The following is a 70,874-nucleotide window of genomic DNA, read 5'->3' on the forward strand; positions in this document are numbered from 1 at the left end:
TCCACATGGGTGCGTGCCCGTCAACTCCCCGCGGAACTGATTGTCCGCCAGGACCCTTTCCAAAGATGACTTTCAAATCCTTGACCATATCAAATATCTCAGCACCAGTACGTTCCGCAGGCTTCGGCCGGTGATCTGCCTTGCCGTTGAAATGCTTGCCTTTCTTTCTTACGTTATGATTTCGGGGAAGAAATCGACGATGACCCAGGTACACGTTCTTCTTACAATTAACCAAACGTACACTTTCAGTCTCATGTAAGCAGTGCGTGCATGCATTGTATCCCTTATTTGTCTGTCCTGAAAGGTTACTGAGAGCAGGCCAATCGTTGATGGTTACAAAAAGCAACGCTCGTAGGTCAAATTCCTCTCCTTTGTGCTCATCCCAGACACGTACACCAGGTCTGGCCCACAACTGTAAAAGTTCATCAACTAATGGCCTTAGGTACACATCGATGTCGTTCCCGGGTTGCTTTGGACCTTGGATGAGCACTGGCATCATAATGAACTTCCGCTTCATGCACAACCAAGGAGGAAGGTTGTAGATGCATAGAGTCACGGGCCAGGTGCTATGGCTGGAGCTCTGCTCGCCAAAAGGATTCATGCCATCAGTACTTAGACCAAATCTTATGTTCCTTGCGTCAGCTGCAAAATCTTTGAACACTCTGTCGATCTTTCTCCATTGCGTTCCATCAGCGGGGTGTCTCAACTCCCCGTCGGACTTACGGTCCTCTTTGTGCCATCGCAACGACTTGGCATGCTTTTTGTTCATGAACAGACGTTTCAACCGTGGTATTATAGGAGCATACCACATCACCTTGGCGGGAACCCTCTTCCTGGGTTTCTCGCCCTCAACATCGTCACCAGGGTCATCGCCTCTGATCTTATAACGCAATGCAGTGCATACAGGGCATTCATTCAAATTCTCGTATTCACCGCGGTAGAGGATGCAGTCGTTAATGCATGCATGTATCTTCAGAACCTCTAAACCTAGAGGGCAGACAACCTTCTTTGCTTCGTACGTACTGGCGGGCAACTCGTTATTCTTCGGAAACATATTCTTCAACATTTTCAGCAAATTTTCAAATGATGAGTCACCTACACCTTCCTGTGCCTTCCATTTTAGCAAATCCAGTGTGCAGCCCAGCTTTTTCAGACTATTATCGCATCCTGGATACAACGACTTTTTGTGATCCTCTAACATGCGATCCAAATTCTCCCTATCCTTGTCAGTTTCGCAGCGTCTCCATGCATCAGCAATGGTCCGACCAAGATCATCAGCGGGCTCATCATGTGCCTCTTCTTCACCTTCACCTAACCCTTCCCCACCTTCAGCATCATCCTCCATGAAAGTATCACCGAAATGATCATGATAGTTGTCATCGATATCATCCCCTTCTTCATCTTCTTCCATTCTAACCCCTCTTTCTCCATGCTTGGTCCAACAATTATAGCTTGGCATGAAACCGTGCCGAAGCAGGTGCATGTGAACGTCTCTTGAGGAGGAGTAACCCTTCTGATTCTTACAGACAGCACATGGACAGATAATAAAACCTTGCTGCTTGTTCGCATTTGCCACTACGAGGAAATCTTTCAAACCCGTAGTGAACTCGCCGGAGAGTCGGGGACCGTACATCCATTGCCGATGCATCTGCATTATTATTATATAAAGTATATAATTAACCATCATGCATTTGTTAAACTAACTAGCTAGAAATAATACAAATTAAACAATGAACTACACACATGCATATTTTATCAATGACACATGAAAGGTTCAAGTTGCTAACCGCGATCGCGGAGGAAAAATAAATGAGAAAGCTCAAGTGTGGCTCGGACACTTCATATCATGTTTGTTTCAGGCTCTCGGGCATTTCATCGAACACCTTGTGTGCATAGGAGGAACCAAAAGCAAACCCACCACCCCCTTCTGAAAATTGTGAAGTGAGCTGAGTGAAGTGAAGTGAGCTGAGTCCTATATATAGGGATGGGCCTTTAGTCCCGGTTGGCCTGGCCAACCGCGACTAAAGGCCTTCGGGGACCTTTAGTCCCGGTTGGCCAGGCCAACCGGGACTAAAGCCCCTCCCGTCCGCCAGCTGGATGGGCCTTTAGTCCCGGTTGGCCTGGCCAACCGCGACTAAAGGCCTTCGGGGACCTTTAGTCCCGGTTGGCCAGGCCAACTGGGACTAAAGCCCCTCCCGTCCGCCAGCTGTCGACCGAGCGCGCTGGGCCCAGATAGTTGGTCGCGGGTCTCCTCCCGAACCGCGACTAAAGGCCCCTTTGGTCGCGATTCGATTGTTTTGGGGACTAATGGGGGCGTATGGAAGCCTCTTTTTCTACTAGTGGGTACTGTAAAAGAACTCAACAAGAGTGACAATAGTGATGAAATTTGAGGAAAATTTAGTAATTCAAAAACTAGTACAAAGTTACAAATCTGCTGGACAAACTCAATAAAATCTTATCGCTTATCACGTCGGTCGGTCCAACACACAAAAAGAAGAATCTCGTATAATATAATATAGGTCAAACAATGTTGAGGAATTGATCAATTATCAACCAATTATCGGTACTATGGAGACCCAATATTGGATCATTAATAGCAGGAGCAGGAGATGCATACTAGGCGCTAGCAATCAGGTTAAGAACGAGCTAGGCTAGCGATCCGGTACAGCGATCAGGATTATGAAAGATGCAGATTATCTGTGAAAATAGGAAGACGGAGATGGATTGCAAGGAAAGGAGATTGAGATTAATCTCTAGGTAATGGAACCAAATAAATAAATACTCAGTTGATATATAATCCATTCCATGTACATCACACCAAGCCATGCATTCTCAGTCAAGCATACACATGCATTCTGCTGTACTGAATCAGAATGACAACACACATTGCAAACTCAGCACACACATGAGCAGAAAACAAACCACACCAACAATGAATCATAAGTCTTGAGAACGGACAGACACACAAAACGACTAAGCATGCATGTGCGGCATCAAGCAAGCAAGCAAGCTAGCTAGCACCACTTTATTCTTGAGGAAGGAAACACCATCTTCGGAAACAACACACCCGATTTGGCTTGCGCTTGCAGTGTGAAGGGTGGAAAGCAGCAAGACGCCGGCCATCGTTGTAGGCTCTGCCGCCATACATCCATCAAACCTACACAACACACGGAATGCCAAAACAGATGAATTGATCACCGAATGCATAAAGGAGTAGATCAAACAATTTGCTTGCTTGCTATACACACATACACATACACATACAGGAGCAGGATTGGCTAGACTGTTGCTTTCTCGACAAATGTGTGTATGTATTATATTCACGGTTGTTATTCGGATATTACATAGCACAAATGCACAAGGTGTGTCTGCAATTGTTACCAAAAAAATACAACAGATAGATAAAAAACAAAGGAAAGACTTGCGGATGCGTACCTGAACAGCTTGTTCAGCTCACCACAGAACTGAGCCTCTAGGCAGGGGCTTCTTGTAATACGCAGAGTGGCGAGGCTTGAAGAGGGAAGGGTCGTGGCCGGTTTCCAGCCCGTCCCACTCTAACTTCTCCCACCAGTCCTTCTCGCAGTCCACGACGGGACGGTTGTCTCGACCGACAGCCGGGAGGCGCCTGAGAGCCCAGCATCCCCTAACCTTGATGGTCTCAAGCTTGGGAGAAAACATCTTGGCCTCGCATATCTGTTGCAGCTTGAAGAGCTGATGCAAGTATATATGCTTCAGGTTTGGGAACTCCAGTGCACCTTTACACTGGCTTGTAGCTATTCTTGCCAGAATCTCTGGCTCCACCGGGAACACCTGCTTTAGATCACCACAGAAGGTGATGTGGAGGATCTCCAAGCTTCTCAAGATGTATAACCTGGACCACCGGAGGACAAACGTGAGCCTCGGGCAGGAGAACAGGTGTATGCTCTCCAGTTTCGCAAAGGAACGATTGTCTTGAAAATCCGACACCCTTTGTTTGCTCCAAATGCAATGGGCTGATAGGAGATCAGCCGCCCAAAACTCAACTAGTTCTTCAAAGTAGTAATACCTCCAATCAATATTGAAGACCGTACGCATCTTGGGGCATCTCACCACGTGACAAGATTTCAGATTCCATGTAAGTACATTACTTTCTATGGACACCATATGTCCAGGGATGACAGTGGTGACGGAAGAATTGTCATGCACATGCAATGACTTGGTCTTGTTCATTGCAAAGATGATAGCCTTCATTACTCGTGTGCTCACCACTCCTGTGAAACTAATTCCATCACTAATCTCCACATGGGAGCCCAGCGGCTGAAACTGCGATGCACTATTATAGCCATCATCAACAGTCATGTTGTCAACAGCGACATCCATGTACGTGATGTAAGCATTGGGTAATAATAACTTGGGCTGAGGAGGACCCATTATCTGCGGTGCGCTACTACCAATGGCCGTGTTCTTCTTATTGCTTTGATCCTCAACTTTGTTGCTACAAGCTGGGACACATAGCTTCAAATGGAACCTAGTACTCTTCCAACAGAAGTCAACATTACTCTCTAATACCAAGGTCTGAAGAAACCTTATGTCCATTATAGTAGCATATGCTTGATGAAGTTCTGCTTGAACACGGCAGAGTGAAGAATCAATACGTAAAATTGTATCTTTTGGCATACCATTTTCTGGCCATAGAATGGAAAGGAGCTGCATACATCCCCGTAGAATAATTTTTTGGAGTCTTCGAGCCTGCACCATCTGATCTTTGAGGTCTAGTGTTTTGACCAATGTGCCTGATAGATCTAGGTCCTCAAGATTTGGAAGTGATCCACACAATCTGAAGTTCACCAATCTTGCACAACCAGCCAAAGAGATACGAGTGATTTTGGCCTCCTTTTTATGATCCTCTCTGGCACGTGCATCCAAGCTGAAGGATTCAAGTGAGGGCGGCAGTCCTTCAGGGCCAACATGTTCCAATCCAACACAACCATCAAGAACCAAAATCTTGAGACTAGTTGCCCCTGACATACTTGGCAAAACTTGAATTGTACTATCCCCAGCCAAGTCAAGGAACTCCAACTTAACCATGTCTGTGAATTCATCCATTTCGCCTGTCTGCCAAGGGCTTGTAGGCTCAATTACTCAAAGCTTGTGAAGGTTATGCAATTGTCGCCATGCAAAACTGTGGCACCAAATCCTTCCTTTCTTTATATGTACCTCCCTAATGTTTGCAGCCATCTTCTCTATTATCTCTGGTGATGCAGGCAGATCCCAATCTGTATTGCATATGTCTATCACCCATAGGCTCTTAAAAATATCCATTGTTTGTCTATCTTGCTTCTTGTCTTGTTCTGGTTGTAGATCCTGGCAACTATCTAATCCAAGGAATCTTAACTTGTGGCAACAATGAAAAGGAGGAGAGGAAAAATTGAAGGTGCAGCGGCATAACTTGAGCACACGAAGTTTATTCGATTGATGAAACATGGCATTAGGTAATGGTCTTAATGGAGGATCCGACTCGCTTGCAACTGCGGCAAGGAAAAATGATGTTGACTCTGGAGGCACAACAGAGTTTTCCTTGGACAATACCCACCGTTTTGGAGGATTCTTCAGTTCATGACCAAAAGAGGGCAGTGTATTGGATGAATAATCCTCTGTATTTATCTGTTTATGCAGAGCAGCTGCAACCTCCCATGATTCATCACCCTGACCTCCCTGTATAATCTCATCACAAACCCAATAGCTCGAAGCATGAGTGGCCCAATTGTAGTCCATGATATTGCCTCCCTGAGAATTTAATGCTAGCAGATACAAGCAACACTCTTCAACTGTTTCGCCAAGCTTATCTGTGTACCCATCAATTTCTCTAGCCTCTTCTTTAAGCAAAAGATTCCACTTGTAACCAAGATTCTCAGAACAAATAAAAAGATGGGAATCATCCGCCTTCTCACTAATTCCTGGGCTGAGCCGAAACCTTCCTCGAAATGTCCACAATACCTTAGTATCAAAAAAATCTCCTTGAAGAATGCCAGAAGCATTTAAATTAACCATATCATTGCTTCCATTATGAAAAATCACTAAACATCTGTGACTTGTAAGGACTTGATGGATCTCTTTCCCAATAAATACTATTTCAGCTCTTGAGCCTTAATCTATCCCACTGAAATTATCTTCTTCATCTTGCCTATCAAAAATATCCATTACCCGCTGAGGAAGCTTCAGTTCTTGTGCGATTGTCCTTTGGAGTGCTCTTCGGCTTTTCCACCTCGAGCAATCGACGTGGACAATCTTGTTGAATTTCTTCAACAGAGATGGCGGAGGGTCTTGAGCAATGGCTCTAAGCACCGCCGAAGCAGACAACCCACGCCATCCATCATAATAGATGGCCTTGTGTGCAGTACTGCTCATATCCTCTAGATAAGGGATTATCTGGTGCACCGCTTCTTCGACGGTCTCCGGACCAATCCTCTGCATTAGTTGATGGGAATTAGTAGATGTAACTCAATTTAGCATTTTTCGTATAGTAACTTTCAGTGTCTATGCGTTATTATTGTCATTATAGGATCAACACAACACTAATTATATGGATGGGCACTCGATCATGTAGGCTCACAGTAAGCAGACCATAGTTTGAGTGTCTGTGTGTTAATTGCATGGTACCGTCGGTCACTGCAGGCAGCGGCAGGTCATCACCAGTGTGTTGTGGACTTATGGTGTGTTTTGGTGGAGGGGTCAGGCAGCGGCAGAGACCAGAGCAGTGGCCTCTTTTAATAAATATTAAAAGAGTGGAGGGGAGGCTTGTCCACTCTTGTAATAAATATTAAGCCTAAAGAATTACAGGGTTAATTAATTTCAGCAAGAATTGCATCCTCTATTTGTGTGTGTGCTAACATTAAGCCACCGTTGCTTGATCCTTGGAGAACACTCTGAGAATCTTGAATGTATCACAATTTTATTCAAGGACCAACTAATTAAGACAACCATCTCTGACATATACTCCCTCCGTTCCGAATTACTTGTCGCAGGTGTGGATGTATCTAGATGTATATTAGTTCTAGATACATCCATTTCTACGACGAGTAATTTAGAACGGAGGGAGTATAACGTAGAAGAAAGTAATAATACTACTGTAGACTACATTGTGAGAACTGCATGCATGCATTCTTGTGTACGCAGACAAATTAATACCTGTCGAGGCATGATGACTTAGTAATGTTTGAATGAAAGCCTTGCAGAGACAAGAAGATCCACAAATCTAACCCATTGATCAATCTGCACCTCCAGATGAATCAATTTGCAGCTCCCACCTGCTGCTAGTTACCAGAAGAGAGTAATTTTTAGTCGATGCATGATTCCCTAAAATATAAAAATGATGAGATTTTGGAAAGAAAAGAAACTGCAAGCAATTTAGAAGAGAAATTATATATGCAGCACAAGAACCGTACTAATAGTCTTGACAGTACCTTAATCGGAAAGTAGGCTGGCTGGCACAATCCTGTGGCGAGACCAAGGAGGAACAATACAATGGATGAATGGAGACTTTCTTGAGGTTGCAGAAGAAGCAATTAAAGAGGTATGCTTGTGTTTGGTCTTTGGCTTTAGTTCTGGTTCTGGCCAAAGCAAGCATCTGAAGATGGTTCTTTGCTTGAGGCTTGAACCGATTAAAAGAAGAAAGATTGAGCTGTCTGATTCTTCCTCTTTATCTTTATCTTTTTCTTTGAATAAAGCAGGGTGGGGCCTGTCAGTCGATTGACTGATGAAACAGAACTAAGTTACTTATAGGCCAACAATAATAACATCAACCAATAGGTTAAAAGTGAAATCTATACAGTATGGTTGCCATTTGTCTATCAGTTAATTTGCGACAGAGGAGTAAATAAGTTGCTTAGGTTGATAATATTTGACATTTATTTATAGCTCACAGGAAAAAAAAGTTGCCGCATGAAAGAACTCATGGACTAAAACAAAGATGTTCTTATTGAGATGCCAAAAAAAGAGTGAATAGCAAAAATCTACCATATTACGGGCTACCGTTCCAAAAAACTACCGCTTTTTTTAATTTTTCAAAAAACTACCACTAAAGTGGTGGGCTGTTCCAAAAGACCCAAGTGGCCGAACGGCTACGTTTTAAGTGGGGTTATGACATGTGGGGCCTGCCCGTCAGGGTTTTGTCGGCCACAGGGCTCACGGCGCGCGGGTGATGGCCGTTAGGGCGCACGAGCCGTCCCGAACAGGTCAAGACGGATCCGACCGTTCCTCTGTTCCTCTCTCTCTCTCTATCTCTCTCTCTCTCTCTCTCTCTCTCTCTCTCTCTCTCTCTCTCTCTCTCTCTCTCTCTCTCTCCCGCGCGCGCGCCTCCCTCTCCGACCTAGCCGATTGCGTTGGCGGCGGCGAAACCAGTCGATGGTGGCCATTCAACGGGTGGAGGTGGAAGGGGGGATGGAGACGGAGAGTACTCAGAGGTTGACAACTGGCTGGGGAGCGGTAGCTTCGCAACCCAACCGGCGCCGCCGCCGCAGCAGCGTACACCACAGGCTGCACCTCTGACGCAGGCTCCTACGCCACAAGCTGCACCACCGTCGCCTGAGGATTGCAGTTCTCGCTTGAGTACAGAGCGGTGAGGTCTCTTGCTGGCACTGTGCAGGCGGATCCGACCAACTCCCATCACTGGGCTTCTGCATTTGGAGGGGTGGAGTAAGTATATTTTTCTTCTCTTGATGATCTCCTTGAACAGTTTCTGCATTTCTGCTTGTTAGTTCAAAAAACAGAGCATAATTTAGTTAGTTTTTTGACCAAACCCTAATTTGATGCTGCTGTGATTCATCTTAGAACATGAACATGCATTGAATCAAAGTTGAGGAAACACTCTGTGGCATGTTTTGGATGCACTTGTATCATTTTGCACTGAAGGATTAGTTAGATTTAGTAGAATTGCATGGTGGATTCAGAGAAGCATTTGTTGGATTCAGATTCCTTACTGTACTTTATAGTTAGTGTGCACTGAATTTTGTAGCAAAAACACTTAGTTAGGCTTTTCAAATAACAATTATGTAATGCAGGCTGGATGATGAAATTTGGGAGGTGAGGCTGCATTTCCAGGGAAGAGATAACATGGAAAGGTGGTTCTCTGTTTCAGACATCACTTTTCTTAACTTGATAGCACTTACTGAAACTGAAGGCTATGGGTCAGATGACTACATGTACTGGGTAAAAGAACAAGGGATTGGAGAGGAAGGTTTATTGCTTCTGGACAGTCAAGATGCAATTGAAGAAATGATAGACCACTCTGATTTCATAGTGCTGAATATCATTGTGGCCAAGGCAAATGAAGATAGAGATGTTGAATGTAACAGGGCTCACTGAGGGAGTCCTGGACTAAGGGGTCCTCGGGCGTCCGGCCTATTATCAATGGGCCGGACTGATGGGCTGTGAAGACATGAAGGCCGAAGAATGTACCCGTATCCGGATAGGACTCCCCTTGGCGTGGAAGGCAAGCTTGGCGACCAACTATGAAGATTCCTTCTTATGTAACCGACTCTATGTAACCCTAGATCCCCCCGGTGTCTATATAAACCGGAGAGTGTAGTCCGGAAAGGATATACTCATTACCATAGTCATACAGGCTAGACTTCTAGGGTTTAGCCATTACGATCTCGTGGTAGATCAACTCTTGTAATACTCATATTCATCAAGATCAATCAAGCAGGAAGTAGGGTATTACCTCCATAGAGAGGGCCCGAACCTGGGTAAACATCGTGTCCCCCGTCTCCTGTAACCATCGACCTTAGACGCACAGTTCGGGACCCCCTACCCGAGATCCGCCGGTTTTGACACCGACACTCACAATGTTTGTGAAGAACAAATTCCAATAGGCAGTCCAGTGGGGGGGTCCTGGTTTTGTGTTAAGTCTGTCACAAGATGGAGTGGTCCACCCTCTTGAAGTTAATTTGAACACACAACAGAGTTGTAACTTGAACATTTCAGAAGCTCATGGTGGAGATGATGGACAGGCTGGTGGTGAAGAGGATGATGGACAGGCTGGTGGTGAAGAGGATGATGATATTGATAAATCATCCTCGGACTTTGAGATTGATAGGGGTGACTATAGAGGGATAACGATGTCTTACAAGGCTTGGAAGAGAGGTGAAGAAAATGTTGGAAATGAAGAATAAACAGATGGTGTAGAAGACAGACCATAGTTTGAAGGTGTCAGTGATGTTTCAGAGTTTTGGCAGGAGGAGAAAGAGGCTGACAGTGGAGAGGAGAGAGTGGTGGAAAAAGGCAGGCCTGAGAAACTGAAGCATGTGAGAAGAGCAGCAGCAAATCCAGGTCATACTTCCAGGGCTCACAGTCAGCCAGAGATCCCAAAGTTTCAAGATTTTGTACCTGAAGCTGATGAATACTGCTTCCCTGGTGATGTGGGAATTTCTGACTCAGATGGAGAGGCTTCAAGACTACTTTCTGGAAGGAAGAGAAGATTGAAGAGGAAGAAAGAGAGGAAATGGTATGACCCAAAGCTACCGGATGCACATGAGCAGCTGTGCAAGGACCTTTGCTTTACCAATGTGTATGAGTTTAGAAAGGCGGGAAATTTTCATGTTAGGACTTTGAGAAACTTTCGGTACCATAGGAATGAACCATCAAGGGTTATTGTTTGGTGCAAAGAGAGGAAGAATGGATGTGAATTTTTCATGACCGCATCCAAAGTAGCCCATGGAGATACATTCACAATCAAGAAGTGTCACATGGATCATAGTTGTGGAGCTTGTGGAGAGAGTAAAAAGGTTAATGAAGAATGGGTTGCAGAAGTTGTGGAGGACATAGTTAGATCAAATGTAAAGGCTGATGTAGAGACAGTTCTCAAACATACTAAGAAGAAGTTTGGGATGCATGTACCTAGGAGTTTGGCATATAGGGCAAGACTGATGGTTGTTGATGTTGTGCAAGGTGATCATAGAAAGCAATATCTGAGGTTGAGGGACTACCTACAATGTGTGCTTGACACAAACCCTGGAAGCGGGTGCATAGTGACAACTTTTGAGGATCCTTTGAACCCAGCCCCCACACCAAGTTTCACGGACATGTTCTACTGCCTCCAGGCATCAAAAGATGGATTTCTTGCTGGTTGTAGGCCTTTCATAGGTAAATATGAGTGATGTAATCCTGTTTGAAATCTAAGCAAGTTATGCAATTTGGCCCTAACTATCTATGTTTATGCAGGACTTGATGGTTGCTTCAACAAGTTATTCACAGGCCAGCAGATATTGGCAGCAACTGGAGAGATGGGAACAACAATGTGTTCCCAATTGCTTTTGAGGTGGTTGACAAAGAGGATGGGCCTAGCTGGGCCTGGTTTGTAAACCAACTTAGAGTCTGCATTGGCACCAGCAACCAGTTTGGGAACTACACCATCATGTCTAACAGACAGAAGGTATGTTCTCTGACTCTGTATTATTCTTATGCACATAGCCATGCTGCTATAGTTATCTTATTACTAGCTCATGTAATCAAACAACATGGCCTTCTTTAAAGCAATTAATGAAGTATTTCCTCAATCCCCAAAAGATATTGCCTTAGACACATATATGCCAACTTCCAGTCAGCTGGCTTTAGAGCAGAAGAACTTAAGAAATGGGTTGACAAAGCTAGCTATTCCTTCACTGAACATGGTCACAAAGAAGGAATGGCAGGTTTGAAAGCAGCATGTGAACCAGCCTACATGTGGTTGAATGGCATCCCTAAGGAGTGTTGGGCTAGATATGCAATGGATCATGTGTGCAAGACTGACTTGGTTGTGAAGAACCTTAGTGAGGTTTTCAACAAAATGATTCTAGATGTTAGGTCCAAACGAATTAAGACCATGTTTGAAGGGTTGAGGACCAAACTAATGGTTAAGTACCAGGGCATCAGAGAGAAAACAGAGAGCTGTAGGTGGGAAATAACCCCACATTACATGGAGAAGCTTGAAGAGAGCAAGAAGTGGGCTAAATATTGTGAAGCAAACATGGCTGGTCCCAATATCTGGCAAGTAAATAGTGGAGAGAACACATATTGTGTGAAGCTTGATGAAGGGGAGACACTCTTGCAGGAGATGGGACATGACTGGATCACCTTGCCAACATGCAATATCTGCAATGCAGAAGATAAAAGTTCACCCAGAAGATTATGTGCATCCATTCTTTAAGAAGCAAATGTATAAGACTGTATACCAGCACATCATCTACCCTGTCCCTGGTCCTGAATTCTGGCCCAACACCAACACACCTGACATAGAACCACCAGTTTTTAGGGAGAAGAAAGGCAAGAAGCAGACAGCTAGGAGAAAGGGTGAATTTGAAGTGCCAGCTCCAAACGATACATCAAGGATGGGCACAATAACATGCAGTAACTGTGGGAAGCAAGGCCACATGTGGACACTCTGTGAAGACAGGCTTAAGGCCAAGTTTATGACAAGGAAGAACAATCACCAGGTAACTAAGCCAATTCATCTTTGAAATTCTGCTCCAGCTTCAGGTCCTGCTCCATGCTACCTCTTGAAATGAGCACTGCGTTGGTTTTCCCTTGAAGAGGAAAGGATGATGCAGCAAAGTAGCGTAAGTATTTCCCTCAGTTTTTGAGAACCAAGGTATCAATCCAGTAGGAGGCCACGCACGAGTCCCTTGAACCTACAAAAACAAATAAATCCTCGCAACCAACGCAATAAAGGGGTTGTCAATCCCTTCACGGTCACTTACGAGAGTGAGATCTGATAGATATGATAAGATAATATTTTTGGTATTTTTATGATAAAGATGCAAAGTAAAGAGAGCAAAATAAAAACGGCGCCAGAAATAGCTTGTTGTCGGGAAATTAGTATGATGGAAAATAGACCCGGGGGCCATAGGTTTCACTAGTGGCTTCTCTCAAGAGCATAAGTATTACGGTGGGTGAACAAATTACTGTTGAGCAATTGACAGAATTGAGCATAGTCATGAGAATATCTAGGTATGATCATGTATATAGGCATCACGTCCGAGACAAGTAGACCGACTCCTGCCTGCATCTACTACTATTACTCTACACATCGACCGCTATCCAGCATGCATCTAGAGTATTAAGTTCAAAAGAACAGAGTAACGCTTTAAGCAAGATGACATGATGTAGAGGGATAAACTCATGCAATATGATATAAACCCCATCTTGTTATCCTCGATGGCAACAATACAATACGTGCCTTGCTGCCCCTACTGTCACTGGGAAAGGACACCGCAAGATTGAACCCAAAGCTAAGCACTTCTCCCATTGCAGGAAAGATCAATCTAGTAGGCCAAACCAAACTGATAATTCGAAGAGACTTGCAAAGATAACCAATCATACATAAAAGAATTCAGAGAAGATTCAAATATTGTTCATAGATAAACTTGATCATAAACCCACAATTCATCGGTCTCAACAAACACACCGCAAAAGAAGATTACATCGAATAGATCTCCACATGAGAGGGGGAGAACATTGTATTGAGATCCAAAAAGAGAGAAGAAGCCATCTAGCTAATAACTATGGACCCGAAGGTCTGAGGTAAACTACTCACACATCATCGGAGAGGCTATGGTGTTGATGTAGAAGCCCTCCGTGATTGATGCCCCCACCGGCGGAGCTCCGGAAAAGGCCCCAAGATGGGATCTCATGGGTACAGAAGGTTGCGGCGGTGGAATTAGGTTTTCGGCTCCGTATCTGGTAGTTTGGGGGTACGTAGGTATAAATAGGAGGAAGAAGTACGTCGGTGGAGCAACTTGGGGCCCACAAGGGTGGAGGGCGCGCCCAGGGGGGTAGGCGCGCCCCCTACCTCGTGCCTTCCTGGTTGATGTCTTGACGTAGGGTGCAAGTCCTCTGGATCACGTTCGTTCCGAAAATCACGTTCCCGAAGGTTTCATTCCGTTTGGACTCCGTTTGATATTCTTTTTCTGCGAAACTCTGTAATAGGCAAAAAACAGCAATTCTGGGTTGGGCCTCCGGTTAATAGGTTAGTCCCAAAAATAATATAAAAGTGTATAATAAAGCCCATTAATGTCCAAAACATAATATAATATAGCATGGAACAATCAAAAATTATAGATATGTTGGAGACGTATCAAGCATCCCCAAGCTTAATTCCTGCTCGTCCTCGAGTAGGTAAATGATAAAAACAGAATTTTTGATGTGGAATGCTACTCGGCGTAATTTCAATGTAATTCTCTTAATTGTGGTATGAATATTCAGGCCCGAAAGATTCAAGACAAAAGTTTAATATTGACATAAAAATAATAATACTTCAAGCATACTAACTAAGCAATTATGTCTTCTCAAAATAACATGGCCAAAGAAAGTTATCCCTACAAAATCATATAGTCTGGCTATGCTCCATCTTCACCACACAAAATATTTAAATAATGCACAACCCCGATGATAAGCCAAGCAATTGTTTCATACTTTTAGTGTTTTCAAACTTTTCAATCTTCACGCAATACATGAGCGTGAGCCATGGACATAGCACCATATGTGGAATAGAATGGTGGTTGTGGAGAAGACAAAAACTAAGGAGAAGATAGTCTCACATCAACTAGGCGTATCAACGGGCTATGGAGATGCCCATTAATAGATATCAATGTGAGTGAGTAAGGATTGCCATGCAACGGATGCACTAGAGCTATAAGTATATGAAAGCTCAACAAAAGGAACTAAGTGGGTGTGCATCCAACTCGCTTGCTCACAAAGACCTAGGGCACTTTGAGGAAGCCCATCATTGGAATATACAAGCCAAGTTCTATAGTGAAAGAAATTTCCCACTAGTATATGAAAGTGATATCATAGGAGACTCTCTATCATGAAGATCATGGTGCTACTTTGAAGCACAAGTGTGGTAAAAGGATAGTAACATTGTCCCTTCTCTCTTTTTCTCTCATTTTTTTATTTGGGCCTTTTCTTCTCTCTTTTTTATGGCCTCTTTTTTTTCGTCCGGAGTCTCATCCCGACTTGTGGGGGAATCATAGTCTCCATCAACCTTTCCTCACTTGGGACAATGCTCTAAAAAATGATGATCATCACACTTTTATTTACTTACAACTCAATACTTAGAACAAAATATGACTCTATGTGAATGCCTTCGGTGGTGTACCGGGATATGCAATGAATCAAGAGTGACATGTATGAAAGAATTATGAACGGTGGCTTTGCCACAAATACGATGTCAACTACATGATCATGTGAAGCAATATGACAATGATGGAGCGTGTCATAATAAATGGAACGGTGGTAAGTTGCATGGCAATATATCTCGGATTGGCTATGGAAATGCCATGATAGGTAGGTATGGTGGCTGTTTTGAGGAAGGTATATGGTGGGTGTATGATACCGGCGAAACGTGCGCGGTATTAGAGAGGCTAGCAATGGTGGAAAGGGAAAAAGTGCGTATAATCCATGGACTCAACATTAGTCATAAAGAACTCATATACTTATTGCAAAAATCTACAAGTTATCAAAGCAAAGTATTACGCGCATGCTCCTAGGGGGATAGATTGGTAGAAAAAGACCATCGCTCGTCCCCGGCCGCCACTCATAAGGAAGACAATCAATAAATAAATCATGCTCCGACTTCATCACATAACGGTTCACCATACGTGCATGCTACGGGAATCACAAACTTTAACACAAGTATTTCTCAAATTCAAAACTACTCAACTAGCATTGACTCTAATATCATCATCTTCATATCTCAAAACAATTATCAAGCATCTAACTTCTCATAGTATTCAACACACTCATAAGAAAAAAAATTACTAATCTTGAATGCCTATCATTGTCAAAGCAAAACCATGCTGTTTTGTAGGACTCTCAAAATAATCTAAGTGAAGCATGAGAGAACAATAGTTTCTATAAAACAAAATCACCACCGTGCTCTAAAAGATATAAGTGAAGCACTAGAGCAAAAACTATATAACTCAAAAGATATAAGTGAAGCACATAGAGTATTCTAATAATTTCCTAATCAAGTGTGTCTCTCTCAAAAGTTGTGTACAGCAAGGATGATTGTGGTAAACTAAAAAACAAAGACTCAAATAATACAAGACGCTCCAAGCAAAACACATATCATGTGGTGAATAAAAATATAGCTCCAAGTAAAGTTACCGATGAAAGTAGACGAAAGAGGGGATGCCTTCCAGGGCATCCCCAAGCTTTGGCTTTTTGGTGTCCTTAGATTATCTTGGGGTGCCATGGGCATCCCCAAGCTTAGGCTCTTGCCACTCCTTGTTCCATAATCCATCAAATCTTTCACCCAAAACTTGAAAACTTCATAACACAAAACTTAACAGAAAATCTCGTGAGCTCCGTTAGCGAAAGAAAACTAAAGACCACTTCAAGGTACTGTAATGAACTCATTATTTATTTATATTGGTGTTAAACCTGCTGTATTCCAAATTCTCTATGGTTTATAAACTATTTTACTAGCCATAGATTCATCAAAATAAGCAAACAACACACGAAAAACAGAATCTGTCAAAAACAGAACAGTCTGTAGTAATCTGTAACTAATGCAAACTTCTGGAACTCAAAAAATTCAGCCAAAATAGGAGGACCTAGACAATTTGTTTATTGATCATCAGAAATTGGAATCAATATTTTATCACGTTCTGGTGATTTTTAACAATTATTTTCATGAATAGAAAGTTTCTGCAATTTTCAGCAAGATCAAATAACTATCATCCAAGAAGATCCTATAGGTTAAACTTGGCACAAACACTAATTAAAACATAAAAACACATCTAACCAGAGGCTAGATCAAATATTTATTCCTAAACAGAAGCAAAAAGCAAAAAAACTAAAAATAAAATTGGGTTGCCTCCCAACAAGCGCTATCGTTTAACGCCCCTAGCTAGGCATAATAGCAAGGATAGATCTAGGTATCGCCATAATAATAGGATAGATCATTAAAAATCATTTCGTATTCTCTACGTTCAGCAGCAAGTTTTCTTTGAGGCAAGCAAAAGTAATCAAAAGGGCTAAATTTAATGGGACAAAAGTCCCCAAGATCAACTTTAGGAGATATAGGTTCCTCCTTCGGCCCTTCGTATTGCACAACCAATTCATCATTATAAGCATTCTTTTGACAGAACTTTGTGAGCCTATACTCGAGAGAATATCCTAGCTCATCATTTCGAATAGCAAAATCATTATTAAGTTCAGAAATTCTATCAACTAGAACATTGGTAGGAACCTTTTTTGAAATGTTTTCATTAAAAGCAACATAATCTAGAGATTGAAAACGCAGTATTTCCTCTTGATCAAATAAGATAGTTTCTATGGGAGGACGGCCAGCGTCCACCCTATAATGCGCAAAGATTTCTTTGGCCTCTTTTATTATAAATCTAAACTCATGAGCCAAACAAGATAGTAGCGGCATGCTTAACAGAAGAATGCTCAATATTAGAAAATTCTAGAAAAATCCTTTGTATGCAAGGGTGCATGTGCATAAATTTCCTTTCAAGTTCAACTACAAGCATGGCAATAGCATCCGCAAGACTACTAGTTTTATGAAGTATAGAACTGCCCATAGAAGGCAAAGAACCGACACAAGTAAAGAAATCTTGAATAACCCCTTTTCCAATAATATTACCACTACCAATTCAGAATTTTTTTGTATGTAAGGTAGGGGGTTCTTCAGCAGGAGCATCAGAATTTTCCATGTTATTACTATTGTCCATATCAACAATAGTTTCCCCAATTTCAGACATAACGGCAGAAAGTGCAAGGAGCAAAAAGAAAGAGAGAGGCGAATAAAACGGCAAGGGTGAAGTGGGGGAGAGGAAAACGAGAGGCAAATGGCAAATAATGTAATGCGGGAGATAAGGGTTTGTGATGGGTACTTGGTATGTTGACTTTTGCGTAGACTCCCCGGCAACGGCGCCAGAAATCCTTCTTGCTACCTCTTGAGCACTGCGTTGGTTTTCCCTTGAAGAGGAAAGGGTGATGCAGCAAAGTAGCGTAAGTATTTCCCTCGGTTTTTGAGAACCAAGGTATCGATCCAGTAGGAGGCCACGCACGAGTCCCTCGCACCTACACAAACAAATAAATCCTCGCAACCAACGCAATAAAGGGGTTGTCAATCCCTTCACGGTGACTTACGAGAGTGAGATCTGATAGATATGATAAGATAATATTTTTGGTGTTTTTATGATAAAGATGCAAAGTAAAGAAAGCAATATAAAAACGGCGCCAGAAATAGCTTGTTGTGGGGAAATTAGTATGATGGAAAATAGACCCGGGGGCCATAAGTTTCACTAGTGGCTTCTCTCAAGAGCATAAGTATTACGGTGGGTGAACAAATTACTGTTGAGCATTTGACAGAATTGAGCATAGTTATGAGAATATCTAGGTATGATCATGTATATAGGCATCACGTCCGAGACAAGTAGACCGACTCCTGCCTGCATCTACTACTATTACTCCACACATCGACCGCTATCCAGCATGCATCTAGAGTATTAAGTTCAAAAGAACAGAGTAACGCTTTAAGCAAGATGACATGATGTAGAGGGATAAACTCATGCAATATGATATAAACCCCATCTTGTTATCCTCGATGGCAACAATACAATACGTGCCTTGCTGCCCCTACTGTCACTGGGAAAGGACACCGCAAGATTGAACCCAAAGCTAAGCACTTCTCCCATTGCAGGAAAGATCAATCTAGTAGGCCAAACCAAACTGATAATTCGAAGAGACTTGCAAAGATAACCAATCATACATAAAAGAATTCAGAGAAGATTCAAATGTTGTTCATAGATAAACTTGATCATAAACCCACAACTCATCGGTCTCAACAAACTTGTTCATAGATAAAAGAAGATTACATCGAATAGATCTCCACATGAGAGGGGGAGAACATTGTATTGAGATCCAAAAAGAGAGAAGAAGCCATCTAGCTAATAACTATGGACCCGAAGGTCTGAGGTAAACTACTCACACATCATCGGAGAGGCTATGGTGTTGATGTAGAAGCCCTCCGTGATCGATGCCCCCTCTGGCAGAGCTCCAGAAAAGACCCCAAGATGGGATCTCACGGGTACAAAAGGTTGCGGCGGTGAAATTAGGTTTTGGCTCCGTATCTGGTAGTTTGGGGGTACGTAGGTATATATAGGAGGAAGAAGTACGGTGGTGGAGCAACGTGGGGCCCACGAGGGTGGAGGGCGCGCCCTAGGGGTTAGGCGTGCCCCCCTACCTCGTGCCTTCCTGGTTGATGTCTTGACGTAGGGTCCAAGTCCTCTGGATCACGTTCGTTCCGAAAATCACGTTCCCGAAGGTTTCATTCCGTTTGGACTCCGTTTGATATTCTTTTTCCGCGAAACTCTGAAATAGGCAAAAAACAGCAATTCTGGGTTGGGCCTCCGGTTAATAGGTTAGTCCCAAAAATAATAGAAAAGTGTATAATAAAGCCCATTAATGTCCAAAACAGAATATAATATAGCATGGAACAATCAAAAATTATAGATACGTTGGAGACATATCACTCCAGCTTCAGCAAATGCAGCTTCAGGACCAGTTAGGGGCAGAAATCCAGCAACGGCTTCAACAAGGGCAACCACTACTGGTACTGGAGTCTCAAAAGCTGGATCAAGAAAGAGAAAGAACCCAGCACCTGCTTCAGCACCAGCCAACAACACCAGGTCAAGTGCATCATCTCCAGCAAAGAACACCAGATCAAGAGTTGCAAGAGGTTTCAATGCTCCAAGGGCAGCATCAACCTCAGGTCAAGCTGATGTTGGTTCGAAGAGGAAGAGGAATGCCCCAAGCAAATTTGCTTTGTATTTCACAGCCAGTGGCAACCATTGAATATGTTGCACTCAACTCTGCTTTATGCCTTGAACTATGCTTGTTAGGCATGCTTGGTATCTGTGTTAGTTGCAGTGAACTTTGTCTTGATTTGAACAATTAAGTTATATGGTGTGTGTTTCAACTACTTGGAACAATTAAGTTATATGTTGTCAAGCTCTATTTTGATTTGATATGACCTAAGTTATGAATTGTTTCATATGAAATTATTTCTTATGTTGATCATTGTTAGGTAGATGAATTGATTTCTTTTGTTGATAATTGATTGATATGATTAGGTCACTTTGTGGGGGCATCTTGTCGACCAACCCTAAAGTGGCCAAATTTGGTCACTTTGGGTGGCAACTTGTCGACCAAACCCTAATATGGCCAAATTTGGTCACTTTGGGTGGCAACTTGTTGACCAACCCTAAAGTGGCCAAATTTGGTCATTTGTGGGTGGCAACTTGTCGACCAAACCCTAATATGGCCAAATTTGGTCACTTTGGGTGGCAACTTGTTGACCAACCGTAAAGTTGCTAAATTTGGTCATTCTGGGTGGCAACTTGTCGACCAAACCCTAATATGGCCAAATTTTGTCACTTTGGGTGGCAACTTGTCGACCAAACCCTAACAGATGAAACCTAAAACATCAAGATTTGGCCATCTAGGACAAAAACCTAACAGATCAAACCTAAAACATCAAGATAACCAGATCAAATCATTCATACATACAAATATAGATAAAAGATTCACTCATAAATTGCATCATAGACAGATTGATTCATCACATAGATAGATCATTCAACATTTTTCTTTCACCAACTTCATACATTGCATCATAGACAACTTGATTCATCACATACATAGCTCATTCAACATTATTCTTACACCAACTTCAAACATCACATAGATAGAAAGACAGATCTAGGACCACAGAAACATAACAGCAATATCATGGGTACAGAATCCTAGTCCACCTCTGCCTAGTGACCTGAAAAGGATGGAAATTTGCCCTCCTCTTGTCGAGTAGATGATATCATCATCACTAGGGTTCGAGCCAGGGGGAATGCCTCCAGGAACTGCTCTATATCCTTGCGGTTGCGTGCTGGAAGGATCATCTCAGCAAGTTGCCTTCTCACCCTCCTTCTTGCATCTCTGCTCCTGGCTCCCCTGGGATTCTCCATCTATGACCTCTCCAGGATCCATTTCTCCCTGAGATTCTAGGGTTTCTTTGGCGGCTGGGGGTGGAGAAGGGTGGGGGGATTGACTGTGGCTTCTGCCAAGGGGGCTTTATGGACTACTAAGGGTTAGTGGTAGGTAGGCACAGGAGTAATAAACCAGCCCAGTCTAGGACCACATTGTATACATAATGGTTTTAGGCCCAAAAATAGACTAGTACAGCATTGCTAGTTTCAGGAAAACAACCTAAAGAAATAAAACAGTTCTTCACTGCATTACTTAAGATAGATAGGTTCTTAACAGTACAATAACATAATGCAGACTTAGCAAAGGTTCTCAAAGTCTACCACCACTCCAGTTACCATAACTTAAACAGTTCATATAGGACTGCACAAAATATACTACTACCATCATCTTGCAAGGCATGCTATATGTCTAGGCCACCTTACTTACTTAACCAGATGCTGGAGCCCAGGAGCTGGACGCCACCGTCGCCGACGACCCCTACTACACCGAGGGTGCCTACTACTACGTTCAGGCCGCCGACGACCAGGAGTAGTTTAGGAGGATCCCAGGCAGGAGGCCTGCGCCTCTTTCAATCTGTATCCCAGTTTGTGCTAGCCATCTTATGGCAACTTGTTTAACTTATGTCTGTACTCAGATATTGTTGCTTCCGCTGACTCGTCTATGATCGAGCACTTGTATTCGAGCCCTCGAGGCCCCTGGCTTGTATTATGATGCTTGTATGACTTATTTTATTTTTAGAGTTGTGTTGTGATATCTTCCCGTGAGTTCCTGATTTTGATCGTACACGTTTGCGTGTATGATTACTGTACGATTGAATCAGGGGCGTCACAGGCAGGTTCAACTCCATAGATCTTTGTGTTGGGGTTCTTCTCCTGGAGGTACTTGCCGACTTCGGTGATGGTACCATCGCTGCCGATGCCCATCAAGAAGATGTCGACCTGCTCAAGCGTGTCCTCCCATATCTCGGGCAGGGCCGGTCCTGATATTCCGGGGGGGGCCAGGGCGAAACTATAACCCTGGCCCTTTAATATATATGCAAAAATAATAATTAACGTGTGTGTTATGTTTAAATGAAAGGTTACCAAAAAACACTAAAATGCATCTAAAAGGATACTAATATACTTTATACATACTACCTTCATTTGTTTTTTCTAATATTTCTAGATGCATAATTTTTTGGATGAGACAATAGTGATGAAATTTGAGGAAAATTTAGTAATTCAAAAACTAGTACAAAGTTACAAATCTGCTGGACAAACTCAATAAAATCTTATCGCTTATCACGTCGGTCGGTCCAACACACAAAAAGAAGAATCTCGTATAATATAATATAGGTCAAACAATGTTGAGGAATTGATCAATTATCAACCAATTATCGGTACTATGGAGACCCAATATTGGATCATTAATAGCAGGAGCAGGAGATGCATACTAGGCGCTAGCAATCAGGTTAAGAACGAGCTAGGCTAGCGATCCGGTACAGCGATCAGGATTATGAAAGATGCAGATTATCTGTGAAAATAGGAAGACGGAGATGGATTGCAAGGAAAGGAGATTGAGATTAATCTCTAGGTAATGGAACCAAATAAATAAATACTCAGTTGATATATAATCCATTCCATGTACATCACACCAAGCCATGCATTCTCAGTCAAGCATACACATGCATTCTGCTGTACTGAATCAGAATGACAACACACATTGCAAACTCAGCACACACATGAGCAGAAAACAAACCACACCAACAATGAATCATAAGTCTTGAGAACGGACAGACACACAAAACGACTAAGCATGCATGTGCGGCATCAAGCAAGCAAGCAAGCTAGCTAGCACCACTTTATTCTTGAGGAAGGAAACACCATCTTCGGAAACAACACACCCGATTTGGCTTGCGCTTGCAGTGTGAAGGGTGGAAAGCAGCAAGACGCCGGCCATCGTTGTAGGCTCTGCCGCCATACATCCATCAAACCTACACAACACACGGAATGCCAAAACAGATGAATTGATCACCGAATGCATAAAGGAGTAGATCAAACAATTTGCTTGCTTGCTATACACACATACACATACACATACAGGAGCAGGATTGGCTAGACTGTTGCTTTCTCGACAAATGTGTGTATGTATTATATTCACGGTTGTTATTCGGATATTACATAGCACAAATGCACAAGGTGTGTCTGCAATTGTTACCAAAAAAATACAACAGATAGATAAAAAACAAAGGAAAGACTTGCGGATGCGTACCTGAACAGCTTGTTCAGCTCACCACAGAACTGAGCCTCTAGGCAGGGGCTTCTTGTAATACGCAGAGTGGCGAGGCTTGAAGAGGGAAGGGTCGTGGCCGGTTTCCAGCCCGTCCCACTCTAACTTCTCCCACCAGTCCTTCTCGCAGTCCACGACGGGACGGTTGTCTCGACCGACAGCCGGGAGGCGCCTGAGAGCCCAGCATCCCCTAACCTTGATGGTCTCAAGCTTGGGAGAAAACATCTTGGCCTCGCATATCTGTTGCAGCTTGAAGAGCTGATGCAAGTATATATGCTTCAGGTTTGGGAACTCCAGTGCACCTTTACACTGGCTTGTAGCTATTCTTGCCAGAATCTCTGGCTCCACCGGGAACACCTGCTTTAGATCACCACAGAAGGTGATGTGGAGGATCTCCAAGCTTCTCAAGATGTATAACCTGGACCACCGGAGGACAAACGTGAGCCTCGGGCAGGAGAACAGGTGTATGCTCTCCAGTTTCGCAAAGGAACGATTGTCTTGAAAATCCGACACCCTTTGTTTGCTCCAAATGCAATGGGCTGATAGGAGATCAGCCGCCCAAAACTCAACTAGTTCTTCAAAGTAGTAATACCTCCAATCAATATTGAAGACCGTACGCATCTTGGGGCATCTCACCACGTGACAAGATTTCAGATTCCATGTAAGTACATTACTTTCTATGGACACCATATGTCCAGGGATGACAGTGGTGACGGAAGAATTGTCATGCACATGCAATGACTTGGTCTTGTTCATTGCAAAGATGATAGCCTTCATTACTCGTGTGCTCACCACTCCTGTGAAACTAATTCCATCACTAATCTCCACATGGGAGCCCAGCGGCTGAAACTGCGATGCACTATTATAGCCATCATCAACAGTCATGTTGTCAACAGCGACATCCATGTACGTGATGTAAGCATTGGGTAATAATAACTTGGGCTGAGGAGGACCCATTATCTGCGGTGCGCTACTACCAATGGCCGTGTTCTTCTTATTGCTTTGATCCTCAACTTTGTTGCTACAAGCTGGGACACATAGCTTCAAATGGAACCTAGTACTCTTCCAACAGAAGTCAACATTACTCTCTAATACCAAGGTCTGAAGAAACCTTATGTCCATTATAGTAGCATATGCTTGATGAAGTTCTGCTTGAACACGGCAGAGTGAAGAATCAATACGTAAAATTGTATCTTTTGGCATACCATTTTCTGGCCATAGAATGGAAAGGAGCTGCATACATCCCCGTAGAATAATTTTTTGGAGTCTTCGAGCCTGCACCATCTGATCTTTGAGGTCTAGTGTTTTGACCAATGTGCCTGATAGATCTAGGTCCTCAAGATTTGGAAGTGATCCACACAATCTGAAGTTCACCAATCTTGCACAACCAGCCAAAGAGATACGAGTGATTTTGGCCTCCTTTTTATGATCCTCTCTGGCACGTGCATCCAAGCTGAAGGATTCAAGTGAGGGCGGCAGTCCTTCAGGGCCAACATGTTCCAATCCAACACAACCATCAAGAACCAAAATCTTGAGACTAGTTGCCCCTGACATACTTGGCAAAACTTGAATTGTACTATCCCCAGCCAAGTCAAGGAACTCCAACTTAACCATGTCTGTGAATTCATCCATTTCGCCTGTCTGCCAAGGGCTTGTAGGCTCAATTACTCAAAGCTTGTGAAGGTTATGCAATTGTCGCCATGCAAAACTGTGGCACCAAATCCTTCCTTTCTTTATATGTACCTCCCTAATGTTTGCAGCCATCTTCTCTATTATCTCTGGTGATGCAGGCAGATCCCAATCTGTATTGCATATGTCTATCACCCATAGGCTCTTAAAAATATCCATTGTTTGTCTATCTTGCTTCTTGTCTTGTTCTGGTTGTAGATCCTGGCAACTATCTAATCCAAGGAATCTTAACTTGTGGCAACAATGAAAAGGAGGAGAGGAAAAATTGAAGGTGCAGCGGCATAACTTGAGCACACGAAGTTTATTCGATTGATGAAACATGGCATTAGGTAATGGTCTTAATGGAGGATCCGACTCGCTTGCAACTGCGGCAAGGAAAAATGATGTTGACTCTGGAGGCACAACAGAGTTTTCCTTGGACAATACCCACCGTTTTGGAGGATTCTTCAGTTCATGACCAAAAGAGGGCAGTGTATTGGATGAATAATCCTCTGTATTTATCTGTTTATGCAGAGCAGCTGCAACCTCCCATGATTCATCACCCTGACCTCCCTGTATAATCTCATCACAAACCCAATAGCTCGAAGCATGAGTGGCCCAATTGTAGTCCATGATATTGCCTCCCTGAGAATTTAATGCTAGCAGATACAAGCAACACTCTTCAACTGTTTCGCCAAGCTTATCTGTGTACCCATCAATTTCTCTAGCCTCTTCTTTAAGCAAAAGATTCCACTTGTAACCAAGATTCTCAGAACAAATAAAAAGATGGGAATCATCCGCCTTCTCACTAATTCCTGGGCTGAGCCGAAACCTTCCTCGAAATGTCCACAATACCTTAGTATCAAAAAAATCTCCTTGAAGAATGCCAGAAGCATTTAAATTAACCATATCATTGCTTCCATTATGAAAAATCACTAAACATCTGTGACTTGTAAGGACTTGATGGATCTCTTTCCCAATAAATACTATTTCAGCTCTTGAGCCTTAATCTATCCCACTGAAATTATCTTCTTCATCTTGCCTATCAAAAATATCCATTACCCGCTGAGGAAGCTTCAGTTCTTGTGCGATTGTCCTTTGGAGTGCTCTTCGGCTTTTCCACCTCGAGCAATCGACGTGGACAATCTTGTTGAATTTCTTCAACAGAGATGGCGGAGGGTCTTGAGCAATGGCTCTAAGCACCGCCGAAGCAGACAACCCACGCCATCCATCATAATAGATGGCCTTGTGTGCAGTACTGCTCATATCCTCTAGATAAGGGATTATCTGGTGCACCGCTTCTTCGACGGTCTCCGGACCAATCCTCTGCATTAGTTGATGGGAATTAGTAGATGTAACTCAATTTAGCATTTTTCGTATAGTAACTTTCAGTGTCTATGCGTTATTATTGTCATTATAGGATCAACACAACACTAATTATATGGATGGGCACTCGATCATGTAGGCTCACAGTAAGCAGACCATAGTTTGAGTGTCTGTGTGTTAATTGCATGGTACCGTCGGTCACTGCAGGCAGCGGCAGGTCATCACCAGTGTGTTGTGGACTTATGGTGTGTTTTGGTGGAGGGGTCAGGCAGCGGCAGAGACCAGAGCAGTGGCCTCTTTTAATAAATATTAAAAGAGTGGAGGGGAGGCTTGTCCACTCTTGTAATAAATATTAAGCCTAAAGAATTACAGGGTTAATTAATTTCAGCAAGAATTGCATCCTCTATTTGTGTGTGTGCTAACATTAAGCCACCGTTGCTTGATCCTTGGAGAACACTCTGAGAATCTTGAATGTATCACAATTTTATTCAAGGACCAACTAATTAAGACAACCATCTCTGACATATACTCCCTCCGTTCCGAATTACTTGTCGCAGGTGTGGATGTATCTAGATGTATATTAGTTCTAGATACATCCATTTCTACGACGAGTAATTTAGAACGGAGGGAGTATAACGTAGAAGAAAGTAATAATACTACTGTAGACTACATTGTGAGAACTGCATGCATGCATTCTTGTGTACGCAGACAAATTAATACCTGTCGAGGCATGATGACTTAGTAATGTTTGAATGAAAGCCTTGCAGAGACAAGAAGATCCACAAATCTAACCCATTGATCAATCTGCACCTCCAGATGAATCAATTTGCAGCTCCCACCTGCTGCTAGTTACCAGAAGAGAGTAATTTTTAGTCGATGCATGATTCCCTAAAATATAAAAATGATGAGATTTTGGAAAGAAAAGAAACTGCAAGCAATTTAGAAGAGAAATTATATATGCAGCACAAGAACCGTACTAATAGTCTTGACAGTACCTTAATCGGAAAGTAGGCTGGCTGGCACAATCCTGTGGCGAGACCAAGGAGGAACAATACAATGGATGAATGGAGACTTTCTTGAGGTTGCAGAAGAAGCAATTAAAGAGGTATGCTTGTGTTTGGTCTTTGGCTTTAGTTCTGGTTCTGGCCAAAGCAAGCATCTGAAGATGGTTCTTTGCTTGAGGCTTGAACCGATTAAAAGAAGAAAGATTGAGCTGTCTGATTCTTCCTCTTTATCTTTATCTTTTTCTTTGAATAAAGCAGGGTGGGGCCTGTCAGTCGATTGACTGATGAAACAGAACTAAGTTACTTATAGGCCAACAATAATAACATCAACCAATAGGTTAAAAGTGAAATCTATACAGTATGGTTGCCATTTGTCTATCAGTTAATTTGCGACAGAGGAGTAAATAAGTTGCTTAGGTTGATAATATTTGACATTTATTTATAGCTCACAGGAAAAAAAAGTTGCCGCATGAAAGAACTCATGGACTAAAACAAAGATGTTCTTATTGAGATGCCAAAAAAAGAGTGAATAGCAAAAATCTACCATATTACGGGCTACCGTTCCAAAAAACTACCGCTTTTTTTAATTTTTCAAAAAACTACCACTAAAGTGGTGGGCTGTTCCAAAAGACCCAAGTGGCCGAACGGCTACGTTTTAAGTGGGGTTATGACATGTGGGGCCTGCCCGTCAGGGTTTTGTCGGCCACAGGGCTCACGGCGCGCGGGTGATGGCCGTTAGGGCGCACGAGCCGTCCCGAACAGGTCAAGACGGATCCGACCGTTCCTCTGTTCCTCTCTCTCTCTCTATCTCTCTCTCTCTCTCTCTCTCTCTCTCTCTCTCTCTCTCTCTCTCTCTCTCTCCGCGCGCGCGCCTCCCTCTCCGACCTAGCCGATTGCGTTGGCGGCGGCGAAACCAGTCGATGGTGGCCATTCAACGGGTGGAGGTGGAAGGGGGGATGGAGACGGAGAGTACTCAGAGGTTGACAACTGGCTGGGGAGCGGTAGCTTCGCAACCCAACCGGCGCCGCCGCCGCAGCAGCGTACACCACAGGCTGCACCTCTGACGCAGGCTCCTACGCCACAAGCTGCACCACCGTCGCCTGAGGATTGCAGTTCTCGCTTGAGTACAGAGCGGTGAGGTCTCTTGCTGGCACTGTGCAGGCGGATCCGACCAACTCCCATCACTGGGCTTCTGCATTTGGAGGGGTGGAGTAAGTATATTTTTCTTCTCTTGATGATCTCCTTGAACAGTTTCTGCATTTCTGCTTGTTAGTTCAAAAAACAGAGCATAATTTAGTTAGTTTTTTGACCAAACCCTAATTTGATGCTGCTGTGATTCATCTTAGAACATGAACATGCATTGAATCAAAGTTGAGGAAACACTCTGTGGCATGTTTTGGATGCACTTGTATCATTTTGCACTGAAGGATTAGTTAGATTTAGTAGAATTGCATGGTGGATTCAGAGAAGCATTTGTTGGATTCAGATTCCTTACTGTACTTTATAGTTAGTGTGCACTGAATTTTGTAGCAAAAACACTTAGTTAGGCTTTTCAAATAACAATTATGTAATGCAGGCTGGATGATGAAATTTGGGAGGTGAGGCTGCATTTCCAGGGAAGAGATAACATGGAAAGGTGGTTCTCTGTTTCAGACATCACTTTTCTTAACTTGATAGCACTTACTGAAACTGAAGGCTATGGGTCAGATGACTACATGTACTGGGTAAAAGAACAAGGGATTGGAGAGGAAGGTTTATTGCTTCTGGACAGTCAAGATGCAATTGAAGAAATGATAGACCACTCTGATTTCACAGTGCTGAATATCATTGTGGCCAAGGCAAATGAAGATAGAGATGTTGAATGTAACAGGGCTCACTGAGGGAGTCCTGGACTAAGGGGTCCTCGGGCGTCCGGCCTATTATCAATGGGCCGGACTGATGGGCTGTGAAGACATGAAGGCCGAAGAATGTACCCGTATCCGGATAGGACTCCCCTTGGCGTGGAAGGCAAGCTTGGCGACCAACTATGAAGATTCCTTCTTATGTAACCGACTCTATGTAACCCTAGATCCCCCCGGTGTCTATATAAACCGGAGAGTGTAGTCCGGAAAGGATATACTCATTACCATAGTCATACAGGCTAGACTTCTAGGGTTTAGCCATTACGATCTCGTGGTAGATCAACTCTTGTAATACTCATATTCATCAAGATCAATCAAGCAGGAAGTAGGGTATTACCTCCATAGAGAGGGCCCGAACCTGGGTAAACATCGTGTCCCCCGTCTCCTGTAACCATCGACCTTAGACGCACAGTTCGGGACCCCCTACCCGAGATCCGCCGGTTTTGACACCGACACTCACAATGTTTGTGAAGAACAAATTCCAATAGGCAGTCCAGTGGGGGGGTCCTGGTTTTGTGTTAAGTCTGTCACAAGATGGAGTGGTCCACCCTCTTGAAGTTAATTTGAACACACAACAGAGTTGTAACTTGAACATTTCAGAAGCTCATGGTGGAGATGATGGACAGGCTGGTGGTGAAGAGGATGATGGACAGGCTGGTGGTGAAGAGGATGATGATATTGATAAATCATCCTCGGACTTTGAGATTGATAGGGGTGACTATAGAGGGATAACGATGTCTTACAAGGCTTGGAAGAGAGGTGAAGAAAATGTTGGAAATGAAGAATAAACAGATGGTGTAGAAGACAGACCATAGTTTGAAGGTGTCAGTGATGTTTCAGAGTTTTGGCAGGAGGAGAAAGAGGCTGACAGTGGAGAGGAGAGAGTGGTGGAAAAAGGCAGGCCTGAGAAACTGAAGCATGTGAGAAGAGCAGCAGCAAATCCAGGTCATACTTCCAGGGCTCACAGTCAGCCAGAGATCCCAAAGTTTCAAGATTTTGTACCTGAAGCTGATGAATACTGCTTCCCTGGTGATGTGGGAATTTCTGACTCAGATGGAGAGGCTTCAAGACTACTTTCTGGAAGGAAGAGAAGATTGAAGAGGAAGAAAGAGAGGAAATGGTATGACCCAAAGCTACCGGATGCACATGAGCAGCTGTGCAAGGACCTTTGCTTTACCAATGTGTATGAGTTTAGAAAGGCGGGAAATTTTCATGTTAGGACTTTGAGAAACTTTCGGTACCATAGGAATGAACCATCAAGGGTTATTGTTTGGTGCAAAGAGAGGAAGAATGGATGTGAATTTTTCATGACCGCATCCAAAGTAGCCCATGGAGATACATTCACAATCAAGAAGTGTCACATGGATCATAGTTGTGGAGCTTGTGGAGAGAGTAAAAAGGTTAATGAAGAATGGGTTGCAGAAGTTGTGGAGGACATAGTTAGATCAAATGTAAAGGCTGATGTAGAGACAGTTCTCAAACATACTAAGAAGAAGTTTGGGATGCATGTACCTAGGAGTTTGGCATATAGGGCAAGACTGATGGTTGTTGATGTTGTGCAAGGTGATCATAGAAAGCAATATCTGAGGTTGAGGGACTACCTACAATGTGTGCTTGACACAAACCCTGGAAGCGGGTGCATAGTGACAACTTTTGAGGATCCTTTGAACCCAGCCCCCACACCAAGTTTCACGGACATGTTCTACTGCCTCCAGGCATCAAAAGATGGATTTCTTGCTGGTTGTAGGCCTTTCATAGGTAAATATGAGTGATGTAATCCTGTTTGAAATCTAAGCAAGTTATGCAATTTGGCCCTAACTATCTATGTTTATGCAGGACTTGATGGTTGCTTCAACAAGTTATTCACAGGCCAGCAGATATTGGCAGCAACTGGAGAGATGGGAACAACAATGTGTTCCCAATTGCTTTTGAGGTGGTTGACAAAGAGGATGGGCCTAGCTGGGCCTGGTTTGTAAACCAACTTAGAGTCTGCATTGGCACCAGCAACCAGTTTGGGAACTACACCATCATGTCTAACAGACAGAAGGTATGTTCTCTGACTCTGTATTATTCTTATGCACATAGCCATGCTGCTATAGTTATCTTATTACTAGCTCATGTAATCAAACAACATGGCCTTCTTTAAAGCAATTAATGAAGTATTTCCTCAATCCCCAAAAGATATTGCCTTAGACACATATATGCCAACTTCCAGTCAGCTGGCTTTAGAGCAGAAGAACTTAAGAAATGGGTTGACAAAGCTAGCTATTCCTTCACTGAACATGGTCACAAAGAAGGAATGGCAGGTTTGAAAGCAGCATGTGAACCAGCCTACATGTGGTTGAATGGCATCCCTAAGGAGTGTTGGGCTAGATATGCAATGGATCATGTGTGCAAGACTGACTTGGTTGTGAAGAACCTTAGTGAGGTTTTCAACAAAATGATTCTAGATGTTAGGTCCAAACGAATTAAGACCATGTTTGAAGGGTTGAGGACCAAACTAATGGTTAAGTACCAGGGCATCAGAGAGAAAACAGAGAGCTGTAGGTGGGAAATAACCCCACATTACATGGAGAAGCTTGAAGAGAGCAAGAAGTGGGCTAAATATTGTGAAGCAAACATGGCTGGTCCCAATATCTGGCAAGTAAATAGTGGAGAGAACACATATTGTGTGAAGCTTGATGAAGGGGAGACACTCTTGCAGGAGATGGGACATGACTGGATCACCTTGCCAACATGCAATATCTGCAATGCAGAAGATAAAAGTTCACCCAGAAGATTATGTGCATCCATTCTTTAAGAAGCAAATGTATAAGACTGTATACCAGCACATCATCTACCCTGTCCCTGGTCCTGAATTCTGGCCCAACACCAACACACCTGACATAGAACCACCAGTTTTTAGGGAGAAGAAAGGCAAGAAGCAGACAGCTAGGAGAAAGGGTGAATTTGAAGTGCCAGCTCCAAACGATACATCAAGGATGGGCACAATAACATGCAGTAACTGTGGGAAGCAAGGCCACATGTGGACACTCTGTGAAGACAGGCTTAAGGCCAAGTTTATGACAAGGAAGAACAATCACCAGGTAACTAAGCCAATTCATCTTTGAAATTCTGCTCCAGCTTCAGGTCCTGCTCCATGCTACCTCTTGAAATGAGCACTGCGTTGGTTTTCCCTTGAAGAGGAAAGGATGATGCAGCAAAGTAGCGTAAGTATTTCCCTCAGTTTTTGAGAACCAAGGTATCAATCCAGTAGGAGGCCACGCACGAGTCCCTTGAACCTACAAAAACAAATAAATCCTCGCAACCAACGCAATAAAGGGGTTGTCAATCCCTTCACGGTCACTTACGAGAGTGAGATCTGATAGATATGATAAGATAATATTTTTGGTATTTTTATGATAAAGATGCAAAGTAAAGAGAGCAAAATAAAAACGGCGCCAGAAATAGCTTGTTGTCGGGAAATTAGTATGATGGAAAATAGACCCGGGGGCCATAGGTTTCACTAGTGGCTTCTCTCAAGAGCATAAGTATTACGGTGGGTGAACAAATTACTGTTGAGCAATTGACAGAATTGAGCATAGTCATGAGAATATCTAGGTATGATCATGTATATAGGCATCACGTCCGAGACAAGTAGACCGACTCCTGCCTGCATCTACTACTATTACTCTACACATCGACCGCTATCCAGCATGCATCTAGAGTATTAAGTTCAAAAGAACAGAGTAACGCTTTAAGCAAGATGACATGATGTAGAGGGATAAACTCATGCAATATGATATAAACCCCATCTTGTTATCCTCGATGGCAACAATACAATACGTGCCTTGCTGCCCCTACTGTCACTGGGAAAGGACACCGCAAGATTGAACCCAAAGCTAAGCACTTCTCCCATTGCAGGAAAGATCAATCTAGTAGGCCAAACCAAACTGATAATTCGAAGAGACTTGCAAAGATAACCAATCATACATAAAAGAATTCAGAGAAGATTCAAATATTGTTCATAGATAAACTTGATCATAAACCCACAATTCATCGGTCTCAACAAACACACCGCAAAAGAAGATTACATCGAATAGATCTCCACATGAGAGGGGGAGAACATTGTATTGAGATCCAAAAAGAGAGAAGAAGCCATCTAGCTAATAACTATGGACCCGAAGGTCTGAGGTAAACTACTCACACATCATCGGAGAGGCTATGGTGTTGATGTAGAAGCCCTCCGTGATTGATGCCCCCACCGGCGGAGCTCCGGAAAAGGCCCCAAGATGGGATCTCATGGGTACAGAAGGTTGCGGCGGTGGAATTAGGTTTTCGGCTCCGTATCTGGTAGTTTGGGGGTACGTAGGTATAAATAGGAGGAAGAAGTACGTCGGTGGAGCAACTTGGGGCCCACAAGGGTGGAGGGCGCGCCCAGGGGGGTAGGCGCGCCCCCTACCTCGTGCCTTCCTGGTTGATGTCTTGACGTAGGGTGCAAGTCCTCTGGATCACGTTCGTTCCGAAAATCACGTTCCCGAAGGTTTCATTCCGTTTGGACTCCGTTTGATATTCTTTTTCTGCGAAACTCTGTAATAGGCAAAAAACAGCAATTCTGGGTTGGGCCTCCGGTTAATAGGTTAGTCCCAAAAATAATATAAAAGTGTATAATAAAGCCCATTAATGTCCAAAACATAATATAATATAGCATGGAACAATCAAAAATTATAGATATGTTGGAGACGTATCAAGCATCCCCAAGCTTAATTCCTGCTCGTCCTCGAGTAGGTAAATGATAAAAACAGAATTTTTGATGTGGAATGCTACTCGGCGTAATTTCAATGTAATTCTCTTAATTGTGGTATGAATATTCAGGCCCGAAAGATTCAAGACAAAAGTTTAATATTGACATAAAAATAATAATACTTCAAGCATACTAACTAAGCAATTATGTCTTCTCAAAATAACATGGCCAAAGAAAGTTATCCCTACAAAATCATATAGTCTGGCTATGCTCCATCTTCACCACACAAAATATTTAAATAATGCACAACCCCGATGATAAGCCAAGCAATTGTTTCATACTTTTAGTGTTTTCAAACTTTTCAATCTTCACGCAATACATGAGCGTGAGCCATGGACATAGCACCATATGTGGAATAGAATGGTGGTTGTGGAGAAGACAAAAACTAAGGAGAAGATAGTCTCACATCAACTAGGCGTATCAACGGGCTATGGAGATGCCCATTAATAGATATCAATGTGAGTGAGTAAGGATTGCCATGCAACGGATGCACTAGAGCTATAAGTATATGAAAGCTCAACAAAAGGAACTAAGTGGGTGTGCATCCAACTCGCTTGCTCACAAAGACCTAGGGCACTTTGAGGAAGCCCATCATTGGAATATACAAGCCAAGTTCTATAGTGAAAGAAATTTCCCACTAGTATATGAAAGTGATATCATAGGAGACTCTCTATCATGAAGATCATGGTGCTACTTTGAAGCACAAGTGTGGTAAAAGGATAGTAACATTGTCCCTTCTCTCTTTTTCTCTCATTTTTTTATTTGGGCCTTTTCTTCTCTCTTTTTTATGGCCTCTTTTTTTTCGTCCGGAGTCTCATCCCGACTTGTGGGGGAATCATAGTCTCCATCAACCTTTCCTCACTTGGGACAATGCTCTAAAAAATGATGATCATCACACTTTTATTTACTTACAACTCAATACTTAGAACAAAATATGACTCTATGTGAATGCCTTCGGTGGTGTACCGGGATATGCAATGAATCAAGAGTGACATGTATGAAAGAATTATGAACGGTGGCTTTGCCACAAATACGATGTCAACTACATGATCATGTGAAGCAATATGACAATGATGGAGCGTGTCATAATAAATGGAACGGTGGTAAGTTGCATGGCAATATATCTCGGATTGGCTATGGAAATGCCATGATAGGTAGGTATGGTGGCTGTTTTGAGGAAGGTATATGGTGGGTGTATGATACCGGCGAAACGTGCGCGGTATTAGAGAGGCTAGCAATGGTGGAAAGGGAAAAAGTGCGTATAATCAATGGACTCAACATTAGTCATAAAGAACTCATATACTTATTGCAAAAATCTACAAGTTATCAAAGCAAAGTATTACGCGCATGCTCCTAGGGGGATAGATTGGTAGAAAAAGACCATCGCTCGTCCCCGGCCGCCACTCATAAGGAAGACAATCAATAAATAAATCATGCTCCGACTTCATCACATAACGGTTCACCATACGTGCATGCTACGGGAATCACAAACTTTAACACAAGTATTTCTCAAATTCAAAACTACTCAACTAGCATTGACTCTAATATCATCATCTTCATATCTCAAAACAATTATCAAGCATCTAACTTCTCATAGTATTCAACACACTCATAAGAAAAAAAATTACTAATCTTGAATGCCTATCATTGTCAAAGCAAAACCATGCTGTTTTGTAGGACTCTCAAAATAATCTAAGTGAAGCATGAGAGAACAATAGTTTCTATAAAACAAAATCACCACCGTGCTCTAAAAGATATAAGTGAAGCACTAGAGCAAAAACTATATAACTCAAAAGATATAAGTGAAGCACATAGAGTATTCTAATAATTTCCTAATCAAGTGTGTCTCTCTCAAAAGTTGTGTACAGCAAGGATGATTGTGGTAAACTAAAAAACAAAGACTCAAATAATACAAGACGCTCCAAGCAAAACACATACCATGTGGTGAATAAAAATATAGCTCCAAGTAAAGTTACCGATGAAAGTAGACGAAAGAGGGGATGCCTTCCAGGGCATCCCCAAGCTTTGGCTTTTTGGTGTCCTTAGATTATCTTGGGGTGCCATGGGCATCCCCAAGCTTAGGCTCTTGCCACTCCTTGTTCCATAATCCATCAAATCTTTCACCCAAAACTTGAAAACTTCATAACACAAAACTTAACAGAAAATCTCGTGAGCTCCGTTAGCGAAAGAAAACTAAAGACCACTTCAAGGTACTGTAATGAACTCATTATTTATTTATATTGGTGTTAAACCTGCTGTATTCCAAATTCTCTATGGTTTATAAACTATTTTACTAGCCATAGATTCATCAAAATAAGCAAACAACACACGAAAAACAGAATCTGTCAAAAACAGAACAGTCTGTAGTAATCTGTAACTAATGCAAACTTCTGGAACTCAAAAAATTCAGCCAAAATAGGAGGACCTAGACAATTTGTTTATTGATCATCAGAAATTGGAATCAATATTTTATCACGTTCTGGTGATTTTTAACAATTATTTTCATGAATAGAAAGTTTCTGCAATTTTCAGCAAGATCAAATAACTATCATCCAAGAAGATCCTATAGGTTAAACTTGGCACAAACACTAATTAAAACATAAAAACACATCTAACCAGAGGCTAGATCAAATATTTATTCCTAAACAGAAGCAAAAAGCAAAAAAACTAAAAATAAAATTGGGTTGCCTCCCAACAAGCGCTATCGTTTAACGCCCCTAGCTAGGCATAATAGCAAGGATAGATCTAGGTATCGCCATAATAATAGGATAGATCATTAAAAATCATTTTGTATTCTCTACGTTCAGCAGCAAGTTTTCTTTGAGGCAAGCAAAAGTAATCAAAAGGGCTAAATTTAATGGGACAAAAGTCCCCAAGATCAACTTTAGGAGATATAGGTTCCTCCTTCGGCCCTTCGTATTGCACAACCAATTCATCATTATAAGCATTCTTTTGACAGAACTTTGTGAGCCTATACTCGAGAGAATATCCTAGCTCATCATTTCGAATAGCAAAATCATTATTAAGTTCAGAAATTCTATCAACTAGAACATTGGTAGGAACCTTTTTTGAAATGTTTTCATTAAAAGCAACATAATCTAGAGATTGAAAACGCAGTATTTCCTCTTGATCAAATAAGATAGTTTCTATGGGAGGACGGCCAGCGTCCACCCTATAATGCGCAAAGATTTCTTTGGCCTCTTTTATTATAAATCTAAACTCATGAGCCAAACAAGATAGTAGCGGCATGCTTAACAGAAGAATGCTCAATATTAGAAAATTCTAGAAAAATCCTTTGTATGCAAGGGTGCATGTGCATAAATTTCCTTTCAAGTTCAACTACAAGCATGGCAATAGCATCCGCAAGACTACTAGTTTTATGAAGTATAGAACTGCCCATAGAAGGCAAAGAACCGACACAAGTAAAGAAATCTTGAATAACCCCTTTTCCAATAATATTACCACTACCAATTCAGAATTTTTTTGTATGTAAGGTAGGGGGTTCTTCAGCAGGAGCATCAGAATTTTCCATGTTATTACTATTGTCCATATCAACAATAGTTTCCCCAATTTCAGACATAACGGCAGAAAGTGCAAGGAGCAAAAAGAAAGAGAGAGGCGAATAAAACGGCAAGGGTGAAGTGGGGGAGAGGAAAACGAGAGGCAAATGGCAAATAATGTAATGCGGGAGATAAGGGTTTGTGATGGGTACTTGGTATGTTGACTTTTGCGTAGACTCCCCGGCAACGGCGCCAGAAATCCTTCTTGCTACCTCTTGAGCACTGCGTTGGTTTTCCCTTGAAGAGGAAAGGGTGATGCAGCAAAGTAGCGTAAGTATTTCCCTCGGTTTTTGAGAACCAAGGTATCGATCCAGTAGGAGGCCACGCACGAGTCCCTCGCACCTACACAAACAAATAAATCCTCGCAACCAACGCAATAAAGGGGTTGTCAATCCCTTCACGGTGACTTACGAGAGTGAGATCTGATAGATATGATAAGATAATATTTTTGGTGTTTTTATGATAAAGATGCAAAGTAAAGAAAGCAATATAAAAACGGCGCCAGAAATAGCTTGTTGTGGGGAAATTAGTATGATGGAAAATAGACCCGGGGGCCATAAGTTTCACTAGTGGCTTCTCTCAAGAGCATAAGTATTACGGTGGGTGAACAAATTACTGTTGAGCATTTGACAGAATTGAGCATAGTTATGAGAATATCTAGGTATGATCATGTATATAGGCATCACGTCCGAGACAAGTAGACCGACTCCTGCCTGCATCTACTACTATTACTCCACACATCGACCGCTATCCAGCATGCATCTAGAGTATTAAGTTCAAAAGAACAGAGTAACGCTTTAAGCAAGATGACATGATGTAGAGGGATAAACTCATGCAATATGATATAAACCCCATCTTGTTATCCTCGATGGCAACAATACAATACGTGCCTTGCTGCCCCTACTGTCACTGGGAAAGGACACCGCAAGATTGAACCCAAAGCTAAGCACTTCTCCCATTGCAGGAAAGATCAATCTAGTAGGCCAAACCAAACTGATAATTCGAAGAGACTTGCAAAGATAACCAATCATACATAAAAGAATTCAGAGAAGATTCAAATGTTGTTCATAGATAAACTTGATCATAAACCCACAACTCATCGGTCTCAACAAACTTGTTCATAGATAAAAGAAGATTACATCGAATAGATCTCCACATGAGAGGGGGAGAACATTGTATTGAGATCCAAAAAGAGAGAAGAAGCCATCTAGCTAATAACTATGGACCCGAAGGTCTGAGGTAAACTACTCACACATCATCGGAGAGGCTATGGTGTTGATGTAGAAGCCCTCCGTGATCGATGCCCCCTCTGGCAGAGCTCCAGAAAAGACCCCAAGATGGGATCTCACGGGTACAAAAGGTTGCGGCGGTGAAATTAGGTTTTGGCTCCGTATCTGGTAGTTTGGGGGTACGTAGGTATATATAGGAGGAAGAAGTACGGTGGTGGAGCAACGTGGGGCCCACGAGGGTGGAGGGCGCGCCCTAGGGGTTAGGCGTGCCCCCCTACCTCGTGCCTTCCTGGTTGATGTCTTGACGTAGGGTCCAAGTCCTCTGGATCACGTTCGTTCCGAAAATCACGTTCCCGAAGGTTTCATTCCGTTTGGACTCCGTTTGATATTCTTTTTCCGCGAAACTCTGAAATAGGCAAAAAACAGCAATTCTGGGTTGGGCCTCCGGTTAATAGGTTAGTCCCAAAAATAATAGAAAAGTGTATAATAAAGCCCATTAATGTCCAAAACAGAATATAATATAGCATGGAACAATCAAAAATTATAGATACGTTGGAGACATATCACTCCAGCTTCAGCAAATGCAGCTTCAGGACCAGTTAGGGGCAGAAATCCAGCAACGGCTTCAACAAGGGCAACCACTACTGGTACTGGAGTCTCAAAAGCTGGATCAAGAAAGAGAAAGAACCCAGCACCTGCTTCAGCACCAGCCAACAACACCAGGTCAAGTGCATCATCTCCAGCAAAGAACACCAGATCAAGAGTTGCAAGAGGTTTCAATGCTCCAAGGGCAGCATCAACCTCAGGTCAAGCTGATGTTGGTTCGAAGAGGAAGAGGAATGCCCCAAGCAAATTTGCTTTGTATTTCACAGCCAGTGGCAACCATTGAATATGTTGCACTCAACTCTGCTTTATGCCTTGAACTATGCTTGTTAGGCATGCTTGGTATCTGTGTTAGTTGCAGTGAACTTTGTCTTGATTTAAACAATTAAGTTATATGGTGTGTGTTTCAACTACTTGGAACAATTAAGTTATATGTTGTCAAGCTCTATTTTGATTTGATATGACCTAAGTTATGAATTGTTTCATATGAAATTATTTCTTATGTTGATCATTGTTAGGTAGATGAATTGATTTCTTTTGTTGATAATTGATTGATATGATTAGGTCACTTTGTGGGGGCATCTTGTCGACCAACCCTAAAGTGGCCAAATTTGGTCACTTTGGGTGGCAACTTGTCGACCAAACCCTAATATGGCCAAATTTGGTCACTTTGGGTGGCAACTTGTTGACCAACCCTAAAGTGGCCAAATTTGGTCATTTGTGGGTGGCAACTTGTCGACCAAACCCTAATATGGCCAAATTTGGTCACTTTGGGTGGCAACTTGTTGACCAACCGTAAAGTTGCTAAATTTGGTCATTCTGGGTGGCAACTTGTCGACCAAACCCTAATATGGCCAAATTTTGTCACTTTGGGTGGCAACTTGTCGACCAAACCCTAACAGATGAAACCTAAAACATCAAGATTTGGCCATCTAGGACAAAAACCTAACAGATCAAACCTAAAACATCAAGATAACCAGATCAAATCATTCATACATACAAATATAGATAAAAGATTCACTCATAAATTGCATCATAGACAGATTGATTCATCACATAGATAGATCATTCAACATTTTTCTTTCACCAACTTCATACATTGCATCATAGACAACTTGATTCATCACATACATAGCTCATTCAACATTATTCTTACACCAACTTCAAACATCACATAGATAGAAAGACAGATCTAGGACCACAGAAACATAACAGCAATATCATGGGTACAGAATCCTAGTCCACCTCTGCCTAGTGACCTGAAAAGGATGGAAATTTGCCCTCCTCTTGTCGAGTAGATGATATCATCATCACTAGGGTTCGAGCCAGGGGGAATGCCTCCAGGAACTGCTCTATATCCTTGCGGTTGCGTGCTGGAAGGATCATCTCAGCAAGTTGCCTTCTCACCCTCCTTCTTGCATCTCTGCTCCTGGCTCCCCTGGGATTCTCCATCTATGACCTCTCCAGGATCCATTTCTCCCTGAGATTCTAGGGTTTCTTTGGCGGCTGGGGGTGGAGAAGGGTGGGGGGATTGACTGTGGCTTCTGCCAAGGGGGCTTTATGGACTACTAAGGGTTAGTGGTAGGTAGGCACAGGAGTAATAAACCAGCCCAGTCTAGGACCACATTGTATACATAATGGTTTTAGGCCCAAAAATAGACTAGTACAGCATTGCTAGTTTCAGGAAAACAACCTAAAGAAATAAAACAGTTCTTCACTGCATTACTTAAGATAGATAGGTTCTTAACAGTACAATAACATAATGCAGACTTAGCAAAGGTTCTCAAAGTCTACCACCACTCCAGTTACCATAACTTAAACAGTTCATATAGGACTGCACAAAATATACTACTACCATCATCTTGCAAGGCATGCTATATGTCTAGGCCACCTTACTTACTTAACCAGATGCTGGAGCCCAGGAGCTGGACGCCACCGTCGCCGACGACCCCTACTACACCGAGGGTGCCTACTACTACGTTCAGGCCGCCGACGACCAGGAGTAGTTTAGGAGGATCCCAGGCAGGAGGCCTGCGCCTCTTTCAATCTGTATCCCAGTTTGTGCTAGCCATCTTATGGCAACTTGTTTAACTTATGTCTGTACTCAGATATTGTTGCTTCCGCTGACTCGTCTATGATCGAGCACTTGTATTCGAGCCCTCGAGGCCCCTGGCTTGTATTATGATGCTTGTATGACTTATTTTATTTTTAGAGTTGTGTTGTGATATCTTCCCGTGAGTTCCTGATTTTGATCGTACACGTTTGCGTGTATGATTACTGTACGATTGAATCAGGGGCGTCACAGGCAGGTTCAACTCCATAGATCTTTGTGTTGGGGTTCTTCTCCTGGAGGTACTTGCCGACTTCGGTGATGGTACCATCGCTGCCGATGCCCATCAAGAAGATGTCGACCTGCTCAAGCGTGTCCTCCCATATCTCGGGCAGGGCCGGTCCTGATATTCCGGGGGGGGCCAGGGCGAAACTATAACCCTGGCCCTTTAATATATATGCAAAAATAATAATTAACGTGTGTGTTATGTTTAAATGAAAGGTTACCAAAAAACACTAAAATGCATCTAAAAGGATACTAATATACTTTATACATACTACCTTCATTTGTTTTTTCTAATATTTCTAGATGCATAATTTTTTGGATGAGACAATAGTGATGAAATTTGAGGAAAATTTAGTAATTCAAAAACTAGTACAAAGTTACAAATCTGCTGGACAAACTCAATAAAATCTTATCGCTTATCACGTCGGTCGGTCCAACACACAAAAAGAAGAATCTCGTATAATATAATATATATAGGTCAAACAATGTCGAGGAATTGATCAATTATCAACCAATTATCGGTACTATGGAGACCCAATATTGGATCATTAATAACAGGAGCAGGAGATGCATACTAGGCGCTAGCAATCAGGTTAAGAACGAGCTAGGCTAGTGATCCGGTACAGCGATCAGGATTACGAAAGATGCAGATTATCTGTGAAAATAGGAAGACGGAGATGGATTGCAAGGAAAGGAGATTGAGATTAATCTCTAGGTAATGGAACCAAATAAATAAATACTCAGTTGATATATAATCCATTTCATGTACATCACACCAAGCCATGCATTCTCAGTCAAGCATACACATGCATTCTGCTGTACTGAATCAGAATGACAACACACATTGCAAACTCAGCACACACATGAGCAGAAAACAAACCACACCAACAATGAATCATAAGTCTTGAGAACGGACAGACACGCAAAACGACTAAGCATGCATGTGCGGCATCAAGCAAGCAAGCTAGCTAGCTAGCACCACTTTATTCTTTCTTCAGGAAGGAAACAACACACCCAAAAGGATTTGGCTTGCGCTTGCAGTGTGAAGGGTGGAAAGCAGCAAGACGCCGGCCATCGTTGTAGGCTCTGCCGCCATACATCCATCAAACCTACACAACACACGGAATGCCAAAACAGATGAATTGATCACCGAATGCATAAAGGAGTAGATCAAACAATTTGCTTGCTTGCTATACACACATACACATACACATACAGGAGCAGGATTGGCTAGACTGTTGCTTTCTCGACAAATGTGTGTATGTATTATATTCACGGTTGTTATTCGGATATTACATAGCACAAATGCACAAGGTGTGTCTGCAATTGTTACCAAAAAAATACAACAGATAGATAAAAAACAAAGGAAAGACTTGCGGATGCGTACCTGAACAGCTTGTTCAGCTCACCACAGAACTGAGCCTCTAGGCAGGGGCTTCTTGTAATACGCAGAGTGGCGAGGCTTGAAGAGGGAAGGGTCGTGGCCGGTTTCCAGCCCGTCCCACTCTAACTTCTCCCACCAGTCCTTCTCGCAGTCCACGACGGGACGGTTGTCTCGACCGACAGCCGGGAGGCGCCTGAGAGCCCAGCATCCCCTAACCTTGATGGTCTCAAGCTTGGGAGAAAACATCTTGGCCTCGCATATCTGTTGCAGCTTGAAGAGCTGATGCAAGTATATATGCTTCAGGTTTGGGAACTCCAGTGCACCTTTACACTGGCTTGTAGCTATTCTTGCCAGAATCTCTGGCTCCACCGGGAACACCTGCTTTAGATCACCACAGAAGGTGATGTGGAGGATCTCCAAGCTTCTCAAGATGTATAACCTGGACCACCGGAGGACAAACGTGAGCCTCGGGCAGGAGAACAGGTGTATGCTCTCCAGTTTCGCAAAGGAACGATTGTCTTGAAAATCCGACACCCTTTGTTTGCTCCAAATGCAATGGGCTGATAGGAGATCAGCCGCCCAAAACTCAACTAGTTCTTCAAAGTAGTAATACCTCCAATCAATATTGAAGACCGTACGCATCTTGGGGCATCTCACCACGTGACAAGATTTCAGATTCCATGTAAGTACATTACTTTCTATGGACATCATATGGCCAGGGATGACAGTGCTGATGGAAGAATTGTCGTGCACATGCAACGACTTGGCGTTGTTCATCACAAAGATGGTAGCCTTCATTACTCGTGTGCTCACCACTCATGTGTTCCGTGATGACAGTGGTGACGGAAGAATTGTCATGCACATGCAGCGACTTGGCCTTGTTCATTGCAAAGATGATAGCCTTCATTACTCGTGTGCTCTCCATTCTAGTGAAACTATTTCCATCACCAATCTCCACATGGGAGCCCAACGGCTGAAACTGCGATGCACTATTATAGCCATCATCAACAATCATGTTGTCAACAGCGACATCCATGTACGTGATGTAAGCATTGGGTAATAATAACTTCGGCTGAGGAGGACCCATTATCTGCGGTGCGCTACTACCAATGGCGTGTTCTTCTTATTGCTTTGCTCGTCAACTTTGTTGCTACAAGCTGGGACACATAGCTTCAAATGGAACCTAGTACTCTTCCAACAGAAGTCAACATTACTCTCTAATACCAAGGTCTGAAGAAACCTTATGTCCATTATAGTAGCATATGCTTGATGAAATTCTGCTTGAACATGACAGACTGAGCAATCAATACTTAACAATGTATCTTTTGGCATCCCATTTTTTGGCCATAGAATGGAAAGGAGCTGCATACATCCCAATAGAATAATTTTTTGGAGATGTGGGACCTGCACCACTTGAGTTGTGAGATCAAGTGTCTTGACTTTCGTGCCAGATAGGTCCAACTCCTCAAGGTTTGGAAGTGATCCCCTCAGTGTGAATTCAGACAATCTTGCACAACCAGCCATGGAGAAGTGATCCACAGTGTGAAGTGATCCACACAGTGTGAAGTCAAACTGAAAATTACTCTTATTTAAAGCACTAGGAGTAGGCATATGCAAATTTCAGCAAGTTAAATGAATTTGAGCAAGTTAAACTTGTTGTTAAACATATGTTAAGTTCTATGAACATATATTCAGTTTTCATGAACATTTTGGAGTATGTGTATAGTATGTTTAGATGAACATATATTCAGTTTTCATGAACACTTTGGAGTATGTTAAACCTGATATTTGTATAGCATCGGCTAGTGCCTACTCCAAAACACCAAATCTTGTTAACAACAAGCAAAGGAATTGCTATTAAAGCACTAGGAGTAGGATGCCTATGCATATGCCAACATCCGGTGCACAACTAAAAACAGATGTACTTCTATACAAGGAGTATGTGTATGGAGTACCTGTTGCTTCTTCTTGGACATTTAATGTTTCTTCTTGGACATCTGCTACTTCTTCTTCTTGGACCATATTCACATCAGCTTCTTCTTCTCCTGCAGGTGGTGAGCAGTTCGGGTCTGGGAGCATTTTGTGCTGCTGCTGCTGCTATGTTCAGGTACTGTTGATGTGATACTGCTTCTCATCTTGCTACTGATACTGTGCTGTTGCTCCACTTGCTACTGTTGTTGTGCTGGTGCTGCTCTTGCTGATAATGCTGCTAATAATGCCGCCTGCTATTGATACTGTTGATAATGCTGTTGTTGTTGCTGGTCCTCTTGATCAGCTGTTGTGTTAATGATGCTCTTAATGCTTTTGTTGTCCCAATCCTAAGCTGTCGATCTCTTGATGTGGAGTAATTTGAGGATCTCTTTTGTTGTCCTACTCCTGTACTCTTGATCTTGATCTGGAGCACACCTGCTTCCTTGATCTGGAGTAATTTGAAGATCTCCTGATCTGGTGTTGTGCTATGATGAGAAATTATTGCTACTGTGATCTATTGCTGCTCTCGAAGCTACTCCTCTTGATCTTGTACTCCACTGTCAAGCACATGGATCTTGTACTCCACTATAGTGTAATTGATTTTGATCTTGTATCTTGCTGATGTGTCGCTTCTCCTGTTTTGCTGAATTGCTTGGGAGGTGTTGCTTCTCCTTGCTATGGGTGATGTGATCTGCTGTTGCTTCTCCTACCTTGCTAATGTATTGCTTCTCCTTGCTCTGGGCGATGCGAGGAATACCTGGGCGAGGAGCACCTGGGCGCGAGGAGGAGGGCCAGGGCGCGAGGAGGAGGACCTGGGCGCGGGAGCAGGAGGGCCAGGGCGCGAGGAGGAGGGCCTGGGCGCGGCGACGGCAAGGCTGGGCACGAGGAGGAGGAACTGGGCGCGCGAGGAGGAGGGCAAGGGCACGGCGACGGCAAGGCTGGGCGCGTGGAGGGGCCCGGCGACGACAAGGCTAGGTGCAGCCAGGCGACGGCGATGAGTTCCTGGATGAGCGGGTGACGACGGGGACGAGCTCCTGGACACAGCCAGGCGACGGGGACGGCAAGGCTGGGCGCGTGGATACGGGGACGACGCGAGGAAGACGACCGGTTTGAAATTCAAAATAAGGGCATAATGGTGTATTTGCACTTTGTCGGCTGTGTCTGAAAATCCCTCAACGTCTTATAAATCTTTTCAGAGAGAGTACCTAGTAAATCATAATACAATACTCTCTCCGTAAACTAATATAAGAGCGTTTAGTTCACTACTTTAGTTATTTAAACACTCTTATATTAGTTTACAGAGGGAGTACTAATTAACCACGCCACGTCTGACAAGGTAATGGAACCAAATAAATACGTACGCAGTTGTTATATCACACAAAGGCAAGCCATGCATGCATTTTCAGTCCAGAATCCGCATCGATCACTGGTCTTTGGCACACTCAGCACACTGCACACACATAAACAGAAAACAAACCACAGCAACAAACAATGATACACAAGCCGTCTCACTCTCCCTGGAGACAGTGGAGATGATTTATTCTTTCTTCAGCAAGGAAAGGAACACACACATGCATCCACCATCTCTTGGGAAGCAAAGCAACACACCAGTTTATTTATTGGCTTGAACCGTCGATCATGGCAGCGGAAAGCAGCAAGAAGGCGTCCACCGCCACTGTCATAGCCTACACAACATATCACCAACTATCATCCATCTATTATATATGACACCTGCACGAAACAAGATGCAACACAATGAAGAGCGCACGTACTTGTATAGTATAGTACGGTCGTCACTTCACCGAAGCACAGAAACTCTGGGCAACGCCTTCTTGTAATGCGACGAGTGGCGTCGCTCGAAGAGGCAAGGGTCGTGGCCGGCCTCCAGCCCGTCCCACTCCAGCTTCTCCCACCAGTCCTGCTCGCAGTCCACGACGGGGCGACGGCTATCTCCAACAGCCCCTATAGATGTGCCAATGGCTGGGAGGCGCCTGAGACTCCAACAGCCCCTGAGCCATACCCTCTCAAGCTTGGGAGCATGCATCTTCACCTCACATATATGCTCCAACTTATAGAGCTCATATAGATGGATGTGCTTCAGGCTTGGGAACTCAAGTACACGTTCTTTCAAGCCGGCATGAACAGGGAACACCGTCTTTAGATCACCACAATTCACAATGTGGAGACTTTCTAAGTTCTGTAAATATAATCCTTGAGTACCCCACAATAACGGAAGCACAAATGCGAGCCTTGGGCAAGAGTAGAGGTGTATGCTCCGCAGTTTGGCAAAGCACCTAGTTTCCGTGCCCCTGTAGGTCGTTCCTTTGCTCCAAATGCAGTGTGCCATCGGTAGATCAGCGGCCCAAAAGGTCTCTATTTCTGTAAAGGGGTAGCCACCATAGTTAGTCATGAAGACTGTGTGCATCTTGGGGCATCTCACCACATGACAATGTTTTAAATGTTCCCAGTCAAGATCATCAACTGTCATCATGTGTTCAGGGATGACAGTGGTGATGGAAGAACTGTCATGAACATGCAGCGACTCGGATTGGTTCATTGCAAAGATGATAGCATTGATTGCTTGCACACTCTCCACGCTAGCGTTGCTAACTCCCTTACCAATCTCCACATGGCAGCCCGACGGCTGAAACTTCATTGCATTGTTGTAGTCGTGATCAATAATTATGTTGTCAACCGAGACATCAGTGTAGGTGCTGCAAGTATTGGGGTTTAATGACTTTGGTTGAGCAGGACCCATTATTTTCCCACTATTACCAGGGCCCATCTTCTTCTTCATATAGCTTTGTCCCTTAACACTGGTGGTACAAGGGACACAAAGATTTAGATGGAACCTATTGCTCTTCCAACAGAATCGGACATTTCTCTGTAATACCAAGGATTGAAAAAACCTCATGTCCATTATAGTAACATCCACTTCATGTAGTTTTGTTTGAACAGGACAAACCGAGGTATCAATATGCAGCACCGTCAGTGTTGGCAGACCCTCTTTTGGCCATAGAATAGCATGCAGCTGCATACATCCCAGTAGAATAATTTGTTGGAGGCATTGGACCTGCACCACCTGAGTTGTGAGGTCAAGTGTCTTAACTCTTGTGGCTGAGAGGTCCAACTCCTCAAGGTTTGGAAGTGATCCCCTCAGTGTGAATTCAGACAATCTTGCACAACCAGCCAAGGAGATGCGGCTTATTTTGGCTTCCTTGTAATCATCTTTTCTTGGTCTTGCATCTAAGCTGAATGATTCAAGTGATGGAGGGAGTCCTTCGACATGCTCCAAACCAACACAACCATCTAGAACCAGAGTCTTGAGGCTAGTTGAACTTGACAAGCTGGGCAAGCCTGTCTCCAAAGAGCAGCATGTAGGGTCAATAACTCGAAGCTTGTGAAGATTTTGTGGTTGTCCCAATGCAAAAATGATGTGCCAAAACCTTCCATTCTTTATATGTACTTCCCTAATGTTTGTAGCCATCTGCTTTATTATCTCTGGTGATGAAGGCAGATTCCAGTCTGTATTGTGTATGTCTATCACCCATAGGCTCTTCAAAAAATCCATATCTTGCTTCTCATCTTCTTCTGGTCGCTGGTCCTGGCAGCTATCTAATCCAAGGAACCTTAAGCTGCGGCAACGACGAAAAGGAGGAGAGGAAAAACTGAAGGTGCAGCGGCATAACTTGAGCACACGAAGTTTGTCTGATTTATGAAACATGTCATCGGGTAAGGATCTTAATGGAGGATCCGACTCGCTTGCAACTGCGGCAAGGAAAAAGGACGTTGACTCTGGATGCACAACAGGATTGTCCTTGACCAATATCCACCGTTTTGAAGGAGTCTCCAGTTCATGACCAAAAGAGGGCAGTGCATTAGACGAATAATCCTCTATATTTATGTGTTGATGCAGAGCAGCTGCAGCCTCCCATGCTTCGTCACCATGGCCTCCTTGTATAATCCCATCACAGACCCAATAATTAGAAGCATGGGTGGCCCAGTTGTAGTCCATGATGTTGCCTCCCTGACAATTTAATGACAGCAGATACAAGCAGCACTCTTCAACTGTTTCGCCAAGATTATCAGTGTACCGAGCAATCTCTCTTGCCTCTAATTCCAGCAAATAATTCCACCCGTATAAACTGAACGTATCATAAAGAAAAAGATGTGAATCATCCACCTTCTTACTGACTCCTGGGTTGAGCCGAAGCCTGCCTCGAAAGGTCCACAGTACTTTACTACCGAATACAAACCACTGATCCGGCTGGGGAATGCCCAAATCATTCAACTCAATTGTGTTGTCGCTCCCATTATGGAAGACCACTAAACATTTCTGCCCCATCAGGACCCGAAGGATCTCTCTTCCCACAAATCCTATCTCGGCTCTTAAGCCTTCATCTATCCCTCTGAAATCATCTTCTTCATCTTGCCTATCAATGACATCCATTATGAGACGAGGAAGCTTCAGTTCTTGTGTGATTGTCCTCTGAAGTGCTCTTCGGCTTTTCCACCTCGAGCAATCGACGTGGATGATCTTGTCGAATTTCTTCAGCAGAGATGGTGGAGGGTCTTGGGCTATGGCTCTAAGCACTGCCGAAGCAGCCAGCCCACCCGTTCCATCAAAATAGATGGCCTTGTGTGCAGTATTACTTGTATCCTCTAGATAAGGGACTATATTTCCCACGGCTATTTCGATGCTGTCTGCACCAATCATCTGCATAATTAGTTGACGACAATTAGTTAAGGTCAGTCACTTTAGCTAGCATTGTTCATCTAGTAACGTATATGCAAAAGGTGCACCTACTTTTTTTCTTGTTAATTAATTAAACTGCATTACATACAAATTTCAGTGTTTATGCATGTGTCCGTGGGGTGCAGACCAGTAGAACACTAATTAAGCTTCAGTGTTTATGCATGTCTGTGTAATTTGTCAGAGAAATGAGGGAGGGCCGTGTTGCTGTGGTTAATTAGGGGTACTGCTGCAAGGGAATGAATGGTGGAGAAATGAGTTAAGCTGATGGCTGTTGGAGAAGGGTCGTGTGTGTGTGTGTGTGTGATCTTGGACGTCCTTGTTTCATCCTCTTGCAGGAGCTAATTTACATGCAATTAAATCTTGAACTACATATCAGAACATTATTCAAGAACCAACTAATTAAGATAACCATCTCTGACATATATATAGTATAACATACCACCGGAAGAACTAGCTAGGCTAGGCTACATTGTGAGAAGTGCATGCATGAATGCATTCATGTCTACGCAGACAAATTAATACCTCTCGAGGCATGATGACTAATTGTTTGAGTGAAGGCCTTGCAGAGACAAGAAGCTCCAGAAATCTAACCCATCGATCGATCGGCACCTCCAGATGAACCAATTTGCAGCTGGCACCTGCGTAATTGTTAACAGAATAGAGTAATTGTTAGTCGATGCATAACTATAATATATGATGAGGTTTAATAGTATTGACAGTACAAGACCCGTATTAATAGTCTTGACAGTACGTACCTTAATCGGAAAGTAGGCTGGCTGGCTGGCTGGCTGGCTGGCACAATCTATTATTGCTTATGTCAGATGAAGGGGGGGAAATGGATACTGAAGATTTGATGGTATGCAGAGCTTGTGTTTGGTCTTTGGCTTTTGTTTTGGCCAAAGCATACATGTGTTGCAAGCTGGTTCTTTGCTTCAGGTTGGAGCTACTTAAAGAATAAAGATTGAGCTGTCTGCTTCTTCTTCCTCCTTTTTTCTTTTTCTTTTGCTTTTGCTTTGAGTAAAGCAGGTTGGACTGGATTCCAAGCAGTCTCCGAAGGTGTGTGCGGGAGGCAGGACTCACATATTTTCCTTTCTTCTCTTTTTTTCATGAAAAACATAAGAAATAATACTGCCACAAACAGCGGTAGATGAAGAATATCCAACAATTAGCATACATAATCCCAAAGCTCAAAATACATGTGATGCAATCCAAGAATGCAAAGCACCGTTGTTGTTTTTTTTTTTAACATATCAAACTTTATTCCTCAAATAATAGCCATGTCCTTTACAGTCTGGGGAAGAATAATGTTAGGGGCATCCCCCTCCCAATATTCTGAAGCATTTAAACTAAAGCAATGCTTAGCTAAACTCCTCCAATTGCGCCCTCAGGGAACCGGGCCTGGGCTTTTCTTGGGCTTTTCTTAGAAGACGTATGTGGGCTCTCTGGAATACCACCCTACGCAGCAGCGATCGATCAACTCCATGCCTTCAGCTGCAGCGTCGTCGTCGTCGTCTGCTGTCCCTCGAGCTTCGATCGTCGCCGCGAATATCTCACTCCCCTCGCCGACGCCGCATACGTCTCCAGCACCACCTCCCGTCGCCAGGGTTGCCCGTTCCTACGCGGCAGCGCATCAGCGCCCAATGGCGGGCGTGCCTCCTTCGGTGCGGGGTGCCGTCGGGACGAACCCTCAGCCCCCTCCGGTCGTGGGGGTGACCTCCACTCCCTCACGCCCTCCGGCTCAGGCGCCGGGCTCCTCCGGTCCACCTCTTCATCAAGGAGGACCGGCGCCTGTCTACAATTGCGGTGGGAACCAGCCCCCACTACTGGAATTTTCCTATTTGCCAAGTGTTAGGCTCTTTGCCGAGTGCATTATGTCGGGAGCTCGGCAATAATATCTTTGCCGAGTACCTAACTCGGCAAAAAGGCGAAACTCGGCAAACAGGCACTTTGCCGAGTGTCCTGGACAAAACGCTCGGTAAAACAATAAAACTCGGCAAACAGGGCTTTACCGCGTGTCACACTCGACAAAAGGGGGTCTTTACCGAGTGTCACACTCGGCAAAAGGGGTCTACGCTAAACTGCATTGTTTTGACTGTAGAGGTTGCATACTACCTCGGATGAAGATGGTCCAAAAATCAAAATTATTCATTTTGATGAGACGGACAACTTCCGTGTTGAGACATTTTTCATTTGAGGCCGTTTAAATTACACTTTGTGGCGTGCGAAATATTAATATAGTATCAAATGACCAAGCCGATGGCCATATTCATTGCGTAGTTTATTACAATGTTCCCAAATTAGACACATAGGTGCATCTTGACATTATAAACAATGTCCAAATAGAGTTTCCTACTTTTTTGTACAAAATAATCAGTTTTCATTTTCTAAGTGTCAGAAATGGATGTATTTTGTGAAGCAAGTACAAAAATCAGGGTGCAAAATGGCACCACTCCAATTATCACAGTAATTAGACCATATTTTATCTACAATTCTCAAGTTTCATGGATTTTTCTAGTTTTCTATCTATTTTCGCACATTTAAATGAATTTATGTCAATTTCCCGAAAATAATTCAAATTTGAACTGCAAGTGTGTGACAGCTCAGTCGTAAAAATTAGAAAAAAATATTTTTAGATACACAAGTAGTCATTATATGTGAGAACCACATAGAGTTTTGAGAGATTCAACCCCCTGTGATGAATAGTCATGTCGATCATTTTGACCCCGTTTTGAAAAAAATGAAAGAAAAAGAATACAAGTTTAAAAAATGCAATACTTTCGCATGGAGTCCTTTTATGTGTACTAGTTGCGAGGAAAAATACCAAACTTCCAATATGATAAATTTGAAAAAATTCCTTCACAAAACGAGCTATCAAGTATGAACCTTCATGAGTTTCAAGCCAAGTGACTACGACGATGGCCATACTCATTGCATTGCTTCTGATAACGTGGCGATATTGTTTACATAGGTGCATCTTGACATTACAAATGCCAAATTGTTATAATTTGTACCAGAAAAAGAAAAAGAAAAGTAGAAAAAGAGGGAAAAAATAGTCTTTACCGAGTGGTAAAGAGAAAAACATTATGATTGGTTGGGAGAACGAGCCACGGATCGATGACGTGGCTTATATCAACCGTTCGATGATGGAGATCAAACGGCTCCGCCTCTCTCTCTTCTCTTCTTATCCTCACGCCTCTCTTCTTATCCTCTCGTCTCCTCTTATCCTCTCCCCAATCTCACCGCCACACCCATACCGACGCCTCCACGGCCAACCCAGCCTCATCGACGGAGCACCCCGACGGCTCCCACCGCCGGCCAACCCAGCCTTGGCTGCTGCGCGTCGGCAAGCAGCTGGCCGTGTTGCATCTCGCGCGCAGCTAGCCGTGCTGCATCTCCAAGCATACCACGCAAGCTAGCAGCGGCCAAGCTAGCACACAAGCAGCTAGCTAGCTATTGGCCGTGAAGTGCGCGGCTCCGGTCTTCTTTGCCCCCCCGGACGGCGACCAAGACGCGACGCTCCAGGACGGCGACACGGCCTTACACGGCGGCGACGGGGAGACGACCTCGACGCGGCCCTCGGGACGGCCTTGCGCGCGCGCCGCCACCGGCAGCCAGCAGGTCACGGGCATGCGCATCGCTGGTGCGCCACATATCGAGCTGCCATGGCGGGGCGCACGGGACGGCAAGCAGCACTAGCAGGTGACAGTGACCAGCACAGGGCCATGGCGGGGCGCATGGGACAGCCAGCAGCACTAGCAGCGGTGCACGCGACCATAGCAGCGCCGGCGCTGGGATTTGGCACCTTTGGATCTGAGATGGGATTGGGCGCTATTTTTTGTTTTGTTTCTGTTCACCCCTTTGCCGAGTGGTGCTCTCGGCAGACCACCTGTGCCACGTAGCTACGGCGCCGTCTTCTCCGTCCGTTTGTTCACTTTTTTTAGCCGAGTAGTTGCATTTGATACTCGGCAAAGCCTTTGCCGAGTGTTCGACAAATGACTCTCGACAACTTAATTAGTGTTCAGCATGCAGTTAAAGAGATAATCCAAAGAAAAATGTCAACGATATCCAGAATGAATGAACTAATGAAATGATGGGTACAAATGCACCCGTCACCTGGCTGTGATAGGCTGGGATCATCACTGGCCCAGGCTGGATAGTCGTGCTGCTTTTTAAAGTTCAGTATACCATATTTGTTTTAGTCTCTCAAAACATGGAAAAAGGTACCGCGATGCAGCAGTAGTGCTGCTAACTAAATATTTTGCTTGTAGAGTATCAGTTCCGATGTGCTTTCTACACATATTTTGCCTCTAACATATATATTGGATACATTAAAACACCCTATCAATATAACCACAACCCTGAATGCAATCAGATCTTAAGTCTTAGTCATCAATAAGCAACGTAGGCAAACAACACTTGATAAATTTGCTCTGCTCTTGATGTTTTCCTGTTGTGTTGCTCTGATAGCAACATAGTGTTTAAGGCAAAGAAATGTCCATCATTGCTATTCCCTGGTGACACCCGACCACGATCCTACACAAACCAATCAGTATGTCCTTCGGTTATCAATGAATTTAAACATTTTACCAAAAAAAACTAAGACAATACAATTAATGGAGGATGATGCAAATACATGAAGGAATATCTCCGAGTGTATTGCAAATGGGTAAAGTCACTGATGCTACAAAACATAATTTATATGAAACGTAAATGTGTGTTTACTGCATCCATGTAGTTGTATGATGCACATGTTTGAAGTTCAGATACGCCATGATATTTACATACTAAATTTCTCATACATACAACTAGCTAGCAAGGAAGTAATCAGGCATGCCTACCTACCAGTTAAGTTATCTTCTCACTCACAATTTCCAGGAAAATATACAATACATAATGCATACAACTTGGTCACTGATTCCTATTAGTAAAGTAGATAAAGGACAAGAATGTTGTTTATTACCTTCTTGAGCCTTTCATACATCCAAAAGCATATACTGCCCCGAGGTGGAAACCAATTACGTTCTCAAGCCTGTAATGGTGGGCAGGCCTCATGCAGTGTTAGTAAAGAATCTCAACATATTTGTACAAGTACTATATACACTTACACAAGGAAAATTAATGGAGCTATATACGCATTCTGGGGTGAATGTCAGAAGAACTGAAGCAGTACATACTTGTAGGTAATGGAGTTCCATATGCGTACAGTCCCATCAAATGAACCTGTGATTAATATTGGAAGTTCCGGGTGCAAATTGGCGGCACTAATAAGGTTTGTATGCGATTCTAGCTCATGTACACGCTCTTTCGTCTCCAATTTCCATATCTGATTCAACAAGACAACAAAGAAAAGGAAGACTTTTTTTAGCAATCATATATCGTGGATGGAAATTTAAGTAATAGCTAGTTAGGTAAATTAATTAATTGAGTGCATTCTTTAGTTTGTTGGGGTGCAGAAAAGTGTGTATTGTTGGGGTGCAGAAAAGTGCATGACACCTGTGCGGTCTTGTCATTACATCCCACGATCAGATGTTGTTGATTATTGCGTGTGAAGTAGTCAACAGAGAGCCCATGCTCATCCAATTTCAATGTGATGATCTTACTGGGGTCATCGGAACAAATACTCCAGATCTACAAGTTTTTGGAAGTGTAAAAACATAAAACCATCAACATGTATGGCTGAAACATATATAAATAAGAAGAACTAAAGCAAACCTTGACAGTGCCATCCTTGGAAGCACTAGCAAAACTATTGGAGTCATTTGGGTTAAAGGTTACTTGCGTCACTGTGCCAACGTGTCCATGAAATTCTTTGCATTCCCAATCATTGTCCCAGTTCCAAAGCTTGATCAGGTGACCAGCATCATTAGATGAAGAAAACAAAAATGGATCCGTTGGATGCACAGCCAAAGTTGTGATGCAACTACTGTGAGCACAAAAGCTCTCTACTTCTTCATTTTCTTCATAGTTGTGCACATGGATGCACCCGTTGCGATCACCAGCAACAATCCATTTCTCACGTACGACAAATTTAGCCACATTTACTGCATATTAGCTCGCATTTGTGAGCACCGAGCAGTTACTTAGTAAAATGTGTAATTGTTGACTATTGGAATAAATCACATGAATTGTGCATATGGGTGCATGCCTGGTTCATCTGTGACGTCTTGAATTGACTTCAGCGTTGCCTGCAGATATAAACATGTAACTTGAATTAATATACAGGTACGTTGAGAATATATATATAAGCATCACTGATTGACAATGTACCATTGTCTTGTAGTTCCAAACACGAAGGCTCCCCGCGCGATGCGTTGTCATAATCCTTCATATTAGGATTATTTGAAAATTAACAAATGATTGATGAGTACTGCATATTTATATGCATGACAGACATGGAAAAGTGTGTGTGTGTGGCAGAGAGAGAGAGAGAGAGAGAGAGAGAGAGAGAGAGAGAGAGAGAGAGAGAGAGAGAACATGGTCATAAGCAAACACTCACCAAGGTTCAATTGGATGCACATCCATGGACGAAACTTCCAGAGCATCTGCCTTGGTTATGATCTGATTTAAATGAAGAACGAGAACATTCAATCAATTTACAAGATCGATTGACAGGACAGTTAAGAAAGACAAAGGGACTAGAAACTAACCTCAACTGTGGGCCCAGTTGGCTGCCAACCAGATTAATTGATCACACAGTGCGCAAGCCAACAAAATAAAACAATAATTAATTATGGACAACTAAGCATACAATATCATAGCAAATTAAATTATGTACCTCAGAATCAGATGATGTCCCACAATCAGCTTGTTGTTGACAACAGATAACATTCAACGCCACCTCTTGTACCTCATGCCCGGCCTTCTCTTTGGTTTTCTTGAAAAATTCTTCGTACTCAGCAGAGATGGTATCTTTGTCGAGCTCATATTGGCCCACCACAACGCTATGCAGTGTGAAGTAGTCGGCACCGCTATCTATCGACGGCATCGACAATGCCTGCTGCTTATTATTGCACATTGTTAGAGTGAGGGTGTAGATACACCTTGGCGGCACAACGCCACAGAGTGGATCCTTTGCCAGGTACCTACTGGGGCTGTTGGCCACAAGCAGGAACGCGACGCGGTCGTTTCCCTTGTTATCTAGATGCAGCGAGCAGCTAGAAGACATCGAAGCCGCCTTCTTTTTTCTCGGCACTTCCAACGATATTGACAACATGAATGTCAGCTCAAGGGGATGGACATGAAGAAGCAGCCCAGAGTCTATTTGGGGAATCAAGCTGGTTTCTGTTTCATTCAGCATACGTACGATTTCACCGATGGTGGGCCTTTTCTGTCTGTCATATTCAACACACCTCACCGCTATCTCCAAGCATTTCTTAACCTGCTGGAAATGTCCTTCAACTAATGTGACGTCCATTGTTTTTTGTAGCCTCTCCCCCCATTTTTCATGTGCCTACGAAATTCGATGGAAGGAGGAGCACATACAATGTAAATTAATGTAGCTGCAACATTAGTTCATTGTAGCAATTAATTAACGACAGTACAAGAAAGGACCTACTCCTACTTACCACCAGCTCAATAAACTTCTCAGGAGACATGAAATCCCATTCATGATATGATTTCTGCCCTTTCATCAGCTTAAGGATTATAACACCCAAGCTGAATATGTCAAACTCTTTCGAGATTACTTGTTTGTCAATGTACTCTGGTGGCATGTATCCCCTGCATACCGAAATAAGAAAAATATTATCACCATTATGGTCAGTTTAAAGTAAATGTACAGCTTAGGTTGGGGCATTTAGCTCACATAGTTCCCAACGGACTCATCGTTATATTGGTATTTTCTACACCAAAGAGCCTTGCAGAACCAAAACCAGCTATTTTGGGCGTCATCTTCTCATCCATCAGTATATGGCTAGGGTTTAGACTCATGTGAATGATAGGACTCCTCAATCCCTCATGGAGGTATTTTAAACCGTCACATGTGCCCTTAATTATTCTGTAGCGTGTTTGCCAATCAAGTCCAGAATCCTCGTCGTCTGTAAGCATAAGCAACGATGGCATCCAAAATTAGGTTATTATATTTTCTTTAAAACTGAAAGACAACTGATATAGTATCTTGGATGTTGCAATCTAACATATACCTGGTGTAATGTACGTGGCAAGGGAACCATTTGGCAAATACTCGAAGCACAGCCCGTTGTGTATTTCGGCAGCAATTACATGTTTTCCTTCATACTCCACAACCACTTGTTCTATCTCATGGCAGTAGCCAATCAACTGTACGATATTTGGGTGATGGACTTTCGGGATGATTGAAATCATCTGCTCGATCTCCATGTCAAAATGAAATCCATGGAGCATTTTGACAGCAATGGCATGTCCATCCTTATCAACTCCCTAGTAATTAATTTGACATGTCCATCTTGTAGTCAGGCATGACGTGTTGATGAAAAATATTTGGAAACGAAAATAATGTTGATCTTACCTTGTAAACTTGTCCATGCGCACCCTTACCAACCAATCGTGCTGCAGAAAAATCATCTGTCATCTCTTTTAGTAAGCTCCATGGCATAACCCTTGGCTCTACAGACGGGAAGTTCTCTGTTTAATGAGTAGACATATGCATGCTAGTTTAGCTTCACCGTGCCCTTGCAATTCAGTAATTATAAGTAGAGGACGAGAAATTAGTGCAAACCGGCAGAGTATTCTTGTTAATTAAAGATGAGATAGCTAGCTCTAGCTAACCTGCTGAAGAAGGACCGGAGCTGATGGTGATGCTGCTGAGATCGGAAGGGAGGGTGGACTCTCCATCGTCTTCAGAGAACTATATATATCAGAAAATACAAATTAAGGATAAAAAATTCGAGACCTGAAAGCCAACGGTGTAACGCTTCGTCCCATGGGGCGTCCCAGAGGAGCTCGCCGAATGAGGTGGCCTCTCCATGGCGGAGTGGAGCACCATAAGATTCTGGGGCGGTCCGTGAGAGAGAGAGAGAGAGAGAGAGAGCTCCTCATGGGTAGTGGATCAAGGAAGATTCCATTGAAGACTTTGAAGGTAGGGGAAGAAGTGAAGGGTAGCTGTTTGCCTCAAGAGAAGGAGATTTCCCCTGATTCCACCGTCGACCTAGCCGTGCCATGGAGGGTGGCAACATCCAAAACACCACCACTCTTTCATAGACCAGAGAGAGTAGGGCTTTGGATTTGTGCAAGACGTAAGTCATCGCTTTCGAGATGAGTCCCTAACTAGATGAGAAAGTAGTCTAGGGACATATGCACAGTGGCGGGCCGGACAAAACATGTGGGATCTGGTCATTACACACCAGGGACTAACATGCAAATATCTGCAAATTCAAGGGGTTTTAGAAAAAGCCTATGTGGACTCAATAGCTTGCACGTAGGGCCGCCACTGGACATGTGTGATCGCTTTGAAGATGCATGTCTAACTACTCCCTCCGTTCCTAAATATAAGTTATTTCAAATGGAATACAACATACGGATGTATGTAGACATATTTTAAAGTGTAGATTCATTCATTTTGCTCCGTATGTAGTCACTTGGTGCAGTCTCTAGAAAGACTTATATTTAGGAACGGAGGGAGTAGATGAGAAAAATAGACTATACCTTTTCCAATCCAAGTGGTGAACAAAAAATCATTTGTTCCTTGGGACACCATTGATGGCCATGAATGAACTATTTAACGGGCACAAAATTACTAATTCATATAAGTTGCACTTTGAACACTAAAAACTTCCTCTCTCCATTCAGAAATATAAAACACACATGCTTGCCAAGTTTGTTCAATAATATATAGATTAAAGATTCAAATTAATATTGCTAATTTTATTATTATTAAAAAGCACCTATCGCTGATACTACTTTTGTGTCAGATAATCCATATATAGTTGGACCGATTGTTGGTCAAAATTAAACCTTGAAACTCATGTGCATTTTATAATTCTAGCGAAAAGAGTATAAGGTAGATGCCGATAAACAGAAAGGCCATATGAGTCAAGAGTAATGTCACCTGTTCATTCTGCATGCCTCGGTCACCTATCATCGTTTCAGTCTCGTTCAAACTAGACACAATATCCTGTATAGTAGGTCTTTCTTGTCGGTTTGATATCAAGCAATCTAATGCTATCTCAATGCATCTTTTCACCTGGTTGCAGTATACTTCGAGTGATGTGTGACTCAATGTTCCACGTAGCCTTTTCCTCCAGCTTTCATGTACCTCCAACATCGGTCTTAAAGTTAGAATGATAGCACACACAAAGGCCAATTGATAAAAATAACAGTGTATTGATGTTGGAATTGACATAGAAAGGATGTGTTATTACAAGCTTAGCAGATTTTCGTTTTGGCATCTCGACAATTGAATTGTAGCTTTCATGTCCATTCATTATCTTTACAATGATCACACCTAAACTAAATATGTCGAACTCTCTTGATATTATCTGATGCTTTATATATTCCGGTGGCCAGTATCCACTGCATGTCATGTATGTTACAACAATTAGATGATTAAAACCACAAAATATAACCGATGCCCAAATTTGATAAACTGCTAGAAAACACTTAATAACAAATGCACATTTCTTTTCTCCAAACTTATCTTTCCAATTAAAAAAAATCAAAAGTAAACGAACCTGAAGATCATATATGGTTTTTATATTACGTGTCAAAAAACAGTGTTTTGATTTACCTTTACGTTAAGTAGCAAAGTGGTCCACCCGATGTTCGGGCTAGAATTTTATAAAGTTTTGTAATTAGAACGAAATATTTGTGTGAAAAAATTGAACCAAGTGTGATTTCTCCTACGCCGCAATAAAGAAAATCCTATTTCCCTCTCAATGCGGCAAATAGTTTCACCTACGCACAGCGCGCCCAAGAATCAGCGGCCAATTTTTGTTTGTGTCCTCCTTAAAATTCTCTTTTTCTGTTTCTTTCTCTTTTTATTTCCTGTTTCTTTTTTATTTTTCCATTGAAAGTCTATTTTTTATTTTTTCTGAAATTGAAAATTTTAGAAAAAATCGCGTTTTCAATTTTTATTCAAAATTTCGTAAAAGTTACAAATTAAAAAAATGTGTTCCTACTCTAAAATATTTATGGATTTTGTTTTTTGCCAATTTGTTTTCAAAATTTAAAAAATATTCCCTTTTCTAAAAACTGTTTGTATTTTTAAAATTGTTCAAGATATAAAGAAATGCATTTGAATATTGTTCAAAATTTGAAAAATATTCTTGTTTTAGTGATATGTTTGAAAATTGAAAATAATGTTTGCATTAATGAAACACATTTTCTAAAATTCTTCTGCATGTTTAAAACATGTTCCCATTTTAAAAAAGTGTTCACAACTTAAAAAATGTTCGTATTTTTATAAGAAGGTTCATGTTTTTAAGAAATGTACGTGAATTTCAGGAAATGTTCCGTTCAAATTTTTGTTCTTTCTTTGTCCAAAAATGTATGGAATTTTCAAAAAAATGTTCATAATTTGGAAAATTGTTCAAGTTGCCGAGTATATTCGGTAGTTCATATTATGAATTCCAAAATTGTGTTCCTATTTAAAATATGTTTGAAATCTTAAAATTTTGTCATTCCAATTTTTATTAGAATTAAAAATTATTCCCATTTTTTAAAAACTGTTTCGGTTTTTCAAAATTTGTTCAAGATTTAAAAAATGTTACAAATTTGAGAAATATTCTTGTTATAGTGATATGTTCAAAAATTGAAAATATTTTTTGCATTACACATTTTCTGAATTTCTTATATATGTTCAAAACATGTTCCCGTTTCCAATAATTGTTCACAACATAAAAAAAATCGTATTTTTATAAAACGTTCATGCTTTTAATAAATGTTAGCGAATTTCAACAAATGTTCCATTCAAATTTTTTCTTCGTGTTTTTTAAAATGCGTGGAATTTTGGAATATTGTTGACGTTGCAAAGTATATTTGGCATTTCATAGTTATCAGTTTTCGAAAAGGTCAAAACAAAAAAGACTCAAATCTGTCATTGCATTATATTCTTTAATATTCACGTTGACCGTTGGTTAGCAGAACGCGTTTGTTTGAGTGCCTAGCAATATGTGGTCGGGTCTTTAAGGACGTGAGTTCGATCACTCCCATACTGGGCCTCCTCCGCATCGGGCGCATGGAGCTAAGTCGCTTGTGCAGAATAAGGGACACCATAAATTATTGACAGTGGTAGCTTCCATGTGCAAATAAAAGAGAATATGTTGGTCAATTATAACTGAAACAAATTATGGGCACATGCCAATAAAAAGAATATACTGGTTTGACTCTAATTAAAGGGTGCCATGTAGAATAAGAGAATACATACATGTGAAGATCTTGATCCATTCTTATATTGAGATAGAGGCATATAATTTTATTATCCTGTTGCAATGCACGGGCATGTGTGCTAGTCTCTTTTAAAGAAAATATTTTTTCCTCTCTATAGAAGGCAAACTAATTGAAAAATGCATTAAAATCCAATTTCTAATATTAGAAAATTAATTATAAGACCTACATCATTGACTACTCCCTCCGACTCTAAATCGAAGGCCTCTAGTATAAGAGAAACACAGTAAGCCAAGCCAATGTAGATCTGACTCCACATCAAGCCATGCATACTGGATACAGGCGCGACAGAGGAGGTGGCGCGATTGTGGGGAGGGGCGGGCAACGGCGCCGGGAGGGAGAGCGGCGGCGGCCCGAGGCGGCGGCGGCTAGGGTAGGCGGAAGCGATTAGGAGGAGAGGGTCGTGACGGTATCTGATACCATGTAGAATTGAGAATTGACTGTGTGCATCAATATTCTCATTGATCGTGCACTAGGCACATATATAGGTACAAGGGGTGCGACTGATGTCTTGTCTCCCAAGACACAACTAAATACAGAGGGAGAGAGACACCACAGGCGCGGTATATAAAACCCGAACCTACATACATGTACACATGTTCAACACACTTTACTTCGGCCGCGTGCCCGTGCATGCAGCAACTACCCACCCACTTTAGCTATGCATGCAACAACCATATATTCCTCGCGTCCTCATCCAGCAATGAAGAACGCGGACTGGCCCGTGCAGTCCTGTGAGGAACAACTGAGGCAGTCCACCACTTCTTAGTCCCGCTTAGAGCATCTCCACTCGCCCCCCCCCTCCAACATGTCCCCCAGGACTCTTTTTTAGCGCCGGCGCTGAAAAATCTGCCTAGTGGCGCCCCGGGACCTTGTTTATCGTTGGTTTGGGCCGAAATAATAGCCGGCGAACCCAAGCCCTCGGGGGGCGCCTGCTGAAGCCAAAAGGCGCGTGGATCCGCTTTGTCGGCGAGAGACATGCCTTTTCTCGCCGATCCCCCATTTTTTCCCTCCACCCCCTTCTGCCCCTCTTCTCCCGCCATTCTCCTCCCTCCCCGCCATCCGACCTCCATCCCGCCATGCTGCCGAAGAAGTATTTGGCCCATCGCGCCGCTGCCGCTGCCGTGTACGTCGCCGACACTTGTTCTTCGGCGCAGATGGTTCGGATGTTCACCATGTACCGCCAGGACAGCAACGACCAAGAGTTCAAGTACCTCCACATGTTCACCCGGATCGAGAAGTGCGAGAAGTGGGCGGATGTCCGGGGCACCCTCGCCAAGACCAAGGAGACGTACAAGCCGGACGGGCCCACGCCGGGGGCAGGTGATGGGCTCCCTGATGGCAACGAACGAGCCAAGACGGCGAAGGACGCCACACCGGCTGCTGAGCGACTGCAGGCGTCCATCGAGCAGTGCATCACCGACGCCAAGAACCACGCTGCCCAGAGGGAAGAGGAATCTGAGGCGCGGTGATCGGCGCTGATGACGAACAACGCCGTCAAGCTCAACCTACTCCAGACTAACGTCACCGCGAAGAAGAGGAACACCGACCTGGCGTTCTTGATAGGGGCCGACATGTCGATGACGGACGAGCAGGTCAAGGCGTGGTACCTGGCGGAGCGCGGCCTCATCTTGAACCTGATATCGTCGACGACCGCGCCAACTCCCACGTAGGCCCCAACGTCGCCACCAAGCCCGAGTGATGATGCCGCCACGACGCCCAGCACAAAAGCCACGCCGACGCCGACCAGTCCGAGCACGGAAGGCACGCCGACGCCGACCAGTCCGAGCACGGAAGGCACGCCGACGCTGAGCACGCCTACGCCCGCCAGTCCGACGCCGGAGGAGCCCTCGTCGTTTGATGCATTACCTACGCGTCCTTTTCCTTTTGAACGCCGAACTTTCGAGTATGTTTGATCGCCGAACTGCGGCATGGTGATCGCCGAACTTTGTGGCAGCTATTGATCGCCGAACTTGTGGCGTTTTAGTAGCGGGAAATGGCAAGTTTGAATTCATATAAATATTGTTTGGAAGATTGATATTTTCTTTCACGAAAGTAAAACATTTTCTACAATAGAGAAATTGTAAAAAATAAACAAATCCTGGTGTAAAATTTGTTAACAGTTATGTACACGCAACACATATAATGCTTACCAGGTACCGGCGGAACTCATCGTCTTTTTTGTGTTTTCTTCACCAAAGAGCTTTGATAAACCAAAATCCGCGATTTTGGGCACCATATTCTCATCTAGCAATATGTTATCTGGTTTCAAGTCAAAATGCATTATAGGATGTTCTCCCTCACGAAGATATTGTAGCCCTACACAGATCCCTTTGATTATTTTGTAACGTATGTGCCAGGTGAATCCTGTGTTTTCATCTGAAACAAAGCAAATAAAATTAGTATTTCTAGAACAATGCGTAGATCTAAAAGAATACATTTCCATGTGCTGTGTAAAATGCAGAGGGCACCAACTTAATTACCAGATATAAGTTTGTTTAGGCTACCCTTCTGTACATATTCGAAGCAGAGCGCCATACACAAACGTTCAGCGGTCACCTGTTTCCCTTCAAACACTGCAAGTTCTTTTTCCCATTCATGGCAGAAGCCCACTAACTCCACAATATTTGGATGCTTGAGCCCCCTAAGATTGTCGAATTCTTTGTGAAATTCCTTATCATCTACTCCGGAAATGTTATGTAGTACCTTTACGGCAATCTCTCTCCCATCTTCATACACACCCTGTCCGGCATAATATTTCTTTTTGTTAATACTCAACATGCTTGATGTGTGCAGCAGTGATACATAGTATTGTAGAAATGTAAGGGGTACATATGCAGAGTTAACTATCGGTTCACTAAATTAAGGAGCATATATACAGAGGTTATTGTGCACAGCTCAGTCTTGAAAAGTTGAGACAAGATAGATAATATGTTCATACGTACCTTATAAACTGTTCCGAATCCACCACTCCCGAGTATTCGCCCCTTATCGAAATCATTTGTAATCTTTCTTATCAATTGGTATGGTAGCTTACTTGGCTCGCTTCCACTTGTGCGTTGTTCTAGCAGCTTGGCCTCCATACCACATATGCTTAGATCTGGCATGGCACCAAAAACAGCACTAAGTGAAAGAAGCCTGCAAAACTGAAAAAAGGATGCAAAGGAAGGAACGCTCCTGCTCCTGTGTAGTAATTCGTACCTCAAAACTGACAGGGCTCTCAAATTTCAGCTTGAGGTTGGTGATGTCGGCTAAGCTCCGGTCGCCAGAGGAGCTCGCCGCCTCGACCAACACCTGCTCAGATCTGCTTGTGCTCCACCGCTGCCTGTGCTCCCGTCCCCGTCACCGACGGCCACGGGGTCCTGAGGGAGGGAGGGAGGTGCGAGAGATACGCTGCACCGGCTAATAATTGACTCTCGCGGGGCCATAACTCCAGCGAAATTTTGTTTCTTTCTACGGGAGCATTTATTACCAGCGGACCCATCGATTGTGCAATCCAACAACCGTGATCATTATCCGACCCAATCGGAACCCATTCCGATAGGACAAGAAAAGCAAGAATACACAAAGGGAAACGTTTCGAGGCGGTGCGCCGGCGGAACGTTTCAGCCGGTCGCGCACGAGTCGTAGATGTGGACTGAAATTGCCTGCCCATCTGCTAACACGCGCCCCCCCCCACCGTTCTATCCAGCCCCACCTTTTCTTTTCGTCCACACACGTTTCCCGCAGCCCCGAAGCTCCTGGACCACCCGTGTCTTATCTTCTTTCCCATAACTTTTTCTCTCTTCTATTGCCTGGCTGCTCTGTTTCCATGGCGCTGCCATGGATTTTTCTCAGGCCGTCCTCCTCCCATCTCTTCTTTCCTCCACCGTTTAGTTGCGTGTTGGGAACAGAGCTATCCTCTGCTGCGAGCGATGGCCGGAGCTGAGCAGGCTGCAATCACGACGGTGCTGCAATCAGCGCTCGTTGTCATGGCCGTCCGCAACTGATTGCGCTGCTCTCCATGGCCGCCGCGTCAGATTTTTGCTACAACCATGCTTTGATTTTTGCTGGAACCAGTCCATGTTTTTGCTACCACCCACCCCCACACCCCCTCCCCAAAATCTGCTACCACGGTAATTTATGTTGGAACCAGTGAACCATTTTGCTACATCTGTTTTTGCTTTTGTTACTACCGGTGTTTTATGGATTTTGGCTACATCCATCTTCATGACATCGTCTGTATTTCCAATCAATTTTTGCTACAACCATGTTTGATTTTGCTGGAACCAGACCATGTTTTTGCTACCACCCACCCACCCAAAAATCTGCGACCACGGTGATTTTTGCTGCATTTGTGTTTTTTTGCTAGATCCATAATCAGATTTTGCTGGAACCATGTAATTTTTTTGCGACAAGCATATCAATGTTTTGCTGAAAACCATCTCATTTTTTTGCTGGAACCACACAATGTTTTTGCTGGAACCATATAATGTTTTGCTGGAACCTTGTTTTTTTGCTGAAATGTCTCCGCTTTTTTTGCTACGAACGGCATCAAAATTGGTACCATGGGGCGACGAGCAGGGCGACGGAGGTGCTGCGACCTGTAACCGGCGCACGCCGGAGCTGCGACCATCGTCATGGGGGAGCTGCAACTACGGACACGCTGCTGCATGCACGAAACCGGCGGGAAACACAGAAGGAGACGACGGCTGCGAGGGGCAGTGACCGGTGGCGAGGGCGGCGACCGGCGGGACGTGCCGGGCGGTGCTTCTAGGTCGGGCGCGTTGTTCGTCCATGACGGCGCGATGGGTTGGTTTCCCAGAGAAGAAGAAGACACAGGGGAGCAGAAAGAATATCGCGCGGCTACAGTTTGCTAAATAGCACGGTGCGGGTGCGACCGGCGCAAATTTGGGCCGGTGCGCCGGCGCCTAGCACCCGCCATACACAAAAGAGTACTCCATCGGTTTCTTTTTAGTCTGCATATAAGATTTGGTCAAAGTCAAACTTAGTAAAGTTTGACCGACTTTGCAGAAAAAAAATTAACATCTATAATACTAAAGTTATATAGGATGAAAATTAATTTCATGATGCTTCTAATATTATTGATTTCATATTGTGAATCTTGGTGTTTTTTTCTATAAACTTAGTCAAAGTTAACAAAGTTTGACTTTGACCAAATCGTATGTGCAGACTAAACAGAAACGGGCGCATGTCGACCGGCCCAAAATTCGGCTCATTGCCACGCAGCCGTTGATCCGTAGCAGCTTCTCTGTTGCCTTCCCCCGCTCCCTGTTGCATTCATGGTTGCCCCCTCTCCGGCGCCGGCCGCAAAACACCGGGCCTAGTCGGTGTTGCCGTCCTTCTGGTTGCAACAGTAATGCGGCCACAACGTCGTTCGCCAACCGAGCCGATGGTAGCAAAAAATGACACTAATTCCAGCATGGGGCGTGGCTGGTTACGACATCGGTAGCGCGCGGATGTCTCGCCCCTTGCCCATGCTCTCACCCGTGCCAGCATTTTTTGTTGCCAATCGCAACTCTTTTTTGTCGGATATGTTGACACCAGATTTTGATAAGGTCAACAACTTAGTTAAGATGGCTTCAAATGAAGAAATAATGTACATGAAAAAGTTCCGTATTGTCGACGTCAACATCTTTGAAGTTTGGGCCATTGCCATCCGTTCTCATCTTGAGGGCCGAAACTATGCTCAAAGTACTAAGATTTGGTATTCAAAGTATTATTCGGTCAATTAAGCCTTCAAGAGGGACTCAGATGAGAAAACTTTGTACACGAATTGTTTTCGTCTCGTCGAAACGGTCAATTTTGATACAAAAATCGCCTCAATGAGAGATTGTTTGTAAAAGTTAGAGCCATATGAATACAGCCCTGTCACGAGCCAAAACTAGCTTGCCCCATCAGACACGATGTCTGATGGGTAGCGTGAGTAACACTCTGTCTTGCGCGAGCGATTCGGCCCTAAATATGGCATCGAATCGAAAAACGTTCAACATGAAAATTGTCCGTCTCGTTGAAACAGTTATATTTTCTTCTGGGCGCATCTTCATCCGAGGTCGTTTGTGGACTGTGCGTGTCAAAAACCAAACTGATGTCTCAGACTTGGCTAAATCCGAGTTTGGTTAATTTTGAAAAGATCTGGACGGGATTTAGAGTCCTTCTCTTGCACGGGAAGTCCAGCCGCCTCATAAATAGATGAGAGGTGAAGGCCGATTGATCAACACACAATCGATCAAATCATGTACAAGTTTTACATTTACTTTTATCTCTCTCTTGTTCTTCTTCTTCCTCGTTCTTCGTCAGTTCTTCATGTTGCAGGGCAGCAAACTTCGAGGCCCTAAGTCTGATCAGGTTGACCTAGGGCAGCCCATAGCCGCCACGCGCCCTGACGGGGTCCCTCCCGGGCGTGTGGGGTTTCGGGTCTTCAAAAGCGCCCGCCGGATTGCTTGCGTACCGCGCTTCCGGACGGGTCTCCTTCGACGTGAGCTGTGGTGCATCACCCTCGGCATTGGAGGTACACGGTGACGTGTTCGTCTGCAAACACACTTTTTTGGCGACTCCGCTAGGGATGAAGTTTTGAACGGTCTCCGGCCTGTTCTTGCTAGGAAGAGATCGACATCTAGGGTTTGCAATCTACAAAGGTAATATCAATACCCAGTCCCCTAAAGTAGAAGCAAATAATTCATATGGTGTTGCTAGATCATTCAATGAGTATACTCTATCGGCCAACCCTAATTTTTTCAATCATGCATCTAATTACGTGCATAGGCCGATTCAAAGTAATTTACATGCTTCAATTTCTTATGGTAATAGTAACATGCACCATATGTACTCCAACTCTCATGCATCGGCAACCCCATAAATCGTTATGCCGATGAAGAACATGATGAGTTTGGTCAATCAAGTTGAAACACCTTGTGTAGAAACTTCCAATAGCATGCAACGAAGTGTTTCACCTTTTTATTCATAGGCAAATAACTTGCAACATGTTAATCCAAACATGCCGGTGGATAGGGGAATTGGCCATACTACTAGTAGTTATTCGGCAAATTACCCTCAAACATCATATGCTACAACTCATGCTACTAAATTTTCGGCACCATATGCAATTGTAGATTTTATAGTTCGTCTCCGCATCTTAATGCTCATGGCCGAATAAGTCAAAATTCTACCAGAGCGCAAATGCCTTCACCTAGTACCACAGCATATAATGTTGCCCTTGCACGATTACAAAATTTCGGCAACATATCAATGCTGAAAGTATCTAAAAGTATTGGAGGGCAATCCGATGAAGACTGGGCTGAAATTGGATGAAAAAAGCTTGAAGATAGCCTAGCTGCAATGTTTGCTGAATTTAGACAAGAACAAGCAACATTGCGAATCAAAGAAAGAAAGAGTAATGATTCGGGCAACACACATAATTCGGCTAATGAAAAAGATGAATCGAATAGTACATGTGCCAAATTTATTATGTTAAAGAAAGACGATAAGGCGTTAGGGAGCCATCCAAAAGTGGAACAAGGTGTTGCTCAAGTTACACCGCCGTCATGCTCTCTGAACATGTTTGAAGATGTATTTCTAGCAAATGGTTTACCTATTTTCCGATTTGGTCGGAACTTTATTGTTGATGCTTCTATTAGAAAAATTCTCAGGAGTATTTTTGAAAGACCAATGAAGAAGGGTAATTTATTTGTTAGCAATAAAATCATCGCAGAGCATATCGGTCAGCACATTGTACCATTCATAGAGATCGATAGTGACTTATTATTGTAGCCAAAACTTTTCTCATTGTTTTATGTGAAGTTTATATCTAAGTGGGTAGCTTTGCTTGTTTTTTACGTGGCTTCCATTTGGTCTTAATTGAGACATATGTGTTATAACTATTTGCAGTCAAGGGGTCTGGGATCCCCAGACTTTCGTGTTCCGCGTCCTCCTTGGCGCATATGGACCTCTTCCCCGCGTAACCACGGCTACTGAAGTGGTGGCACCCCATGTTCCTCTCTTGAAGCCCTTTCATGTACTCCGACTTTTCTTTGGCAGTTTCGGCAACGCAAGGAGCCTTGAATATTTCAAACTGCTCTTCTGTAATTGTCGGACTATCCTTTACAATCTCGGAGTAGGGTTCCTTTTTGTCGATTATCCTTGCTTTCATCCTTACTTTTCAGGTGGACAACGCGCCGCTAAACTTGCCCATGGCGCATCTGTTTATCTTCTTCATTGTCGGGTCTTTATCCGGATCAGTATATTTTATTTCATCCAGACACAGGAACAAGAATATCTGGTGTAGCTTCCTTAGGAGGGAGTGCTCCATATCTGGTATCTTCTTTAGTTTCTCATCGTTGATGGTGGCGGATGCCCGTAGGATGCAGCCTATTTGATTACCGTAGCACGCTCGCGCTTCCGCAGGCAATTTTGGCTCAAAATTGCTGGAGTCCACCTCCGTGACCACCAGTCTAGTAGTGATGAGCTGGTTTTGGTGTCGTATCCTCTTCGGTTTTGGTTCTATACCGGCTCGCTAGTCTCAGTGCCGGTCTTGACGCCAGCCTGGGTCTCAGCTTCAGGCTCGGCGCAGGTCTCGATGTCGGTCTCAGTCTCGGATGTGACAGGTGGGCCCGGCAATAACCGTTGCTCGTCGAGAAGGTTCAAATAATCGTCTGCCGCCTCATAGATGTTGCAATTACTAGAACCCTGTCCTTCACCGTTGCTAACCATGTTTC

At 43.2% G+C, this 70,874-nt stretch overlaps 6 protein-coding genes across 8 annotated transcripts; 2 read left to right on the forward strand and 4 right to left on the reverse strand.

The window, feature by feature from the left end:
• Nucleotides 1-2,771: 2,771 nt before the first annotated feature.
• On the reverse strand, nucleotides 2,772-7,309 carry LOC109767516 (uncharacterized). The gene is made up of 3 exons (XM_073507622.1): nucleotides 7,168-7,309; nucleotides 3,436-6,447; nucleotides 2,772-3,157 (listed from the first exon to the last, which is right to left on the reverse strand). The coding sequence occupies exon 2, from the start codon at nucleotides 5,083-5,085 to the stop codon at nucleotides 3,454-3,456; it is 1,632 nt and encodes a 543-aa protein (XP_073363723.1). The 5' UTR covers nucleotides 5,086-6,447; nucleotides 7,168-7,309; the 3' UTR covers nucleotides 2,772-3,157; nucleotides 3,436-3,453.
• A 1,781-nt stretch (nucleotides 7,310-9,090) lies between these two features.
• LOC141041882 (uncharacterized) lies at nucleotides 9,091-12,473 on the forward strand. Its single transcript, XM_073509446.1, has 6 exons — nucleotides 9,091-9,325; nucleotides 9,967-10,122; nucleotides 10,204-11,121; nucleotides 11,262-11,410; nucleotides 11,579-12,007; nucleotides 12,120-12,473. The coding sequence occupies exons 1-6, from the start codon at nucleotides 9,091-9,093 to the stop codon at nucleotides 12,471-12,473; spliced, it is 2,241 nt and encodes a 746-aa protein (XP_073365547.1).
• A 10,125-nt stretch (nucleotides 12,474-22,598) lies between these two features.
• LOC141041464 (uncharacterized) lies at nucleotides 22,599-27,136 on the reverse strand. Its single transcript, XM_073507623.1, has 3 exons — nucleotides 26,995-27,136; nucleotides 23,263-26,274; nucleotides 22,599-22,984 (listed from the first exon to the last, which is right to left on the reverse strand). The coding sequence occupies exon 2, from the start codon at nucleotides 24,910-24,912 to the stop codon at nucleotides 23,281-23,283; it is 1,632 nt and encodes a 543-aa protein (XP_073363724.1). The 5' UTR covers nucleotides 24,913-26,274; nucleotides 26,995-27,136; the 3' UTR covers nucleotides 22,599-22,984; nucleotides 23,263-23,280.
• Nucleotides 27,137-28,906: 1,770 nt separating this feature from the next.
• LOC141041883 (uncharacterized) lies at nucleotides 28,907-32,289 on the forward strand. Its single transcript, XM_073509447.1, has 6 exons — nucleotides 28,907-29,141; nucleotides 29,783-29,938; nucleotides 30,020-30,937; nucleotides 31,078-31,226; nucleotides 31,395-31,823; nucleotides 31,936-32,289. The coding sequence occupies exons 1-6, from the start codon at nucleotides 28,907-28,909 to the stop codon at nucleotides 32,287-32,289; spliced, it is 2,241 nt and encodes a 746-aa protein (XP_073365548.1).
• Nucleotides 32,290-46,382: 14,093 nt separating this feature from the next.
• Nucleotides 46,383-50,430, reverse strand: LOC109774276 (uncharacterized). The gene is made up of 3 exons (XM_073507624.1): nucleotides 50,323-50,430; nucleotides 46,817-49,761; nucleotides 46,383-46,729 (listed from the first exon to the last, which is right to left on the reverse strand). Exons 1-2 carry the CDS (start codon nucleotides 50,332-50,334, stop codon nucleotides 46,843-46,845), a joined length of 2,931 nt encoding a protein of 976 aa, XP_073363725.1. The 5' UTR covers nucleotides 50,335-50,430; the 3' UTR covers nucleotides 46,383-46,729; nucleotides 46,817-46,842.
• A 3,536-nt stretch (nucleotides 50,431-53,966) lies between these two features.
• Nucleotides 53,967-65,597, reverse strand: LOC109774265 (receptor like protein kinase S.2). 3 transcript variants are annotated; one of them, XM_020332982.4, is made up of 21 exons: nucleotides 65,362-65,594; nucleotides 65,106-65,260; nucleotides 64,644-64,902; nucleotides 64,314-64,539; nucleotides 60,138-60,288; nucleotides 59,825-60,031; nucleotides 58,546-58,624; nucleotides 58,286-58,401; nucleotides 57,942-58,197; nucleotides 57,605-57,836; nucleotides 57,366-57,519; nucleotides 56,576-57,250; nucleotides 56,448-56,468; nucleotides 56,297-56,358; nucleotides 56,068-56,122; nucleotides 55,946-55,985; nucleotides 55,513-55,841; nucleotides 55,294-55,428; nucleotides 54,975-55,123; nucleotides 54,761-54,829; nucleotides 53,967-54,333 (listed from the first exon to the last, which is right to left on the reverse strand). In XM_020332982.4, the coding sequence occupies exons 2-21, from the start codon at nucleotides 65,241-65,243 to the stop codon at nucleotides 54,279-54,281; spliced, it is 3,408 nt and encodes a 1,135-aa protein (XP_020188571.1). In that variant the 5' UTR covers nucleotides 65,244-65,260; nucleotides 65,362-65,594; the 3' UTR covers nucleotides 53,967-54,278. The 3 variants fall into 3 exon arrangements, with proteins under 3 accessions (XP_020188571.1, XP_073363726.1, XP_020188572.1); XM_073507625.1 differs by lacking the exon at nucleotides 60,138-60,288 and having other exon boundaries at nucleotides 65,362-65,597; XM_020332983.4 differs by lacking the exon at nucleotides 60,138-60,288 and having other exon boundaries at nucleotides 59,825-60,020.
• Nucleotides 65,598-70,874: the final 5,277 nt, after the last annotated feature.

This window comes from Aegilops tauschii, chromosome 2 (genome assembly GCF_002575655.3).
Source record: "Aegilops tauschii subsp. strangulata cultivar AL8/78 chromosome 2, Aet v6.0, whole genome shotgun sequence".
Classification (NCBI taxonomy): Eukaryota; Viridiplantae; Streptophyta; class Magnoliopsida; order Poales; family Poaceae; genus Aegilops; species Aegilops tauschii.

Excerpts from the sequence above, each read along its gene's own strand:
- LOC109774265 (XM_020332982.4), bottom strand. The coding sequence starts at position 65,243 with ATGGAGGCCAAGCTGCTAGAACAACGCACAAGTGGAAGCGAGCCAAGT. Across the intron at positions 58,625-59,824 it reads GAGGCATGCAGAATGAACAG|TTCTCTGAAGACGATGGAGA; the intron begins GTGACATTACTC and ends TGATATATATAG. Across the intron at positions 55,842-55,945 it reads AGACGTCACAGATGAACCAG|TAAATGTGGCTAAATTTGTC; the intron begins GCATGCACCCAT and ends GCTAATATGCAG.
- LOC109767516 (XM_073507622.1), bottom strand. The coding sequence starts at position 5,085 with ATGGATGAATTCACAGACATGGTTAAGTTGGAGTTCCTTGACTTGGCT.
- LOC141041464 (XM_073507623.1), bottom strand. The coding sequence starts at position 24,912 with ATGGATGAATTCACAGACATGGTTAAGTTGGAGTTCCTTGACTTGGCT.
- LOC141041882 (XM_073509446.1), top strand. The coding sequence starts at position 9,091 with ATGGAAAGGTGGTTCTCTGTTTCAGACATCACTTTTCTTAACTTGATA. Across the intron at positions 9,326-9,966 it reads TGAAGATAGAGATGTTGAAT|CTCATGGTGGAGATGATGGA; the intron begins GTAACAGGGCTC and ends ACATTTCAGAAG. Across the intron at positions 11,122-11,261 it reads TGGTTGTAGGCCTTTCATAG|ATGGGAACAACAATGTGTTC; the intron begins GTAAATATGAGT and ends GCAACTGGAGAG.
- LOC141041883 (XM_073509447.1), top strand. The coding sequence starts at position 28,907 with ATGGAAAGGTGGTTCTCTGTTTCAGACATCACTTTTCTTAACTTGATA. Across the intron at positions 29,142-29,782 it reads TGAAGATAGAGATGTTGAAT|CTCATGGTGGAGATGATGGA; the intron begins GTAACAGGGCTC and ends ACATTTCAGAAG. Across the intron at positions 29,939-30,019 it reads TTACAAGGCTTGGAAGAGAG|AGTTTTGGCAGGAGGAGAAA; the intron begins GTGAAGAAAATG and ends GTGATGTTTCAG.